The 70,782-nt window shown below is 34.0% G+C and overlaps 5 protein-coding genes and 1 long non-coding RNA gene across 10 annotated transcripts in view; 2 read left to right on the forward strand and 4 right to left on the reverse strand.

Moving 5' to 3' along the window:
- Window positions 1–3,892, reverse strand: part of LOC114578869 — a 4,782-nt gene extending 890 nt beyond the window's left edge. For 2 of the 3 annotated variants that reach the window (XR_003699788.1, XR_003699789.1), the window contains exon 1: window positions 1–1,095. This exon is cut by the window's left edge and continues 252 nt beyond it. This is a non-coding gene — a long non-coding RNA (uncharacterized LOC114578869). Of the gene's footprint in view, window positions 1,096–1,924 lie in introns of those variants that run through there. The other variant, XR_003699790.1, reaches the window with a different exon arrangement.
- Window positions 3,893–21,588: 17,696 nt separating this feature from the next.
- Window positions 21,589–23,574, forward strand: LOC110114026 (mitogen-activated protein kinase kinase 5-like). 2 transcript variants are annotated; one of them, XM_020846773.2, is made up of 2 exons: window positions 21,589–22,954; window positions 23,043–23,574. In XM_020846773.2, the coding sequence occupies exon 1, from the start codon at window positions 21,867–21,869 to the stop codon at window positions 22,896–22,898; it is 1,032 nt and encodes a 343-aa protein (XP_020702432.2). In that variant the 5' UTR covers window positions 21,589–21,866; the 3' UTR covers window positions 22,899–22,954; window positions 23,043–23,574. The 2 variants fall into 2 exon arrangements, with proteins under 2 accessions (XP_020702432.2, XP_020702433.2); XM_020846774.2 differs by having other exon boundaries at window positions 23,094–23,574.
- A 6,409-nt stretch (window positions 23,575–29,983) lies between these two features.
- On the forward strand, window positions 29,984–35,961 carry LOC110114015 (aspartate carbamoyltransferase, chloroplastic). 2 transcript variants are annotated; one of them, XM_020846762.2, is made up of 6 exons: window positions 29,984–30,126; window positions 31,114–31,697; window positions 31,774–31,913; window positions 34,720–34,893; window positions 35,260–35,496; window positions 35,572–35,961. In XM_020846762.2, the coding sequence occupies exons 2-6, from the start codon at window positions 31,154–31,156 to the stop codon at window positions 35,674–35,676; spliced, it is 1,200 nt and encodes a 399-aa protein (XP_020702421.1). In that variant the 5' UTR covers window positions 29,984–30,126; window positions 31,114–31,153; the 3' UTR covers window positions 35,677–35,961. The 2 variants fall into 2 exon arrangements, with proteins under 2 accessions (XP_020702421.1, XP_028548239.1); XM_028692406.1 differs by having other exon boundaries at window positions 31,141–31,697.
- Window positions 35,962–37,557: 1,596 nt separating this feature from the next.
- LOC110114020 lies at window positions 37,558–48,316 on the reverse strand. The gene is made up of 4 exons (XM_020846767.2): window positions 47,909–48,316; window positions 39,622–41,150; window positions 38,797–39,032; window positions 37,558–37,994 (listed from the first exon to the last, which is right to left on the reverse strand). Exons 1-3 carry the CDS (start codon window positions 48,230–48,232, stop codon window positions 38,825–38,827), a joined length of 2,061 nt encoding a protein of 686 aa, XP_020702426.2. The 5' UTR covers window positions 48,233–48,316; the 3' UTR covers window positions 37,558–37,994; window positions 38,797–38,824.
- Window positions 48,317–52,871: 4,555 nt separating this feature from the next.
- LOC110114022 (pathogenesis-related protein PR-1-like) lies at window positions 52,872–53,375 on the reverse strand. Its single transcript, XM_020846771.2, has one exon. The coding sequence runs from the start codon at window positions 53,373–53,375 to the stop codon at window positions 52,872–52,874; it is 504 nt and encodes a 167-aa protein (XP_020702430.1).
- A 13,319-nt stretch (window positions 53,376–66,694) lies between these two features.
- LOC110114027 (transcription factor MYB36) lies at window positions 66,695–68,393 on the reverse strand. Its single transcript, XM_020846775.2, has 3 exons — window positions 68,258–68,393; window positions 67,606–67,735; window positions 66,695–67,364 (listed from the first exon to the last, which is right to left on the reverse strand). The coding sequence occupies exons 1-3, from the start codon at window positions 68,391–68,393 to the stop codon at window positions 66,695–66,697; spliced, it is 936 nt and encodes a 311-aa protein (XP_020702434.1).
- Window positions 68,394–70,782: the final 2,389 nt, after the last annotated feature.

Below are 70,782 nucleotides of genomic sequence, written 5' to 3' on the forward strand. Positions count from 1 at the left end.
GGAAAATTGAGGGCAAAGATATTTTTCCATTAACTATAAAAATATAATTATAGCTAGGCATCAAAAGGACATAAAATTGATACATGAGCTGCAACTAATAATAGCAATGCTCAAGAGAAAATTTGGAAAAGATTGAAACTCCAAAAAAAATCTGGACTCAAAATGGTCAAAACTTCAACCCATCAACATTTAGAAAGCTTTTGGTGAAGCATTTGCACCCCTGTTGCTAAAGGCAGTACAAGGGATGCAAGATAAAATCTCAAGCACGAATTGATGAACACCCACTGATGGCAAATAGTGTTGTAGTAGGATTTTAACCTCTTGATAATTTTTCCATCCCTAGATATTGCTATTAATGGCTTTTTTAATCTCATAACAAATAGTAGTGTGAATTTGAATAGTATTTTCAAATATTCTATTGATTCTTTTCCTCCATAAAAGGGATACCACAAAATTAATCTTGCTGAGTAGAAGAGGTCATATCAAGAATGAATTCAAATAGTTGGAGCAAATAAGGTCTAGGAAAAAAATTGGATGCAAGAGAGAGAATGCTTCATATAATGTTGAAAGAGCATGAGCATTTAAAAAACAAGTGATTAATGCCTTCTGGTTCCTCTAAAAACAAATTGCAAGATACAAGAGATGAGATGAGATGTTCCTTTTCATCAATGTATCCGTAGTTTTCATACCCAAAAATAACAAACCAAGCATAAACAAAGAATCTTAAAGAATACTTTTTATGCCAAATGAGATTACTCGAAAAAAATATAAACTTGGTTGATATAAATGACTTAATAAAATGCCTAAACTAAGTGCTAGTAAAACCAAGCCAGAGCACATTCTCATCAGTATCTGGTGCAATAGGAATATCAGTTATAGCATGGACAACAACAGCTGTAAACAAAAAATGAACCTGCTAGTTTTAGTTACGATTAATAGCAAAAAGAATAGTAATGATGGTGGTGGGTAGCTTTCTTGATGAGATTAATGACTAGCAAAGGTTATAGATCTTTTGTCTAATATTTAAAGAGGACTTATGGAGTTTATGATAGAATAATGAAGGGTTTAGAGTGGTATACTAGAAGTAATGTCAAGACTGATTTGGGCTGATTTGAAAAATCATTTTAAGGAGTGACTTTTATGTGAGATAAATCACTATTAATGATGGAGGAAGTTTAGCTTAAGATATGAATTTGTGATATGAAGTTGATGACAGAGTTTGGCGGAGTTTGAGAGAACGTTGAAGTATAGGGAACAAGACTAAGTCCAAGTGTTCCTTAGTTGGGCCAATTGCTATGTAGAAGTGTTTATAATAGTTGTATGATTTTGGTTGATGGATTATTGATCATAAAAAATCTTTATAAAGTATAAAAAGAATTGTGAAGAGTTTAAAGTAGGTGTTTAAGAAAAGTTATTAATAGCATAAAAAATAAAGATAACTATCTAATCTCATTAAAACATAAGGCATTTTGAAGCTAGAAAGCAAATGAACAGAACTTTTGCAAAAAATTATTTCATTCCAAAAATTAAAAATTACAATGCATATCAGCACATATTTCAAAGCATTACAAAACTAGCTATTGGAAAAAAACGGTGGAATAAAAAGGAAGGAAAATAAGGCATTGGTGGACATTGAAAAGGAGTTCCAACTACCTATTTTTTAATGTCTCATCCATACTTAATCATTTCATGGCTAACAATACAAGCTTTTAGATGGAAAAAAAATATAAATTACATTTAAAATTTTTAAAATTATGGGCTCTTTATTAGGCTCTTGTAATTGGACCTTTTCTTTGATCTTTTCCTTGGACTTCGATCTTAGCTATTGTGATTGAGATTTTAGGTTGATTTTCTTCATCTACATGATGTGCTACATCAAATAATGTCCAAAATAGAAAAAGTAGAAGTAAATCAAGCATCTCACATAAAATTTTACTGTTGTAGCAAGAGTCCCGAAAAAGAGAGACCTTCCTACAATAAGATAATTTGTGAGACATAAATATTCAACTAACAACTTTAAGATCTTTCAGAAATAAAAAGAACGAGACAAAGGTTTTCATAGAGATATATACTAATAATTCCACCATCTGGCAAGTAACCCATCACTTATAAGAAAAAGCCAAATAAGAGAACATTTATAAGCATAGTTTAGTGCAACAAGAGCAGAAATATCATGACCACCTAAATAACCTGGTTTGAATGTGTTGGACTAAAATATGAGATGTAACTTTCTAGTGTTAATATCACCAAGAAATAAAAAAAACTTGCCAAAAGTTTGTTTAACTATTTGAAGCAGGTTTTAAGTATAACACCCCCCTAAGTAAGAATGCAACTTTATTCAATATTGTAAACCTCAGAAATTGCATTCTGCCAGCAAATGAAAGTGGTTTAGCTTTCCAACCCTTAAGCAAAAGATAAATTTCACTTAAGAAAAGCTGGAAGTCAGCAAATGCAGTCTTTACATAGAGATAGGAATACCTAGATATGTGAGCGAGGGATTGGTTCTCGTTAAATTCAGCTCCTTACAAAGCTCAGACTAGTTTGGATATGCTTAGAGAAGACAATAAAACTTTTGGAGGAATTGATACTCAACCTTGATAATTCTTTGAAGTGAGTTAAGATACCAACAAGTGAATGAAAGTTGGGTTGGTTAGCTTTCTCAAAGACTAATAAGTTATTTGCATAGAGCAAATGAGAGAAATGTTACCCTCCCATAATGTTGGCAGCGTAGGAATTCCTAATGATGGCTCTTTCAAATAGATTGGAAAGACCAACCATAACAATGCGTAAAAAAAGAGATAAATGACAGCCTTGTCTTAAGCAAAAGGAGGAATTCAAAACCCCTTCAAGAGAACCATTTATACTAATAGAGTAATGGACATTCTTAATGGAAGCTTCAATTCATCTTATAAAAAATAATAGGAAAATATTTCTAACACAATCTACAGAGAAGAAAGTCTCTCGAAACAACATTTAAAGAACCCCTCCTTTTTAACATTATGAAATTTAGACAGATTCTCATTAGCCAAGATTATATTGTTAGAAGATATTCTATTTTGACAAAAAATAGTTTGTCCATGATGAATAATATGAGGCATGATAGGTTTAAGCCTTGGAGTAATGATTTTAGCAATAATTTTGTAAAAGATACTGTAAATGAAAATAGGCCTCGGGTTTAAAATATTATGAGCATTTTTATTCTTAGGAGTTAGGAATAAGAGCAACACATGTGGCTTTTACTTTTTAAGGAGTGTTGCGGACTAGAATATACGTGAAAATAGAGTTAAAAAGCTTTCGTCTCAGCATTGTACAGATATTCAGTACACAAACAGAAGATGAAATAACACTAGGATTTTTACGTGGAGAACCCTGAAAAAGGAAAAAAATCACAAGGGTCACGCCCAGTTGAAAGAACTCCACTAGTATTTGCTTGAAATACAAGAGGCTGACTCGTCCTTAAAATTTAAGACGATCATATTACAATGATTCACTTCCGGATTGGAATCTAGTTACAAACAAGTTGTATTCGAGAAGAATTCAGAATCACTTAAAGATTAGACAGAACTCCGGAGTCACTTGGAGACCAGGCAGAGTTCTAGCGTCACTGGAAAGTCGAGCGGAATTCCAGCGTCAGTGGAAGTCGGACAGAGTTCTAGTGTCTAGTGGAAAGACAGGCAAAATTCAGGCGTCATTGTGGAATTCAGACAGAATTTCGGCGTCCCACGGAAGTTGGGAAAAATTCCGGCGTCCCATGGAAGTCGGGTAGAATTCCGGCGGTGGTCGAGGAGTTTCTTCCCTCCTATCCTTCTTCTCATCTTCCTCTTGATTGGGTCCCCTCTCAAGAGAAATGAGGGGCTATTTATAGTTTTTTGAGGATGGCATGACCCGTAAATAGGAGGATCAAGGGCAAATGTGAAGTGGTTTGGATGGACGGCCGATATTGAATCCATTGATCATGCATCGTTTGTCAGACATTTGAAGGTCTTAATGATATCAGAATTCGGCGATCTTGGGCTCGTTGAATTCGTCTCGTCGAGCCGCTCGATTCAACTATAAGCATGTCATGTTTGGAAACCGTTTGGTAATCCAAATTGTTGTTTGAATCTTCCAACAGCGCTTCGGGTCTTCGATTCAGACTCATTTGGGCTCGGATTGAGTTGAATTTGGTATCGTTGGGTTTGTATTTTTGAGACGCTCAGTTCGACTATAAGTTTGCTGAAATCGGAGTTCAGATGATCCCGAACTTAATTTTTGAAGTTTTCGTCTTGATTTTGCCTCAAGATTCGTGCCCGATCAAGATAATTTTTTGATGATATATCAAGGAGAAAGCTATTATAACAAAGTGCTTAACAACCGAACACACTTGTCCCCAATTAGATTAAGAGCTAGAATAAAAATCAAAAGTAAAATCGTCAAGGCATGGAACAGCATTTTTGGAAGAGAAAATCACTTTCTTGATTTCATCATCAGTAATCCATGCAATAAGAAGAGGCATGAGGTGAGGTAAGGTGAGGGGAGATCTAGTTACCAACAGGAGATGAGGAGACAAATCCAGAGAAGGAATAGGAGCACTTAAAGGATTTTTAAAATGAGAAATAACAACTTTAGCAATTTCTTGAGATGTGCCCTAGGAGGAAAAGATTTTCCTGATAAAATTATGATTTATCAGGCCTTTAATCTTTCCATAAAGGAATTTGAAATCTTCCTCCCCTTTAGACAATTACTTAGTTTCAGCTCTTTGCACAATCCCAGAGGACCATGCAACATAGTATAAGGAAAGCATATCCTCAAGATCTTTAGTTTTGGCATTAAGAATAGGTTTTGAAGGATATTGGACAAGCATAAAAAAGAAAGAAGTTTGTTGTTTTCCATTTTTCTGATGTTAGAAAGAATATGATTTAAAGTAGCCCACATTTTCACTTTGATCATAGATTTAACTGATGGAGTGGAGCTTCTAGTAGAGATACCAAATAGGGTCTTCGTTGTTGTTTCTCCTGAAGAAGGGTATACATAATATCCAAAAATTGAAGCTTTTTGGACCAGTAGTTTTTATATAGGAATCTACGATTGTTCATAGTGAGATGAGAAGTATGAACAATCAGTAGTGAGTAGTCTGAACATCTAGGAGGCTCGATTCTATAAAAGGAAAGAGGATAGACTTCCAGCCAATTGTCATTCACAAAAACATGATCAAATTTGAAATGTATTGGATTATCAATTCTACAGTTGTACCATGTATAAGAAAGACCCACTTATGCCAAATTATTATTAGCAACGTCAAAAATCATGCTATTAAAATTCCAAAGCTTACTATTTGGAATAGGATTTCCACCTAATTTTTCCCTATCATCTCTACTCTACATCAGTTGAAGTCCCTCAAAATGACCTAGGGCTAATTAATATTTGCTCAAAGGCCTTTGATACTGTTCCAAAATTTAGCCCTTCCAATATAGGAGTTAGAAGTATGACCATAAATAAAAAGAAAATAGTAGAGCTACAAAAATTTCAAACTGAAGAAAAGTTTTTTATAGCTTCGATAGATGGCCTACGGCACGAAAACTTTCCCACAAGCGCAAATTTGAAAGGAGCACCGAGTGCTTGGATTTCCACTTCCGAAATCCACAAGGCCGGCAAACCACGATGTGTAGAAATTTTGAGATCGGGAAATGAAACTGAGCTAGGAGAAGCACCAGCTAAAACAACCTTAAAGGAAAGGGAAGAAGCAGACCCATTTAAAAAACTAGGGTCTTTGATATGGGAAGCGCCATAAAATCGAAAAGGGAAACAACCAAAACACAACAAATAGCTAAGGAAGGAAGATGTGAACTTCCCTTAAGCAGGCGACAAAGGCCTTCGAGGCGACAGCTAGGGCACGAGGAAACCATAGCAGAGCAAACATCATGTGTTCCGGATTATCACCTGTGTGACTTATTGAGCTCCAAACTAAATTACAGGTCTGTTTATATACTGCCAAAATTTGATCAGGGTGCATCTAAACTGCAATTTGATTCTTATTAGCAACATAAAATAAAGATTGTCATCATAACATCTTCAAAAGGTCCAGACAGAGATCTTCCCCTAGACCAGCTCTCTAGGACTCGAGCTAAACCAGGCGGTCGGTCGTGTTCAGACATCTCAATGACTCAAAATTACTTGGATATTTATCGCAATGTTGTGATTTAAATGGAGATGAAATTTTGATATTTTATGAAATGAATAAGATGAGGAATTTTTTTAGGTTCGCACCTCGCATGATAAGATATTACTCTTCAGATCCCTACAGCGGCATACTCGAACACCAAAAACGAATTCTTATAACCAATTCAAGTAGACATCTCAGTGAAAGATAATTTACATACATCAAAAATAAAAATGGCATACCTTGTGTGACAAAGCAAAGGACATCTCCGATGGTACTCAAATGCACTGCTCATACTCCTTCGATGCTCCTTCGACACAGTAACGTAAGCAGCCATAAAAACACCCATTCCTGTCCAAATACTCCATCAAGCCAGCCCTAATTTCATCTCCTTACCTTCCAAGTATTCTTCTTCTCTTAATACATCATCACCACAATCCCACGAGCAAAAGTCTTTCCCATTTCCACAATTCCACCGTATAACAATCCAAGAACACCATTCCCCTCTCCAGCATCGAATAGTACTCCTTAGTCTGTAACTCTGGCACAAGCGCCGAACCCTAACCATCTCGATCTCACCCTCCGCCCATTCCAAGCAGATCCTCTCAATACTTCGTCGAAGCCAGTTTTTCCAGTGAGGGGATGATGTGGTACACGTTACCAAGGGGAGTATTATACCATTCCCTAACTGCCAGTTCGCTCTCCACTATCCTCTTTTACTATTTTCCGTTTTATAGTACTATTACACATGGTAGCTTGTTTTTACTATTATAGAAAAGGAGTATTATACATATAGGTAGAGGAGGAAAATGTGATTAGACAACTTGATACTCTCTGAATACAGAAAACACAGTTTTCTTCTATACAGAACCGGAGTTCTGTTTTGTTCTTTTGCCGCTTCTTCTTGCAGGTCCTGTAGCAGTTCGATCGGTGCAAAGGTTTGCATTAGGGGATTCGCGAAGCAAGAAGAAAGCGGCGGAGTTGTCGTTGAAGATATTGGAAAATGTGGCGAGGAAATGGTAAATGTCCAATCAAAAAGAAAATTCTAATTAAATAGAATGAAGTTATAATTTGGGTTTGGCTTTTTTTTTAGTTCTGATTTAGTTTAATTTAGCATTTTATCTAATAGATTTATTTTACATGCTTCCGATTAGATGTTTTATCAAATTAAAATAAATTAAACAGAATAATCTAAACATTATATTTCAAATCACATCTATTGATAGCAATAATTGGTTGGTTCAAATGTGTGAAATCACTTATATTATTTACTTGTCACCCTTGTCCTAATATCAACTATAGAGGAAGGCGGGTCCCGCAGGGGCACGTGCCTTGCCCCGTTCGGAAAAAAAAATCAAAAATTCTATAACTACACACGATTTGAAGTTTTGGGCGGTTCAATATTCACTCGCCCTAATACTTCGGCCTCAGAAGCTCTCGTGCGGCGCAGGAAGCTCTCATCTTGTCGCCTCTGCCTGTGGCTCCACCGGTGAGTCCAGCCAGTAGCGTCGCATTCAAATTCGCGCACAAGAATCGTCTCGAAACAATGCGTCCAGCCTGCAACTCGTACCTGTACATTCACTCCCTTCTTCCGTCTTCGATCCGGGCCATCCGACATTCCACTTAAGACCCGAAGGTAAGAGGCTCTTAAAATCTCTTACGATTTCGTTTTAGTTTTCTATATAAGATTTCATTTGCAAGGATTTCATTTGATGTTTTTGATTTTCTATATAAGATTTTGTTTGCATTTTTGTTCTTAGCTGCCTTTAAACTGTACAAAGTATTTCTTCTAAAATTATTGATGCAATAAAAAGGTTGTTTGATTAGTGCATCCGAATCATATTATTTTTACTGTATGTGATTCATACATTAAAAAGTTTGTTTGATTAGTTGTTTATTTTTTAAATAAAAATTTTTAAAACTGGTAATACGTAATACCGGTTTCAAGCACGAATGAACAAAGTTGAGGAGATTTAAAAAAAATTTAGGTCTCCTCTATGAAAAATTTCTAACTTCGCTACTCCCTAATATAGTTCTTAACTTCTTAATCATTTGACCCTATTTATTTGAAAATATTAAAACTATAAAGTAAAATAATACCTATAAATTTTATTTTTTATATGATTTGAAATAATATCCACAAAAATAAATATGAAATTCATCTAAATCAAAATTCATAATGTTTGCTACAGCCCTATTGTTGAACTTCGTTGTACCATAAACTCATGATCGTTGTGAACCTTGCCTGCAACTCATATTTGCGAAACCTTCTCACACCTACAGTTGGGGAGGGATTATTCTGTGAGGACACCGGATGGAAGAACTGTCGGTTTCTGAGCTCGGTACCAACTACCAAATAGTACTGAGCGCTCGATATCGAGAGAGGTATATTTTAGGGATGACGTGACGCATTTTTAATGGTCTACGGATGAATCCGGACTCGCATGTAATAATTTTTCACAGTTGCGACCCTAACATTGCACCATTAGTCTATTCTTGTTAAGGGTATCAATATTTGATATGTTATGAAAATTTTGGGTTCGGGTCAACCCGAGGGTCGGGCTCAAGTATACCTAGAAACCTGAAATCAACCATATTTGACCCGTTCATAATTAATTTAAGAGAATTTTAAGAGACTAGTTTGATTGCACGTGCATTAAATGCACGTGAATAAAAATTTAAAAATAAAAAATCATATTATGAATATATTAATTATATTATCATTGTTAAAATGAAAAAATTAATTAAGTTTACCACTATTTAGTAATTAAATTTATTAATATTTATCTGCATGTGAAAAGAGTGCACGTAAATAAAAAAATTGTTTCCATTGTATAAAAGAAATTTTCTCTAAAGTTATATTTGGAAAATTTTCTAGCAGCAAATGAAGCTGTAACTTGAAAGCTGTAGCATGAAAGAATAGATAACTACGAACATATATGCGAACATAGCAAAAAATTGTGAATAGATAGTGGAAAAGAGAAGACACAACACTATTAGTAGTGAATATAATTAGAGGAAAATTCAAAATAAAGTGAATTTGGCATACTCGGACTGCTCACGTTAGAATAAGTTGGTTTTCATCCTCTCACGTTCTTCCTCTTCTCCTTCAAATTGAGGCGATATCATCTTGCTCCCTATCCTTTTCTTATATTATCATATATAAACTTGTACATAGTGTATATAATGTTTGTTCATAGTGTGTATAAACTTGCGTATAGTATTTATAATGCTTGTACATCATGTGTATAATAATTATATAAAGCGTGTATAAACTTGTACGTAGTGTGTGTATAATACTGATACATCATCAAAAAATTACGTTGATCGAGCACAAATCTCGAGGTAAAATCAAATTGGAAACTTCAAAAATTAAATCGGAGACCATCTAAATTCCGATTTCAGCAAACTTATACTCGAACTGAGCGTCTTGAAAACACGAACACAACGACACCAAAATCGACTCAATCCGAACCCAAATGAGTACAAATCAGAGACTCGAAGCACTTTTGGAAGGATCTAACCACAATTTGGGTTACCAAACGGTTTCCAATTGTGACCTGCTTATAATCGAATCGAACGGCTTGATGAGCTTTCATTTGTGCAAGTTTTTTTATTAAAAAAATATCATAATTCATGCACTATGTGAAAATGCATTATGAAATATAAACTAAATTTGTTAGTCTAATTAAACTAAGATCCATTCCATCTATAAACTACTTGTTAATTTATAGATAATGAATAATGTATTGCAATTATACATAAAGGTTGTTCATCCAAATATAATTAATTTAAATAGGAAGTTTGCCAAAATTATAAGGAATGTATCTGTAATTTAAACCCACTAAGGTAAAATCTTATCATTTGAAACAGCTATGAAAAAATATACAAAAGAAACTAATTAACACAGATAGTTCCTTATTTTTTAAGATGGAAGAGTCGATGGAAACCACCACCAAGCTAAGGAAAAACAAAGGAGAGTTGTGAGGGAGATGAAAATTCCGTTTATTTATATATCAGATGGAGAGTTAATAAAAGAAAACCGTTTATTGGCGTCTCGTTGATGGTTTTCTTCATCTTCATAAAAAGGGAAATGCGGAGGGGCTTAAATGTGTTCTAAACTGCTTAATATCGATCAAGGAGAGGCGAATGAGAAGAGCAGCAAAAATGCGGGAGAGGGAAGAAGAATGCTTACCGAGAAGTTTAACAGGTAGAAGTGCAAGCGTAGGATCTACTGTTATAGAAGTTGAAGAAGCCAAAATAATCGGAGAAGATAACTTACCGGAGAAGATGGCGGAGAGGAAGAAGAAAATATATACTATGTATTATAAAGCTGTATATATCGTGGAATATGATAGGCAGATTAGCATAAATGAATACTTATTTAATTGGCAGAAACGCACTTAAAAGTTAAAATATTCGAGAGTTTCTAACAAACAAATTCTTAAATGCAATTAACAGCTGTAACTTAAAAGTAAAATAAAAAAAATACTTAATAGGTTTAAATAGATAAATCAAGGGTATTATAAAATTATTGAATTTATTATATTTTTAAAATTATAAAAATGGAATGAAGGGTCAATATAATTTTTTAATTTTCTCTAAAATGGTAATAATTATTATATATTTTTAGATTTATTAATTATTTATAATACAATGAGGTGTAGTTATTAATTATTTATAATACAATGAATGTATATTTTAAAGGGCATTAATTTGTATAATTATTAATTATATATTTTTAGAATTATTAATTATTTATAATATAATGAATGGACAAGATAATTTTAGAGAAAATAAAATGGATGGCGAAGATTTGAGATGGAAGAAAATTCAAAACGGCTTTTATAATAGTAGTATAGATTTTATAATAGTAGTATAGATATAGATTAGTATAGATTTTAAAAGCATGGTAGTAAAATAAATGATTGAATTAATGTTTATAAGAATCGAAAAAATGAAGAATATGAACAAAACTAAATGAAGGTTTGCTTTATTTACTAACTGTTAGTCGTGCATTTGGTATATGAAAAGTTGTAATGGAGCTTTTAATTTTTAGGGATATGAAGTGTTTATAATGAACGTTGTAGATTAATTTATAATTTATAAATGAACGATTCAGATTTGCTATGGGTGGATTCCCAAGCCACACTTATATAGTAGTGTAGATAGTGTAGATGTAGATATAGTAATAACTAATAAGGACATCATTCAATATGAAAGTGTCATCAAGATCGAATTGATGTGCCATAAATATACATAAAGTAAAAGAGAAGAATAATATGTACTAAAGTTATTAAATTTTATACAGTTTGATTTCAACTAAGGTTTCATTTGGGATAGCTTTCTTGCTACTTTTTAAAACAGCCTTCTAGAATAGAAATTTTTGTTTTGTAAAGTTGCTTTAGAAAGCAATAGAAAAGCAATCTCAAATAAATCATAAGTCAATGTATGTGGGTGAGGAGACAGATTACAATTCGATCAAAAGTAAAAATAATAATAGATTTATATAAATAAATTACTTTTTTAAAAAAACATTTAGGTCAATTAAGACAAACTCATAAATACATACATAATAATCAAACTCAAAAGCTCTTGATTGATACCCAAAGCTCCCAACCAACAGATTAAGGTGAGCTGCGGAATAGATTACACTTAACACGCAAGAGAATTTAAACAAACAAATAAAAAAAATCCTTTTAGATTTAGAGGATAAGAACTAATTATTAATCTTCCTACTGAGTAGCAGGTGACTAAAACTTTGTTTGAGATAGCTTTTTATTATTTCTTAAAGCAACTTTTTGGTACAAAATACTAAATATTGTGTTAAAAAGCAATAAGAAAGTCGTCGCAAATGAAGTCTAGGATTTCATTTGGGACAACTTTCTTACTGCTTATTAAAATAAATTTCTAGTATAAAATTTTTTATACAACAACATCAAGCCTTTATCCCACTACGTGGGATCGGCTACATGAATCTTTTTTCTTCATTGTTTCCTATTAAAAGTCAAATTCTCGTTTAAATCTAATAAAGAAAGATCATTCTTAATATTTTCTAACCAAGTCTTTTCAGGTCTACCCCTACCGTTCTTAACATAAGTCAAATCTAATACCTCTACTCTCCTAACCGGGTCATCGGAAGGCCGCCGTTTTATGAGACCAAACCATCTAAGGCGACTCTCTCTAATCTTATCTTCTATTGGATCTACTCCAACCTTTTCACGTATATGCTCATTTCGTATCCTATCTCTAAGGGTAAAGCCACTCATCCACCTGAGCATCCTCATCTATGCCACACTTAACTTAGTATTATGCTTCTCTTTTAATGGCCAACATTCAGCACCATAAAGTATTGCAGGCCTTACTACCATATTATAGAATTTTCTCTTAAGTTTGAGGGGTACATTTCTATCACATAGTAAGCCCGATGCATTCCTCCACTTTAACCATCCAACTTGAATTCTGTTGATAATATCCCCATCTATTTCACCTTCACTCTGAACAATAGATCCAAGAATTTTCCCTTAAGTTGTCTTTTACTTAAAAAAAATAAAAAAAGATGTCCAAAACAAAATATTTGAGGTAGGACACTCCAAAATGAGCAACACGTTCAACAATCTTTCATTCCATAGAACTTTTATTTGATCCGGTGTAAGGATGCAGAGGAACATTCGGTCGTAGGCGAATGTTCGTCTGCATCCGGTCGGAGGACGTAATAATTGTTCCATTCCATAGGTTCAACTTCAATGCACTCGAATTGAATGATTAAACAAATCAACCACAAACCATCATGAAGGCCATTAATACACGTATTTTTTATTATTGATCAAGTATTTGTAAGAAAAACAAACTACATATTTCAACATTTTTATTTTTTAAATCTAATTTAACATAAAGAATAGAATATTATCTTGAAAGAAAAAAAATATATTTCATAATAAATTTTTTAAAAATATATTAAAGATATTTATATTTCTAGGGACTTTTTTCTACTTAATATGAGTAAGAAAGAATTTATTTTATTATGATGCGTAGATTGTCATAAAAAAAGCTATTCTGATTAATTAAATCTAAAGAGAAGTGATATTTTGATAATACTTTTGATCAAAGTATTAAAAAATACTTTTATGATTTCAAAGTTATAACTTTCAATATTATATCTTAAAATTAAGGTGAGAACTACAATATAAGTAAGGGCTCAAACCAAAGTGCAAGGAAATATATACAATGAAGTTACAAATTTCTAACCCCGTTCTCTCCCCTGCTAACCGTTGTTCAGGGAATTTGGTAGATTCTAGTGATGTGGTGGGTGTTATTTCTCCTATGTTTATGTCTCCTCAGGCGGATCCTGGTGTTATCGAGCTCGTACCTATTGTCATGACATACCGTTTTTGTGCAAGTGATGTTGGTGGTGGTCGATCTTAACTCTAAAGTATCTTTGTCTTGTGTGGGTATTGTGTTTGCCCCGTCTATTTCGGCTGAGGATGTTGCACCTAGTGTGGTGGTTGAGCATTATGGTTCCTCGGTTTCTCCTACTGTGCCGACTGTTGAGCGCTTTCCTTCACCCTATGTTCCTCCTATTACGGTTGCATCTGGTGATGGGGGCCGTTAATCATGTGTTTAATTTAGTGTTAGTGAATTTAGCTTCTAATGATGACTTTGATGGTAATGATAATGTTGTTAATATACCTATTTCTATTTTGTCCAATGCTGAAATGCAAGATCATGTTGCTAAGTCTGTTAATAACTCGATTTTGTTTCAAAATGACTGGCTTTATTTAGAGGATGCCCTTTCCTCTCCTTCTAGCGGAGAAGAAGGGGATTGTTTTGACTTTGAAAAGGTCGTTTTCCTGGTCGTGGTCGTGGTAAATTTAAACGCAGATGTAGGAAGTAATTGGGCTGAATTTTGGTCAATTGCTTCCGTGGTTTTGGTGTTGAATGGACGATGAGGAGGAGGCCCCTGCTTCCCCTCTTTGGCTTGGCTGATTGGCAACATGGGTGCTTCGTTTGTTGCTTGGTGGTCAGTTTTTTCACCTATGGATGGTCCGTGCTAGCCTCGTGGTCGGTGCTGGGGTGCCTCCACCCTGAGTCCCCTCTTGTGGCTTTGTCCATTTGGTGTTTTTGGTTTTCCAATTAATTTTGTAACTTGTGCTCTTTTGGCTTTGACTTGTTGTGTATAGAGTTGTTGGCCTCAATCTGTTGTTGATGTACTCTTTTCCGTTATTTGAATAAAAATTTTTGGTTAAAAAAAAGTTACAAATTTCAATCATATCGAGGGCTTAATTAAGCAATTTTATCTTAAGTTTGGTAACATTTCAAATTTTTTAGTTTATTATGCTATGTAATATTATGAGTTAATATCAATTTATTTGGTTCTTTTTTTATTTAATCTTTAATCAATTTTCTATTTTTTATATTAATTAATTATTCTTTAGTAAACCTAGGGTTTGTTTTTTTAAGGTTTATATTATAATTTAAAAATGATGAATTAATTCTTTAAAATTTGGCAAAGCCTAAAAATAAATTATTTTGAATTATTTTGAATTTTCTATTCTTCTTTAATTAGAAAAAATTTCTAATTATTATGACTAGCTACAAAAATTAATAAAATTTTTTCCAAAAGTCAGTAATAATTAATGGAACTCCTCCCATAAAAATGTAAGCTAATTTGGATTTAGTTTTTTTTTTTCGCTTTTTTTTCTATTCTAAAATTTTAAAATTGTTATAATATTTAATGGCGTTGATTTTATGTTCTAATTAAATCAAGTTTACATTTAATGAAATTTGTCAAAGAATATGGATCTAAACTCATGATGACTGCATCAAAATTTAAAAGCCAATTGGATGTATTTTTAAGTTGTAATGATTTATTTGGTTTAATAATATATTTTATTAAATTTATTAAAATCTAAATATTTTTTAAAAACCATGTGAATATGACTCTTCCTTTTTCCAGATATGATCAATACTCCATGTAAATTTATTTGAGATTTTTATGAGTTTATTTGAACTTTTAATAATTTTTCCTAAATCTAGACTAATTTAATTTTCCATTTGGCCTAAGAATTAGAGTTAAGATTTTCTACCTTCAAATGGACTTAAACTTTTATGAAACTTTCTTCACTAGTTAAGGATAATTTACAGAATATTTCTTAAAGTTTGGTAACTTTTTTGGTTTATTATGATTTATTGAAATTATTTATTCATTAATCTTTATAATTTGATAAAATGCATTTATTTAAATTTATTTTTCTCTTATTCTAGGGTCACTATGAAATCAATTCACTGTACTTTTTATTTTTAAAATTTTTCTTGAATTAATTATAAATTTCAAAATTTTAATTTTCAAGGCCCATTATAGGGATTTTCTTACAATGGAATTAGATATTGATGACTAGCTCTTAAATGAGTTACAATATTTATAAATTTCAATCACAGACCCTAGGGTGTTTAAAAATTAATATATGAAAATTTGAGCTCATTTAGAGTCGTTCTTGATTTTTAATAATTAATTAATTTTAAAATTGAATTGTTCTTAGGAAATAAAAAAAAACCCAAATTTATGATTCTAAAATGGTTTAGAATTATTTTCACTTGACCTCATTATTTATTAGGGTTTTGATGCAATTTATTTTTTAAATCTCTTATGAATTTTACAAGATTCCCAGGTCTATATATAAGGCTCCAACCCTAGCCTAAAATTAGGATTTGATCATTTTCAAAATAAATGATTTCAAAATATCATGAAATTGAAATCAAAGAATGCTACCATCCTCAAGTTTAAGCCTTGAAATTTTAGAGTTATCATGATATTAAAATTAATTTTTTTTTTGTAATTAAATTAAAATTCTTTAATTATTTTAATAAAATCTTAGTTGATGCGACATGTGCTTTGCACACGGTGATGCTTAGTAGGACTGTGCTTTAAGTCGTGGGTCTCATGGCCCACAAAAGTTTGATCCGAGCTAACCCATCTTGGATCAAATGATACTGATTGATCCATGTGATAATAGTAGATGGACTACCATTTATTATACTCCAAGATAACCACCATTTATTCTATTCAAATAAAATGAATAGTGATCCCATATTCTCTTACCTTTAGCTATGGACAAAGATTGCTGATCAAAACCCCTTTGATAAGGAGTAATGAATCATGATATTCTCAATCCAAGGGATTAAAAGAATCTTGAGAGTAGGAGCACCCATCATGCTATCCAATTGTTAGATATCTATGTGGTATGACTTATGAGTTGGTTTCATAATGTTCGAAAGCAAATTTTTTGTTGGATGAGTTTTAGGCATTCTAGTTTCCATAGGGCTTGAAACTAAATTGATTATTATTGTAGGTGCACTTGACCACGACAATCAGGTTTGATGAAGATTGCTTCACCTTAGGATGTTTGGATCAATGATACTCAATAACTCACCAAGGTTATTAGAGAAGAGAAGCTCTTATCACACACCAAAATCATTCATATTGATGTTATATATGATGTTATTTATTACATGTAGGGAAGTGAATGAGGATATCAATAATGTTGCTTATTATTTTATGTGTGGCATGCTATAAATATTATTTACGCTTTGTCCAATCTATAAGGCTTTTGCTCATGTTGTGTTTCTACATACTTCATGATACCATAGGCCGCTCCGCTCATTTTGATAGTGAAAATAAAAAATCATGCTAATATAGTAATATTCATGCACATTATACTACATTTGTTGATCATTAATATTTGTTATTATTGTTTGTTGTTTCATATTATTGAACTGTTATAATGGGTCATATTATGTAGAAAGTTATTGGAAATGATGGTTATGTTATATGAGTGTTAAAGAATGTATACAAGTTAATTGAAGGGTTGATTAAAGATTGAATCTAGTAAAGGAGGATCAACATAAGAGAGAATCAGCATCCCAATCTATTTTGTAGAAGAGGAGTGTAAAAATTAGGCTATATTTAAAGAGTATGACTGGGAAGTTTGAGTTTTTAAGCTGGAGTACTTCCTAATGAATAAGAGGTTGATTATCTAGAGGGAAGAGATAAGAGGAGAATAAAGAGAAATCAAATAGACATCACACAAACTTTCTTAAATGTTTTAGCCTTTGGATTGCATCGACTATAGGAGCAGGATAAATGTTCCGCTAAGAGGTTGTTAGATTTGATAAAAAGCGAGTGTAATGTATTCCAAATGCAGAAGTTTTAGAAACTTGGGTAGTTAGTTTGATGACAAAAAATGTAGAATGAAGTATTGATGAATCTCAAATTCATTATATAGTTAATTTCTGATGTATTCTAAACTAAACTATTTTTTATTTCAAAATGCATCGCAAGCTAACTTTGTTGTCCCTGCCAGCCACTCCATGCTATTGGCCTAGCCCCTCGACGATCGTTGTCCCTCCACTACCACTAGTCACCACCATCATTAGGCTTTACATTAGATCCAAATTATTTCAAATCAAGAAAAAAATTCAATCACCTGCAATCATTTTACAGTCATCCATGCATCCAAACAACTTTATACATTTCAAATATATCACATTCCTTTTACATTGGATTCAATTGTACTCCACATTTCTTTTTTAGCAAACAAAATACCCCTTAAATAAGAAATAAATTATAAGTCTCTCTCTCTCTCTCTCTCTCTCTCTCTCTCTCTCTCTCTCTCTCTCTCTTTCAATTGGGTTTGAGTTCATCTCATGTGTTCTACATTTATCGATCTTAGGTGCAAAGGTGCCATAAGCATGGAGTGTTTATACTTGTTATTCAACTTAATATGTTTTTGTGGGCTGATCATAAATGAAGAGTTTGATGCCCATCAAAAACTTCAATATTCTTATTCATTTTTTAGTGATGTAATATTTATTTGTTGATCTACATGATGACCTTGATTTTCATCCTTGGTTCTACTTCTAAGGTACATCCCCACTTATTTAATGACAGTAAAATCCTCTCTTATCTATGTATAAAATTGGAATTTCACCTTGCTATCATAATTTGTGACTTTTAAGGTAAAACCTCACAAGTTAAAATTATTAGCTTGATTAGTTTTCTTAATAACTTCCACCTTGTCTATTAGCTAGTTGTTCTTGGCAACATTCACTTCACTAACAACTTTAGCTTCTTCATTCACTAAAGGCCTTCACTTGACCTAGCTCCGTAGTGCTTTAACTCACTTCTTTTTATATTAGAATAATTTAAGTATCTCATCATTGCCACCTATTGAACTAATCTCCAACATTTAAAGTATCACAATCCAGTCTGATGAGACCCACAAATTGGATCGGTTATCATGTTGACTTGCAACATACAAACTAATGATCAAAATTTTAATTTTTAGAATCTCTATGAGCTCTATGAGCCATTGATTCTTAGAATCTCTTCAACAATCTGTCATATACTTCAAAGTTAGAAAAATAATTAATAGTCTTTAGAGTTAAAATGACACAATTTTTTCATCTATCATATACTTTAATGCTAACAAGCAATGAAAGCATTTGTAATGAACTTCAAACCTTTATTTATAGGTTTTGAGCATCGACCCATCAACACTTATCAAAATCTTAACACTTTATAGATCCAACGAATCATATTAGCCATGCTCAATTAGATTAATGGATTTATTAATGTAGAAAGCAAGGAGCTTGTGTATGACTATGTCCACATGATTCAAGTTGATCAAGTCACAATTGAAGCCTAAGATTTTGTTTGGGACGGCCTTCTTACTGCTTCTTAAAATAGCTTTATAGTATAAAAATTTTAATTTTGGTACTAAACAACTATTTTTAGAAGCAATAAAAAAGCAGTCTCAAACAAAGCCTAAATATAGCTCAATAAGTCATTAGTCAATGAATTGACTTGATACTTCGGCTTCGTTTGGGATGACTTTCTTACTGCTTTTTAAAACAATTTTAGTATGGAAATTTTAATTTTTTTCCTTAAAACTACTTTAAGAAGCAATTCGAAAGCCGTCTCAAATGAAGCCTTAGGTTTCGTTTGGGATGACTTTCTTACTGCTTCTTAAAGCGGCTTTTTAGTACAAAAAATAAATTTTTTATACTAAAAAGCTGCTTTAAGAAGCAGTAAGAAAACCACCTCAAATGAAGCCTTAGTTGTTAAATTGCCCTAAAAAGATCGAAGAATGCACCTACTCATCAAGACTATCCTCCATGAGAACTCAGTTACTCATCCATAGTACTCACAAGGTAGATTAAGAGTTCTTGCTAAATTAAAATGTCACTGCTACTTTCCCTTAACTCGGATTTTTTATTAGGTCTGAACACCTGACGTAGCTCTACATCCGGACGCTAATAAAATATTGTCACTTGCTCTTATTCTTTACCGCGCGGCCCGACGACCCGACTCGGACTGGAACCCAATATTGCTATGTATTAGCTGATTTGTACAGACCAGGGTATTGCTAGGTTTTGCTCGGTATTGGTCTTGAAAGAGCAGTATTTGTCGTTTTTGCCAAGCAATACCTAGCAATACCGAGCAATACCTAGCAATACCGGGTTTCCGTTCCGGGTCGAGTCGTCGGGCCGTGCGATAAAAAGTAAGAGCATGTGGCGATATTTTATTGGCGTCCGGATGTAGAGCTACGACAAGTATCATGACCTAATAAAAATTCCTTAACTCGATACATATTAGTAATTCTAGTTCATTGGACAATTGGCAACTAAGACTTTATTTATTTATTTATTTATTTTTTAATTGACAACTAAGACTTCTATGCTATATAGATATCTACATTAAAGCTTCAATATACTTTTCTAATTATTGGTATAACCTATTTTGTGCTACAGCTTTAGTCTATGTCTATAATTATGAGGCCACTGATCATGAATGGACATAAAAATATATGACACCATTATAGGCTTCTAGCCAAATGTTGTCCCACCAAAATCTTTAAAGTTTGGGCTTCATTCATATTCATATGACTTTTTTATTATTTCTTAAAATAACTTTTTAATACATAAATTTTTATATTAAAATTTGCTTTAAGAAGCAGAAAGGCGTCTCATAGAAACTCTCTATCTCTTACTCCAACTCATTATTTATCTATCTAAGAGCTTAAGGCTTCATTTGGGGCAGCTTTCGTACTGCTTTTTAAAACAGATTTTTATTAAAAAATTTCAAATTCAAGAAATTTTTATACTAAAAGTTGTTTTAGAAAGCAAGAAGAAAGCAGTCTCAAACGAAGCTTAAATGAGTTCGTTGCAAATCTTGAATTATTAAAAAGAATATCCAAAGCCTAGCCCTTGCGCTCAATCTGCAACTTTAATAAGATCTTTTTTTTTTAACAACTTCAATTAATAAGATCTTAGTATATTTCGTGGATAATATTTGATTTAACAAAAATATTCTTTATTTATAAAACTGGCACTCATATAATGAAAATGAATTGATAATTGGGTATATTTGCATGTATTAAATCATTAAAAGTTTACTAAATTATTTTGAATGAATGTTGGTAGTTTTAATATACTATTTAATATTTTTTTGGTAATATTAATATTAAAAATAGTTTTTTTCTATTTATTCAAATATTTAAAATGTAAATTTTTATTGATGAAATTAACTATAAGGATTTTAGAGAATTTTCTATCATCAATTCATCATGTATTAAGATCCATGTGAAAGTATAATGGGCAATGATGATCAGCTAATTTCATAAATATTGAATTATATATATTTTGCCCCGAATTGTTTGCTTTTATCTCGACAACTTGATTATAATAAACATAAATCTCTTATCTTACGAAAAGATTTGAAAGTTAGTGATTAGTTTTTTCAAAATCATGAATTTGAATAGGGGGATTTACATACATGTCCTAAAGCATTATTATTTATATATTTATTTTCTAAACATTACTATTTAAATACATAGCACCCAAAATATCCAACAAAATAAAAATCTCTCCACTCCTCACGACATCATAAGTATAGTTACTCTTCACTGCCTTCAGTCCTACCGATCAAAACTAATCCTTCACCCTTATGGTCTCTCTCTCTCTCCACATCTCCATATATCAAACATGGGAGGCCAGAGGTGAGGACATCAATGATTCAGCCGATGAGAGATTGCATCGATGGGCACAATGATGATGAGATCCGTGAGAGCTCATAGGCGAGGGCATCGATGGGTCCATGCGCTATGCTCGGTGAGCTTGTGGGTGAGGATATGGATAGGTCAACTCATGTATGTGATGATATCTATTAGAGTTGAGAGAATACTAAATGTTATAAATAATGAAAATTTGATGTTAAAAATGTAAAACCTAACATTTTATATGCAATGTTTGTAAATCTTATATTTTTATAACATATTTTATGATTTGCCTCTTATCATTAAAAAAAAAAAAAGAAGCTCTTATCCACATTTCTCTTGAAAAAGACCTTCCAAATCCACCCATTTTCAATCTATCTGCCAAACTAGCATTCCAGTTGGATGAGCCAGAAAAAGAGGAAACATAGCGTTAGTAAGAATGCTATGTTTTCTCCAATTTTCTTCTCTCTTCCTGCAAAAGTTGGCTTCCTCTTATCGATACTCCCATCTCCCTTTATATTTCTCTCTCTCTCTCTCTCTCTCTCTCTCTCTCCATCATTAGTCCCTGCTAGCCTCTTTTTCCCCTTCCTTTCCCTTCACAGGAATCAACAGCCTCGGCAGCCTGCCGATCGTGTCCTTTTGATGATTCTCACAACGTTTTCATCTCCCTATTCATGAAGCCTAGCGTATCGCCGGCGCCGGCGCCGGCTAACCGCCCTCGCCGCCGGCCAGACCTCACTCTCCCCATGCCCCAGCGTGACCCTTCCCTCGCCGTCCCCCTTCCCCTCCCCCCTCCCTCCTCAAACTCCATTCCGACTCCCCCTTCCACGATCGGTCAATCCCTCCCCACCCCAAGCTTCTCCGACCTCGAACGCATCCGCCGCATCGGCAGCGGCAGCGGCGGCACGGTCTATATGGTCCGCCACCGCACCACTGGTCGAATCTTCGCACTCAAAGTCATCTACGGAAACCATGAAGAGGCAGTACGCCGTCAGATCTGCCGCGAGATCGAGATCCTTCGAACGGCTGACAACCCCTTCGTGGTCCGATGCCACGGCATGTACGACCACGCCGGTGAGATCCAGATCCTCCTCGAGTTTATGGATGGCGGATCCCTCGATGGCAAAAAGATATCGTCGGAACGCTTCCTTGCCGAGGTCGCCCACCAGATCCTCACCGGCCTCGCTTACCTCCATCGCCAAAAGATCGTCCATCGCGACATCAAACCCTCGAATCTACTAATCAACGCCGCGCGTCAGGTCAAAATAGCTGACTTTGGAGTGAGCCGGATCCTGGCGCAGACCATGGATCCCTGTAATTCTTCGGTGGGGACGATCGCATACATGAGCCCGGAGAGGATCAACACCGATCTGAATCATGGGATTTATGATGGATATGCTGGTGATATATGGAGTTTTGGTCTGAGCATATTGGAGTTCTATTTAGGGAGGTTTCCTTTTGGGGAGAAATTGGGGCGGCAGGGTGATTGGGCAAGCCTTATGTGCGCTATCTGCTACTCGAATCCTCCGGAGGCTCCACCGACGGCATCGAGAGAGTTCAGGACCTTCATTTCTTGTTGCCTCCAGAAAGAGCCGGCACGCCGCCTTACAGCTGCACAACTTCTGCAGCATTCTTTCATCACCCAGCTTCAGCACCCGCCATTACAGTCATCTTCATCATCCTCTTCCAACTCCTCTCATCCATGAGCATTAGCTTCCCCGTGAATTGAGTTGGTTGAACGATGCTGGGCGGCGATTCGAAGGTGTGTTCACACCCTTTTTTGGCATTTGATTTTAGTTCTTTGCCACTTTTATCATATATCATTTATGGAACTTTACTTCTATCTTTAGCTCCTATCAAAAATGGGATTTTTCCCCTTATTCCTGATTTCTTCTATCAAGATCTTCATCTCTCCGCATGAATATGGTGACGAGGAGCCGGTAGTGCTGGACCTGGTTAGGAATGTTATTGAACTATGGGTTGGGATGGATTCCCTCTGCTATACGTTATGATGTGATCAACTGATGAACTATTGTAAGGAGGAACAGCAATTTGCAAGTGGGAGAATCAATTCCTTCTCTTTTCTTTCTGTCTAAAATTTGTGTGATGCTTCTTTATTTGATCACATTGCGCTTCTCATCTGCAAGTCCTGGATAAAATTTTGATCTTTTGTCAGCGAGATTCATGAGATTCAAAGAAACAAGTGAAAAATGCTTTAGAAGATTGAAGAACCAAATTGAGCTTGGGATTCGGAATCTTATTCTATTCCTCAATAAATAACTTATGGTTACTATTTCTTAGCTGAATTATCTTATCCTGGGACAGGGGCTGGGTTTGCCTTTCTGTTGTGGGAGATTTTTCTGTCAGCTTAGCTCGACAAAATAATTATAATAATAAAAAAATTAAAAAAAAAATCTATTTTGTTTATGATTATGATTAATATTGATCACTATTAATGCTAAAAAGTAATTATAACAAAATTTTCATCACCTAAACTGATAGAAAATATCTCTTTTTCGTAACAAATTAACAGCTTCTTGAAAGCAGCTCTCTGCAAATGAAAAGGATTTGTGGTTAAGCTACAGGAATGTACAGTAGCCGTTATCATTGCAGAGGTGTGATGCGCTGTTGGATTATGTTAAGTGATTATTGCTCATTATTACTGATTTTATTTGGCAAAAAATTTTCTTTTTTTGGAATTAGTATTATGTTTGGCTGCGTGTCGTTATTGTGGTTGGAGATCGTTGTTTCCTCGTGAAATCTACGATCAACAGGTTTAGCTTACTTAGTACGCACTCATAACTTATTTCAATGTAACTCTTTTGGCGTCCGATTTGAAGCTGTCTGTTGGAAAAGGTTCCTCCTTTGATTAAGCGAATTGTTACGGCTAAAGGTCTGTTCATAGGCTTCTTGGTGCGAACAGTTCTAGTTCATTGATAGGTTTTTTGGTCTTCACATTACTTTAAAGACTGATTTCTTACTGCTTCTTAGAACAAGTTTCTAGTCTAAAAATTTTTGTACTAAAAACTGCTTTAAGAAACAGTAAGAAAGTCATCCCGAACGAAATCTTAATCTCTCCACTATATAAAATTGATCCAAAATATTTTTCATACTATAATTATATATATATATATGAAGAACAGGAGCCCTATCAAATGAGACCTAAGTTTTAGAAAGCTATTTTATGACGGCGTCTGGAGACGAATGAGAGCAAGTCATATCACTTTTTTGTTGTGTACCGGTGCTGTGTACTTGGTGGCGTTTAGGGTTTAATTAGAAGTAAAACAAATTTTTTCGCCCTTTATTACGGCCTTCAGTTGCTAGAGGTTTTAAATAGTTTCATATCTTAATGGCCTAATCATAGTTAGGGACAGGATTGCCGCTCCAGATTTAGTAGGCTAAAAAGGCATCCGACTGTGTAAAGGCATTTAAACAGCCTTAACTTTAACTATCTGTGTCTTGCTTTGCATGTTTTGTTTTTTTTTTAGGGGGGTGGGGGGATTTTGGGGCATAGCCCGTTTCATTGAAATAAAATGCAAATACAAAGTCCAACTAAAAAGTAAAAAAACAAAATAAAGGAAAGAAGACAAAGCTACCACCAACATTCTATAACAGATATAGAATGTGGAAAATACAAATTCAGAAAAACTTGAACAAACAAATAATTAAACAAAAACCCCGGGTCGATCTGAATTTCCAGCTACTCGATCAAGCAGGGAATAGCAAGTCCTGCTCCAAACTCCCAGTGATGCACAAAATTAATAACATAACAGAAGATTAACAGATGAGAGGCCTTCTGCAACTAAAAAACCAGAGGAGAAATGAATAAATGAACTGAATCCACAGTCAAGCCAGAGAGAGTGCACTCCGGTACAAAATTCGAAGAATGATAGTGTGAAAAAATGCTTCGCCACATCAATCCTCAGTATCTCCAAAAGCTCCAGGTCTTGTGTTCATGAAATTTAGTCCATATCAGGTCCAACCAGGAGAAAGGTTGGTAAATCAAAGGAGAAAAACTAGAGTGCTCAATAAGCCTTTCCAAGCCATCCCACGAGAAGAAACTTCTCAAATCCAGTCAGTCAGTAAAGCATCCCCCACAAAAGAAATTCTTCAGCAGCGTCCCAAAAATGAACCTCGCAAAAAAGAGATAAACCCAGGATTAAGAAAGAATTTCTGGAAAAAGATTTTGAAGATCCTCAAAATTTTTCCAGGTTTTTACTTTCAATTTAATACTCTTTCTAATAGTAAAAACCAAAGTTAAAGGCGAGACCCAGAGGTCATTGAAACGCCTCTTATTTCTCTCCATCCAGATGAAATAAACCACTTCATAAATAACCAAGTAGCAGAAAATCTTCACACTATTAGAAAAACCTTGGTATGACATTCTTGATCTTTGTTACAGCAACTACAGGCAATAGGAGTAATAATATTCCTTTTAAGCAAAATGTCTGCAGTTTTAAGCTTCCCCATGATAGCCATCCAAGTGTAAACAGAAAATCGAATAGGATTCTTTTTATACCAAATATATTTATGCCAAGAAATCTCAGGCATGTCACTATAGAAATTATCTAAGAAGTTGATATTAGTCGGTTTTGGCAAGCCATCCCAGTCCAAAAACGGTTGCTTTCCAATATCAATGTTAAGAATTTCCTCTTTAACGATTCTAGGAATATCATGAGAAAGCCTCCAGTTCAGATCCTGGGTAAAGTTCTTTACCGGCACAAAAATATCACACTCAGGATTAATAAGATCAGCAATAGCCTTGCCATTGCACCAGGGGTCCCAATAGAAAGAAAAGCTGTTGTTCGTAGTAATGTGAAGATTTAAATTATTCTTAATCTTTCTAGCCACAGAGCAAATCAACTTCCAGAACTTAGAGGCCCCAGTAGGCGAAGGATTCCAAGGAGAATCATAATTTCCTCTATACCATACAGCAAGAGCATTATCTCTAGAAAACATTCTCCAAATAAGAGAGCAGGTAAAACTGTGATATAATGCATTAATAGAAGGTAATCCCAAACCTCCTGCTTTCTTAGGGCTGCACACCGTGGACCAAGCAATCAGGTGCATTTTTTTGTAATTGGAATTACCATGAAATTGCATGTTTATACAAAGTGAGCACTAATGATCTTAATTGTTTTGGCCTAATTTGTTTATTAAATTAAACTTTAAAGCAATAAATTTCATATATTTTTTTTTATAAATTTTTTTGTTATAATAAACTTTAAAGTAATATGATATTCCGAGTAATTTTTTTGCTATAATAAACTTTAAACCTTTAAATGTTTTTTTTTTTCAAATGAGTGCAATAAAAATTATTGGTGCATTGAATTCATCTAAAAACAGATCTAATGGCATTAAAGCCCATTTTCACTTTTTTTTTTCTTGTAATCATACTTGAAAATTAAATAAAAATTTTCATTCTTAAATTTACTAACCACCTCAGTCTTTGGACTTGATTTTCTCGTTTCTTATTGGAATGAAATATTTTTGGATGTTCTAAGAAGATAAATAATTTTTTAATAAATTTCATGTCAGTAATTTTATTTAATTTTAAATCTAATCACTTTAAAATATATAAAAAATCTAAACCTAAATATTTTCAACCTTTAAAATACTTGAAAAGAGATGAACTAAATATAGAAAGATTCATATGTCATGATCTTTATAACATATAAACATAAAATATAATAAAATCAAAATATTGAATCATCACAAATAAAATATTTTGAAGATGTTTGCCAAATTCAAAATTAAAATGATTTCTAAGTGCACAAAATCAAATAATATATAGTATGTCATTAGTATTCTAATTATTGCGGTCTGAAAAATTCGCGGCGGTAGATTAAAAATACTTTGTCTTAGCGATATACGAAATCTTAGCACACAAACATATGATAAAAAAACCCATGATTTTTACGTGGAAAACTCTGAAAAAGAGAAAACTCATGTGGCCTTGCCTAGCTAGTCAAAATAGTTCCACAAGTATTTGAATAGATTACAAAAGTCAATCCATCCTCCAACCTGAAGATAGAGATAGTTTGTGTGCTGAGATTTTGTATATCGCTAAGACAAAGTATTGTAAAGCTTTGCTGATCTTCTAACGAGTACTATTTGTGCAAAAGTCTAGAGATAGTTTGGAATATGGCTGTCAAAAGCGGGTTTCGGGTCCGGGTCAAACCCGAATATGACCCATAAAAATGGGTCGATTTTTTGGAATCGAGCCCGATCTGCTTTGGGTCATGTTCAACTCGCAACCGACCCGCTTCTTTTATGGTTTACTAAATATTTTTATTTAATTTGATTTATTTAAACCTAAATCAAAATTTAAAATAAATCAAATTAAGGTATGATTTCCTTAAATAAATTTAAAATAAATCAAGCTTAATTCAATTTGGGCAACATGGTTTATTACTTTTTGGAAATACCATTTACTTATTTCATAGCAATCTTCTAAAACCCTCCTAAATCAATTAAAAACTGGTCAAACAAGGTTGATTGTGGGTTTCCGAGTCAACCCCATCCCGACCCGATTTTACACACGTGTCGAAATCCCTAACCCGAACCTGACCCGATTCGAGTTTAGGTTGACCCGACCCTGAAATTTTTGGGTCAGTTTCGAGTCAGGTTTTCGGGTGTGTCAAATATTGACACCTCTAGTTTGGAAGAGAACTTCGACGACGGTCGAAGAGAACTACGGTGGTGGTCAAGAAGAACTTTAATGGTAGTTGAGAAGAACTTTGATGGTGGTCTGGAAGAACTTTGGCGGTGGTCAGGAAAAACTTCAGTGGTGGTCGACGGTAAAAGAGCTCTCCAAATCTTCTCTTCCCCCCCCTTCCTTCCCTCTTTTCTTTTTCTCTCCCCCCTTATGTGAAGCATGGGGGCTATTTATAATTTTTTTTTTTTTGAGTAGCATGACTTGTAAATATGGAGAAGATCAAGATCAAGTTGTGAGTGCTAGGATGGATGACATATATCGGCTCCCTTGATCAAAGAACGTTGACCGAGCATTTAAGTGTTTTAATAATGTCAAATTTTTATGATCTTTGGGCTTGTTAGATTCGTCTTGTGGAGCCACTCGATTCGACTATAAGCAAGTCATATTCGACGATCACTTTGTTATCCAATTAATGCTTTGAACTCTCCAAATATGCTTTGGACCATTGATTCGAGTCATTTGGGTTCAGATTAGACTGATTTTGATGTCGTTGAGTTCGTCTCTTCGAGATGTTCAATTCGACTATAAGTTTATTAAAACCAGAGCTCGGATGATTCATATTTTAATTTTAGAAGTTTTTTGTATGGATATGCCTCAAGATTTGTGCCCGATCAAGTTTTTTTTTTTTTTTTTTTTTTTGGACCATTTTTGTTATATATTGCTAATTTTAAAAAATTACATCATCTAACTTCAAACAACCCAATAGCCCCCTTATAAGTTGTAATGATCTCAATAAGTATGAAGCCTTTACTTGCGCAGGAAAGAGAGAGAGAGAGAGAGAGCTCGAGCTTCAATGAACATTGAATTATGAATAGTCAAAATTATGCAGATTTTCTATAGCTTTTCCTTACTTTGATTAGACACTAAAGTAGTTAAGACATGAATGAAATGAAACAACCAATATGAAAAAATCACCTCCATAAAAAGAAAATCCTCTATCATTTTCTTTGAATTTCTTCTAATGATTTTTAATTGATCTAATATGTTTGTCTTGTTATACAAGAGATAAGGATTATCATGGTTTCATAGAGAAAATTAGCAGGAATTTGACAAATCATGAATTATTATATAGAAAGGTGGCTAGAAAACGGGATTTATATGGTAACAAAGAATAACTCAATGGAAATATTTCAACAGTTAAATATAATTTAGGATCTTTATATTGTGAATGTGCTTACGGCTTTTTGATTTTATACTTCGCCAATGAATAATTATTTGATCAATAATGAGTGGTCATGATCTCTGAGATTAAAGGATTATCAATGATTGATTGCTAGAGATATTCAATACAGTATAATATTGATATTATAAAATATTTTAGAGTTATTTAATTAAATGTACAATAAATATAGAAATTTATTTTTTATGTAGGACATGAAGTAAAATAAATTTAGCATGAAATAGAAATAGAAAGTAACGGCAGTCGTAGGGCGTTGACATACGATGACGATATGATTGTAGTGGCTGACAATGACGATGGCTTGTGGCGATGGGGTGGTTATGTTCGGCGATTAGAGGCTAGCGACAACCAAAGTGTTGCAATGACGAGCAACGAGCAACTGGCTGCAGTAGGGTGGCGAAGGTTTGTGGCCATAAGTTGTTAATCACCAGCAATTGGTGATGACGATCAGAGGAAATAGATAGTGGTGGGTGGGGGTCACGGGTCGACCCGTTTTAAAAAACTGGTTGGGTTCGGGTTGACCCGAATAATGTCGGGTTAGTCTCGGTTTCGACCCAAACCCGACCCGTGACCCGAAATTGACACCCATACATACAGAGCTCATCTTGATCAATTTGTTACTTGTGAGTTTTGACTCTAAATTAAAAGATTTTGAATTCAAAAAATGAATATATATTATATATGCATAAATTTAATTTAATTCACTCAAAAGTAAAAAAAAAAAAGTACTTAACATTTATGACTAGCATTAAATTTCTATTTAAATCTTAAACTTCTTGATCGTTCCATATTAATTTAAATATAAATTTAATAATTTTTGTATTCATTTTCATATAAATATTATCTCAGAATACTCTGATAATTATTTTCTTTGTTTATTTGATTGTTTGGATGTGACTTTAACTAATATTTTTTCCCTGTAAGTTATTATTAACTTCACTTTCATCGGTCTCCGCGGTCGCTCCCGACGTCATCTCGCCTACGCCGCCGGCATTCGTTGGCTTCCATCTGGTTGCGCCGGCAACGACCACCTAAGGTAAATTTCCTCTACTCTCTCGCTTCCCCTCCCCTTCTGTCGGTGATAACCTTGTTCAGTTGCCATCCTTTCTCCTCTAATGAAGTGATGGTTTCAATATATTATTTTGGCTAGTGATTACTCTCAGCGAAAACTAAACACTGTTTGAAGATTGTTTGTAAAAGTTTATTGCCTGTGATTGATTTGGTTGCATTTGGTTTCCGGTGCTGGAGTTTCTTTAGCACCATAAGGAGAAACCTAGATGCATTTTATGTTTCTTATGCTTGGATTATTTTTCTTCATTTTTTGCTGGAGTTAATAGAGCGGATGCTTGAATTGGTGGCGATATTCAGTTAAAATACTTGCTTAGGTCACAAATTTAGAGTTAGTTTTTTTTTTCCTTTGCATTTCTTGGTTGTGCCCGCATTTGATGAACGAAGAAACGGTGATGTAATACCATAGTTGTGTAGAAGGTCAGCATTCTGTTTGTGGAAATGTGTCAATGAACCCCACATTTCTCTGGATTGGAGTTATGAGTTTTATACGTTAGCTATTGATTTGATGTTTCAATAGGTGTTCTGATATCCATCTTTTATATGTCTGTTATGAGCAGTTTGATTGATCTTCTCATCATTATAGTTACCTTACATGAACCTGGATAAATTTTATGATATGTTTCATCTTGATCATCCCTTCTTCTGGAGCACGTCTCCTGGAAAGTACTTAAGTTTACTAAGTTGTTATCTCCCACCAGAAAATTTTGAGAATTTCTCAACTTATTTAACAACCAGCATATTATCATATTGAAAAGATCATTTCCTGCATTTTACTATACTTGCTTCTTATAAAGCTATTATTGTGCTTTAAATTTGTTTCATGATGCATTTCCTATTGTATATTAGAGAAGGATTAGTGTCTTATTTGCACTTTTGCAATTTGGGTTCCATTCTTAAATAGAAAAAGAAAATGCAATTCTTTCTTGTAATTAATTTGGACTTGGACCAGCAGAAATTTGAAGGACACCATATTTTACAGTGCTCGTGCTGCGATGACTGTTTCCACTCTATTTTCCTGTTCTTCTGGAAATGGATTGCAAATTTCAAATGCATCAACAAACTTATTTTCTGATGTGAAGCCTTCAATTTCCTTATACAAGTCTCCACTCTTTCTCAAGCCCTTTAATAAATACAAAAATAACTCAGTTGCATGCCTTAACACCAAGGGGCTCTTGGTAATGGGTCATTCAAGAAGTCAATTTTTATTCAGAAGTCAATGCTCCTCGGTTGAGGTTGGAAATTTACCTATAACAGCAGAGCCAAAGTTTCAACTTGTTGACGTAATCGAGTCCCAACAGTTTGATAGAGATACCTTAGATTATATATTCAAAGTGGCTCTTGAGATGGAATCAATTGAGAAGAATTCATCTGGAAGCAAGATATTAGATGGTTTCTTAATGGCCACCTTGTTCTATGAGCCTTCAACAAGAACTAGACTTTCCTTTGAATCTGCAATGAAAAGGTTGGGAGGGGAAGTTTTGACAACTGAAAATGCAAGAGAATTTTCTTCAGCAGCAAAGGGAGAAACTCTTGAAGGTATTGTAGTTTGCTTCACTCATGACAAGTACTCCTGAATTTCCTTGCGGTTGATGACCAAGAAAACTTCCTACAGACACTATAAGGACGGTTGAAGGATACTCTGATATAATTGTGCTACGTCACTTTGAAAGTGGGGCTGCCAGAAGAGCAGCTGCTACTGCAAATATTCCAGTTATTAATGCCGGAGATGGCCCAGGACAGCATCCAACGCAGGTTTGTTTCTGAGCAAAACATAATATTTATCTCATCATTTTATGGTACCCTTTTGTTTAAATTTTTCAGCATAATGCCATCAAGGTAAAATCTATAGTTTGCCCATCCATTTTTCTTTAGTTTAGTGTGACCAGTCTTTTGAATCTTCTTTTGCATACTTTTCCTTTTTTATCGAAACATAATTAGTTGTTTTTAATGAAGTATAGTGTATACTCTTCCTATTCAGTTTTTTTTTTGGTTGGCTGATCCACAATTGTTAATGATTTTATAGTGCATGTTCTGATTCACAAATAGAGAACGCATGTGATGGTAGCTTTGGTTGATTAGTTTGTGTTGAACCAATTTCATAGTTGGAAAGCAGCTTGGTAGTCTGCTTAAATAAGAACAAGAAATATATCAAAGTACCACTGTAAGATTGACTGTGTTGGCCTGAGGGAGTTTTTGTTATGAGATATTGACCTCAGGTCAAAACACTGTAAATTCAATAATAGGCAGAGATGAGGATGCTCAGGTGGATGAATGGCTTTACCCTTAGAGATAGGATACGAAATGAGCATATACGTGAAAAGGTTGGAGTAGCTCTAGTAGAAGATAAGATTAGAGAGAGTCGCCTTAGATGGTTTGGTCACATAAAAAGGCGGCCTTCCGGTGACCTGGTTAGGAGAGTAGAGGTATTAGATTTGACTTGGGTTAAGAAAGGTAGGGGTAGACCTAAAAAGATTTGGTTAGAAAATATTATGAATGATCTTTCTTTATTAGATTTAAATGAGAATTTGACTTTTAATAGGACACAATGAAGAAAAAGGATTCATGTAGCCGACCCCACGTAGTGGGATAAAGGCTTGATGTTGTTGTTGGGGACACAAATTATTAATTTTAAAAATATACTCTACTTTTTTCATCCGTGCTTGAACTGACATTGGGGGTTATTTTTTTTTTAAGAATTATCATTATTAAAATATAATTATATGATTAAGAAAAACTTATAATTAAAAATGTTTTCTTTTCATATTCTCCTTACATGTTACATACAAATTTTCTCTCTTAATCTTCATATTTTGAAATCATTGTACAATTATTTCATTATCAATACTATTAAATATATCTTTCTCGGTATAAGTGATCAAACAATCATTCATTCTTTAATCTCCCATATGGTGCATAAATGATTATTTACAATCTTCGCACCAAAGAATACTATTTTAATAATGTTGTAGTAATAAACAATATCATAGCAAGCTTTATAGGTAGGAATACAAAAAGATAAATGTAATTTTTTTTATTCTTCACTAATTTTTTAGCAAATTTTTCAATTCCTTTTAAATTCATGAATGCATCACTTGATCTCATATCAATGATAAAAATTTTAATTTTGTTGTCTAATATGATGAGATTTATAATTGAAAAATCTGATGGATAAAATTTAATTTGACATATCAATCTTTCCTTGTCAAAAATTGAAAAATTAATCATATGGATTCAAGCATGCTAGACAGATAAGTAACTCTGCATTTATTTTATCTTATTTATTGTTTTCCTATGTGTGGTGATTTTATGACGATCCATATTTTAAATGATGAGGCGTGTGAGATAATTTTATTGAAGGCTAGATGACAAGCACTAGTTATATATGTTGAAATAATGCAAGTGCCGTTTCAACTTATTGACTTAGCCAACATTAAAACACAATCAATAATATTTTGTCTACCACTAATACATACGAAGAGACGCAAGATCTTATGATATTATTAGCTAACATAAACTTATCTGAGCAACAATATAGACTAGTGGTTTGTCTCAATGAGACGCATTGTTCCAAGCTTGAAATGCTTCATCATACGTGCACTGATGATGATATCATTTGTAGGTATAAGACAATGGAGAGTGATTCAGACGTAGAATCAAGTAGAGAAGGTCATGAAATATTTTTGCATTATTGGTTAGGCACGCCAACGATGAAACTAATTTCTTACACTCAAATGATTCTTCATTTGCACAAAGGACCAAAAGTGTCATCCATAAATGTGAGACCACTGCTAGATGCTTCCTTGAACCAGTTTACATCAACATGTTCAAATTTTAAGTATTGACTATTGACAGTTCCAGTAAATCATACCATGTTCAATTTAACAATTCTGGTGAAAATGCAGTTGCATGCGTAATCGACCATAGGCATATCATATCCCATATGCTATCTCCATTCTTGGAATTCGAAGACTGAGGCTTCGTTTAGGGCAGCTTTCTTATTGCTTCTTAAAACAAGTTTGTAGTAAAATTTTTGTACTAAAAAGCCGCTTTAAGAAGCAGTAAGAAAGCCATCCCAAATGAGGCCTGTCATGCTAATAGTTCATGTTATTGCCAAATGAGGTACTTGACTAGACTTTGCTCTGTAAATGCTATTATTGAATTGTTGCCGTCTGCTTACATAGGTGTGGAGTGGTTGACCACGTGTAAGGAGCTATATGGTTAGACTTTACTGTATCGTATGTGTTGCATTGCATATTATCACACCTGATAAATAAATCTAATGCATTAGGCTATCAAGGTGTTTAAGCAGTGCTTTATGGTAGGTTTCTCTTCTGCATTTCTTTGCTCCATTCTGGAGAAATCAGGAGAATGATCAGAATAAATATTGTTAACGTTCCTTTGAAAACTAAGTTTGCAGGGATAGATTCTACTCCAAACCACTTCCAACAAGTGAAATTCATTATTTTATTACAAAAGAAATTCTAGAATTTGTTCTTCTCCTACTGAATGCTCAGGCTTGGAATATGACAATTCCCCAATATCTTTTTGGTTGTGCCAGGCTCTTTTAGATGTGTACACAATCGGAAGAGAGTTAGGTAGATTTGATGGAATAAAGCTGGGTTTGGTTGGTGATCTTGCTAATGGAAGAACAGTTCGTTCGCTGGCTTATTTGATTGCAAAGTACCAAGATATCAAAATCTACTTCGTCTCCCCTGATGTTGTGAAGATGAAGGTAAAGGTTTATCTAGAACAACTTACTGATTCAAATAGATGCAACATTGACTAGCATATCAATCAGATATTCATCACCATCACCATTAACCTTATCAACACTATTTGAGTCTGCTTAGTGCAATTAGATTACTGCATAACAGCTAAAAGATCTTGTTGAACTATGCCTATTAAGTAAACAACAGTGATTTTCTAACTCAAGCTTCTTTGGGACGACTTTCTTTCTGCTTCATAAAGCAGCTTTTTAGTACAAAAAGTTGTACTAAAAAGTTGTTTTATGAAGCAATAAGAAAGCCATCCCAAACAAGCCTTCATATAGATGATCGCTTACTCTATTGTTGTTTTTAATGAAAACGCATTGTTATAGGATGACATAAAGGACTATTTGACATCAAAGGGCGTCGAATGGGAAGAAAGCACTGATCTATTGGATGTAGCATCAAAATGTGATGTTATATATCAAACAAGGATTCAGCGAGAAAGATTTGGTGAGAGAATAGATTTGTATGAAGCAGCTCGTGGAAAATACATAGTGGACAAGGAAGTTTTGAGTGTTATGCCAAGGCATGCAGTTGTGATGCATCCCCTTCCTAGACTTGACGAGGTAAGTCAAAGTTCTATCACATTATCTTCATATCTTCTTCTCATCATAAACCAAAATGTGTATAATATTTTGCAGATTACATTGGAAGTGGATTCTGATCCCAGAGCTGCTTATTTTAGACAAGTAAAGAATGGACTTTACATAAGAATGGCTCTTTTAAAGCTTCTACTTCTTGGTTGACAATGAAAGGAAGTTTAACTCTAAAACAATTGCACCCAGTGAAAATCACTGTGATCTGAGAATGAGAAGAGAGATTTTTTTTTTATTTGCAATATCCGTTTGTTTGGATTTATGTTCTCATAGTTTATTAGATGAGTTTTGATTACATCTTGAAGGATTGTTTTGTTCTAAGAACCAGAGTGGACTTGTATCTTATTTTTGCTCCTCTGGATGAGACTGAGTCGAATCCTATTTTTCTACATGAGTGAGCAAAATGCAAACTATAGCGAATTTACTCCTTTTTCAGTTGATTCTTTTGATGGCTAGTAAAAAGATTCAAGTCAGTGAACATTTCTCCATAATAAGTCCAAGTTCTGCTTATTTATTTCATTTGGTATCTTTTTGGCTCTACTATGAGCAGACAACAGTGGAGTTCTCAATTGAAATTCACAAAGTATATTAAAAGGTACCTTGTGTTTTATGTTTTTTTTTTTTTTTTGCTTATATAGTTTGTCATTCTTTCCTTGATTTTGGTGAGAGAGAGACTTTATCATATTAGTATTGCATAAAAATTTCACAAACATACTAATAAATGAGTTCAGAAAAACTCCCAAGAGATCGGAGATTTTTTACTTGAAAATCACGTGAAAGAGAAAATTTTATGGGGCTTGAATTAGTTGAAATAATCTTAGTAATGTGAGTTGTAGTTTATAAATGGTGTCATTTTGCATAATTAGACAATATAATGATGCAATATAGTAGATATAAATGGTGAAAGATGATTTTAATGGTGGAAGTAAGAGCCTTGAGGCTTTAGAGTTGTCATCAAAATATTATTGGAGATTTTTTTTTATTATTCTCTTTATTGGTGGGGAGACGGTTGATTTTGAGAGAAAGCATCTACCTTGGTAGTGCATTATCTTTGTTATCAACGATGGGCGACATCATTGGTGCTTTTATTTTTATGGAAAGGGCATTGAACGATTTGCATCAACTTTATTAATGATGATTGACATCAGTGCTAGTTTAGATGGAAAGTATCGGCCTTGTTAGTAATGATAGTTGTTAGAGTTGGTGTTAACGATAAGCATTAAACTTATTGGTGATTATGCGTATATGTAACCATGATTGTTACCCATATTCACAATAATATGTGGTGTTTGTATTGATGATGGGTCTTGCCCTTATTGTCGACATTGGTGTTGACACAAACGTCATGGCTTGACATTGCAAACAAGCCAACTCCCATCATTGACACTCACCGTCGACTCCAACAATGGTGCTCATTCTGGACACCGTCAATGCCCACCTATAATGCAAATTGTGACGGCCATCGTTGACTTCAATGTCTATGTCAATCATGGCCTACAATGCTAACACTTTATTGACGCCAATGCTAATGTCCATCATCGCCAACAAGATTCTCGCCCACTATCAATATCATGATCGACACTTACTCTTTCTAATAAGGCATATACTCATTGTCAAAGCTTATGCATATGCTTTTCATTGCTCATAAGGATGACATACATCATTGACACTAACGTCAAATTTTGTTTTCACTTTTCACCAACAAAGTTGGCAATCATTGTCAAAAACTAATGCAGATGCCCGTTGTTGCTAATAAGATTAATAAGGTGATGCTCGTAGTCAACTTTAACGCAAATGAACGTTGCCAATACGGTTGATGCTCGTCAACAACATCAATATGAAGCTTGTTATTGCTAATAGAGTTGATTATCACCGTCGCCGACAACCCAACTTCCCATCATCCCATCATTGCCAATAAAGTAGATGCCCATCCCCCATACGAATGCTAACTCTTATCATTTACAAACATCAATGTTTCCCATCGCTGAGAAGATTGATGTCTTTTATCATCAATAAGGTAGATGACAGATATAACATCCGCAAGCAATCATAGCAGGAAAAAACATTAGCAAGTAGCAACAAGACAGGGACACATCACATAACCCTTTAAGAAAGAGAAAACATTCTGGGAATAACTGCAGCAGGAAGACCAATGGATAGAAAAACAGTTCAAAAGACGGTTTGAACCGACAATATTTTACATGGAAACCCCTCTCTATGCTCTTCTCATCTCAGCTGTCTATTAAATACAATGAAATAGTAAATACTTTTGAATAGCCCAGAAATATCTAAGGGAATCCAAAAAGATCATTTTGTATCAAGGATTCTTCCTTTCAATAATGCTTGTCTCGGTTCTTTAAAGCCAGCTATTATTTTCTTTTATAATCCTCTCGCTCTTGCTTGCTCCAAAGGTATGTAAACTCATTGCTACAAGCCAAAAATATCCGAAATTGGGATAAATGACAAACCTTACATTGACACTAACGTCAAATTTTGTTTTCACTTTTCACCAACAAAGTTGGCAATCATTGTCAAAAACTAATGTAGATGCCCGCTGTTGCTAATAAGGTGATGTTCATACTCAACTTTAACGCAAATGAATGAATGTTGTTGCCAATACGGTTGATGCTCGTCTATGACATCAATGTGAAGCTTGTTATTGTTAATAAAGTTGATTATCATCATCATCAACAACCCCAATTTCCATCATTGCCAATAAAGTAGATGCCCATCTCCAACACAAATGCTAACTCCTATCATTCACAAACATCAATATTTCCCATCGCTGAGAAGATTGATGTCTTTTATCATCAATAAGGTAGATGACAGATATAACATCCGCAAGCAATCATAGCAGGAAAAAACATTAGCAAGTAGCAACAAGACAGGGACACATCACATAACCCTTTAAGAAAGAGAAAACATTCTGGGAATAACTGCAGCAGGAAGACCAATGGATAGAAAAACAGTTCAAAAGAACGGTTTGAACCAACAATATTTTACATGGAAACCCCTCTCTATGCTCTTCTCATCTCAGCTGTCTATTAAATACAATGAAATAGTAAATACTTTTGAATAGCCCAGAAATATCCATCGGAATCCAAAAAGATCATTTTGTATCAAGGATTCTTCCTTTCAATAATGCTTGTCTCGGTTCTTTAAAGCCAGCTATTATTTTCTTTTATAATCCTCTCGTTCTTGCTTGCTCCAAAGGTATGTAAACTCATTGCTACAAGCCAAAAATATCCGAAATTGGGATAAATGACAAACCTTATGGATTGTACAACTGGAACCAGAATCAGGTATTCAGCTCAGAACTGCTGGGCTTCTTCGGAATATAGAGGGATTCCTCAAGCATGAACGAGAGGTCTGGCATCTGAGCCAGCAGCATATCCACTTTGTATTGGGAAGCATCCAGATCAGAAGCATTAGGAGTATTCGCATTGATATCTGAACCGCTAGAAAGAGCGGTTGCGGTGCCAATTTTCTCATTACTTTGATTTTCCCTGCAAAGAGAAAAAAAAAAGGGAAAAAGAAAAACTGAGCTTTAACGAAAAATATGCAAAGCACGATGGTTGATCATTCCTACCTGCCAAGATTTCTAAACCTGAATTACAAACTAGGCTTCATTTGGGACGGCTTTCTTGATGCTGCTTTAAATAATTTTTTTAGTTCAATAATTAAATTTTTTTACTAGAAAGCTGCTTTAAGAAGCAACAAAAAAGTCGTCCCAAACGAAGCCTAAATAAGTAATGGATTTTATCCAAGATTCTTAAACCTAATTTTATCCCATGAAGAAAGCCAGCTATATAGATTTTGTTGTCAGTTGACCATCATGGTAAGATTGCTATAAGGGTGGTTCGGAGGCCGGATTACTGCAGGTTTGGGCGTGGAGCTCCAATAAGGTATTCAAATTTCTGGGTTATTTCACTAATAGCAATTAAATAAATGCAGAACATCTAATAAAGAGCTTTGACAGATAAAATAATAGTGAGGGGGAACCATTATTGCTTGCAAGGTTAGGTGAATTAGTTGAAAGGACAGCAAAGTCAACAATCAAAATGATTATGAAGAATATGGAGTTTCCTCTCATACCTGTTTGCAATTGAATCACCCCCTTGTTGTCTAGTATTGACATGATTTGGACTTTGCAGACCATTCAAAGCAGATGAAAATGAATCTGATTGTATGAAACAACCAAATTCCAAATCCTCTAAATCTCCTGAGTTTGCTTCTAAAGGAAGGACATGAACCTTGTCACTGGTTAGTGATTGCAAAACTGACAAATTTCCTGATGCATTGGTTGCAGTTCTAAAATCTTGCCAATCATCAAACAAGTCATCATCATGGTGATTAAAGCTTTTATTATTAATTTCATTTACACTTCTCTGCCATAAATCATCTTGAGTCCAGCTAACCTTCACAGAAGTTGTTTCTTTCTCTTCATTCTTAAGTTCACCTACAAAAATGCTACTACTAATACCGTCTAAACGACCGGTTTCCTTTGATATTTTTGGACTCTGAGACCACATTTCATTCTGAAGCCAATCATTATGTGAGATAGCCTCGTCTACTTCATGCGTTAGAACCCCACCAGTGTCATCATTGCTGGAATTATGCCCCATATTTGTGTTTTGATCTGACTTTGGTATGATAATTGGAGAGAAGTCTGCACCAGAATTCTGGAAATGATCGATATACCTTAACTCTTTTTCAACGGTTTCCAAATTTCTTGATTGAAAGCCTGCAGGACTCGGGAAAAGATCAACATGTCTTGAATCTGCTGCAACTGCTACAGAGTTTGCAGACTGAAAGTCCACAGAATTTTGCAAAAGATCGTTTGTTCTGGACTCCATGGCAAGAACTGTAGGATTCTCAGGTTGAAAGTTCGAAGAATTCTGGAAGGGATCAATTTTCTTGGACTCTGTTCCAACTGTTACATAATTAGCTGACTGGTAGCCAATAGGATTATGGAAAAGATCCATAGTTCTTGACTCAGTTTCAGCGGTGACTAATGTAGGATTAGCAGATTGAAAGTCTAGAGCATACTGTACGGGATCAATTTGTTTGGACGTGGCCTCAAATGTTGCAGAACTGGCAGATTGGAAATCGGTTTCCCAATCAGCAAAAGCATCATCCGAATTGCTACCTTCGGCATCAGCAGAACTATTTGCTACATCTAATGATTTCTGTCGTTCAGAAAAACTAAACTTTTGGGATCTGGAGGATAAATTGGCATGAGTAATTACATCCTGTTTTCTAGGCATAAATTGCTCGACAGTTGCATTCTGAGCACCGGAAACTGTTTCATTTCTTGTAACAGAGAAGGAACTGTCCAATTCAACTGAAAATGAGTTTGCACCATGACCACTCACTTGAGAAGTACTAGACCTGGAGGAAACCTCATTTTTCTGATCAGAGAAAAAATTATCCAAATTCACACCTGATAAACTTACAAGGGCTACCTGAGAAGGAGCCGCGTTGCTATTGCTATTATCAATTTCTTCTCTCTCTCTTGGCCACCTCAACTTCAAGTCCAAAATATTAGACAATGTCACCCCAACTTTCGGTGAATCCTTGCCCCTACTTGACTCTTTTGATTCAGCTTCCAAATTAACCACTTCCTGAAACATTATCATAAATTATTCTTTAGAAATGTACTTACATCATCTATATTTAAGATAAGATAATAGAAAATAAACTGAAGTCATTTGCACATGTACAACAAAGGCTAGAAAATACAAAGATAATATGTTTGAAAAAATTAATGTAAAAAAATTGGGAAAGAAAAAGGACTAAACCAAACCTAAGATTGTGCAAAACATTTTGCACACTAGATTTAACATCTCATACATCACTAACAAATGGAGAATGATATTCATAATCCAAGCTCAAAATATTTATGCTAAGGCTAATGATGATGAAGATGACAAATTTAGTTACAGAGACAACACATAAGCCTGTAATGTTTTTTGCACAAGAATCATTATATTACAATAACAACAACAATATCAAGCCTTTATCCCACTACATAGGGTCGGCTACATGACTAGCCTATCTGCATATTACTTAGTCTAAGGAACAGGAGTGCCATGTAAAAGTAATGTCAATGGAAAGATCTCATTAATTGGTGGATCAAAAAGCACTCAAAATTAAAATATTAATGTGTTGACAGTCCCCTCAAATTTCTATTCATAGGATGAAGTAAATGCAACCAAACTATGTTCTCCCATACCTTCATATCTAAAAAAAACAAAATTTCATATCCAAACTTTCAAGAGACTTCAAGCAAAAAGCTCTCCATGAGAATTTTGTTGTTTCTCTAGAAGCTGTGAAAGACATATATTGACACAACATAAACAATCCAAAGATGTTCACATAGCTAATCTTGAAAAATGTCAATATATGACATGAAAATAATTGGATAATTGACTATTTAAGTATATAACTTTTTAACAACTAAAAGTAACATCTCATACATAAGAACCACATATTATTACATATGACCAATTGTCAAGCACAAAATTAGAAAACCTTCAAGGGATGGATAAGATAAATCATAGAGGAAGAATAAATGAGAGAATTCAAAATGGGATTTATTGTGAATACAACCCAGTTTAAAGTAGCAAAGGATGGGTTAAACTTTGCTCAACACCTGCTCATAGTGTCCAAAGGATTTTAAAACAGTACTGAAATTTTCCTTCGAAAAAAAAAAAGAGATGCCAAATAGAAATAGTTCTTGCTATGTGAGAATCACCAATATCCAACATGATGTTCAAATCATAACAGCATCCTTCTAGAATTTTAACATCTCTATTTATGGATCATAGTATACTTTGATGCCATGCACATAAGATCCAATGAAACCTCTTCAAGCCAATAAAAAAATATACCAACACAATAACTAAACTAAGTTACGCTTCATGCTTAAAATTCAAAAGCCCATTGTATGCTCAGGCTAGATCTCAATAAAAATAAAAATCATTAAGCTTTTGAAGAATTGTTCATAAATGTTATCAAGCATTTGATTCACTTCCAATCACTTTTTCCTAATGATTAGGGTTACTAAGGCCAGCTCCAACGGAACTCCAAACCATTGTATGTCGTCCGCATTCAACTCCACCTGAACGAAAAATTCACCCATATCTTCGCAGAAGTGAACTGTGCGACGCCAATAATGGACTTTTGAAAAATAAAAAAATATTTGTCACACTATTCACAATCCCATTCCTTTTATTTTAAAAAATAAAAATTTATTGTAAAATGTTTGAATTTTAAATGATGATATTAAAATTTTTTTGTAGCTTATTCATAAGGCTGACCAAGTCTGTAATTTTAAAGCATTTTAAATTTTGATCTCAAATATATTATGTTATTAATTTTCTAATTTTAATATATTTTTATGTAATTAATTTATTTAAATTAGATTTTCCATTTGAAATAATTTAAAATGCAATAGCATAATTAAAATATAACATTAGCATAAAGAAAAATTACATGAAGTTGCGAAATAAATATAAAAGTACAACATATAGAGTTATCAAACTAACACAAAAACAAAATCAAATACTCAAAAAATGAGATCTAAAAATTACAAAATTGATAAAAACAAGCGATTTGTATGCACTAAAACCCCCAACATCCAAAATACATAGTAGACAATACAAACCATCAGATAGACCTTATCTGATTCAAGTGTGGTCCTCTTCTTCTGGTAGAAATTATTTTGGAATAGTTGATTCTCCCATTATTTCTTCCATAGTTGGATAAGAAATATTTAATCCCATCATTTTACATAAACAATACATGACATACTCTTCAACACCTACCTAAAAAAATTCTAGTGGCATGATTCTCACGCTTCTCAACTAGTCTTGCACGGAATTGACAAATAAATGCTCCGTCCTTTAAGATTCTCACGCTTTTCTACTAGTCCTGAACGAATTTAACAACTCAATTACCTCTATATTTTAGGATACGCTTCTCAACTAATCCTAAAAGAAATTGACAAATAATAATCTTTGTCCTTTAAGATTCTCACGCTTCTCTACTAGTCATGAATGAATTTGACAACTCAATTACCTCTACCCTTTAAGAGTATCACACTTCTCAACTAGTCCTGAACCGAATTGACAAATCAATGATCTTCATCCTTTAATATTCTCACTCTTCTCTACTAGGAATTTGACTACTCAATTACCCAATTTTAGAAATTTATCGCAAGCCATAGATAAATCAGGAATAAAGATGCCCACATCGCACAGCGAAATGCATTGATTGATTATTTGTGCAAGCAACATATTAATGTAATTTTCATTTTATTGAATAAATACTTATTTTATTTAGTACGTATTTTTATTCCAAATTAATTTATCGACTAAGATTTATTTTTTGTTAAAAAAATTATAAGTAGGCATAATTTGAAAATGTAGGTTCAAAATTATTAAGATGAAAATTATAATAAGTAGGTCTAACTTGTTAATATATTTATTTCAAAATATAGGTCCTTCATTATTAAGATGAAATCCACCTCCAAATGCATTATTGTTTAAGTGTAGGTTCTTCATTATTAATTTTTAAAAATTAATAATTTATAAACACATTATTTTAAAAATTTTAATATATTTTTAGTGTAATTAATTTATCTAAATTAGGTTTTTCATCTTAAATAATTTAAATTGCAATAGCATAATTAAGATACAACATTAATATAAAAATTAAGATAAAATTCCCATATAAATTTAAAGGATATCGAATAAATAAAAAAATACATAGTAGACAATACAAAAACAAACTAAAAAAAAAAGATACAAGAAAGAATATACACAGAATATTCCTTTTTGTATTATGAAATGGAGTTTGATTGGAGACAAGTTACTGCAGTTTGGAGTGTTACTGTATTTTGGAGTGGAAAATGAGTTTTTCGGATGGAGATGCCCCAAGTAACTTGAAGGTTTATTTATGTTGGTATATATTATCAAGCCATACTTTGAATCATGTGCTAAAACACTCAGAAAAAACTAGTAACGAAATTTTTAAAAACTTTTCTGAAAATATCCCTTTCATTGAGCTAAATAAGTTAATATTTTAAATCATCTTTTATTATTGACCGTCCCTAAAATGGTGTCAAAAACTAGTCGAACAAAGTTTAAATTTTGGTCAAAATATTCATTATCCGGATATGTCATTTTGGTCAACCAAACTAATTTTAAACTTCAAACCTAGCTGACCCACTAAGGAATAGTCTATTCTTGCCTACCAATAAGAAGCACATTTATTCACCAAACTAATTGACCATCACTTGGAAAGATAACTTTTTGATACTTCATAATTCTTAGTAAAAGATCTCAATGGGTGTAAACTAAATATGAGGACAGTTTTAGAGTTTAAAATCTCAAGGATGAAGGAAAAGCTTGAAAATGGAAATATTCAATAGTTGTTTCTTTGGAAAGCTTTTCCCTCCAATTGCTACCTGCTATCTTAATATGCTTCTTCTATAATATTTCCCAAGCTTAGGCATTAAATACCCTTGTGTTTTCTTTCAATCTTAGTTTTCACTTGCAAGCTCTTTTTTTTTTCTAACTTCTTTTTTAACAAATTTTTAGTAGATTTCTTATGTTCTTATTCTCAAAATATTTGAGTAGTGCTCTTGAGCTTCACTGGCTCACTCTCTTGAGAGTTTGAATAAGATTACTGCATTATATTCAAGTACATTTATATTATTAAAATAGATTTTAATTGGTTTTATGGGAAGTAAAAACAATAGTTTGGAAAATCTTAGGCTTCCAGTGGCAATCACTCCATTTTTTCAAATTCAACAGCTTTCTTATGCTCTTATTTGCTAAATCTTTGAGAAATGCTCAAGAACTTCTCTAGAATAGTCCCAGGGGATGTTTAGTCACATTATTTTGGCACATTCAAGCCTAACATTGACATTTACATTTACTAGCAATAGAGTTTGTTCAAATTATTGAGAATAACATTCAAAGGTTGGCAATTTTGTAAGGGTATTCCTCCTCTTCCTTAGGATTTCTTTGGTAATGAGGTGAGAAATTGCTATGTAAAATGCTGCTTCATGAAAAGCATTTTCAAAACTCCGTTCTAAAAGAATTTATTTAAAGCAAATTTCTAGAAAAGATGCTCAAATTGTTTCATGTAAACTAGATGCACTTGCTTTGCAAAAACATTCTGCTTGCATTAGGCAAGTAAACAACTATCAAATGAGCCTATGATCTCTCTTTTCTCCAAGAGTTGTTCGAATTACTAAATTTTCTATATTACTCTCCACCTTCTTTCTTTAAAAGAGGTACATCCTTAGACATTAAAAATGATAGATGTATTCTCATTGTCCTTGAAAAGGTAAAGATTGATGCGTTCACATTTAATCCAAATAATTAAATTGCACTCTACTACTTGAACCAAAAGGTAGTTTTCAGATTTTTCGGGAATCATGCTTGAAGAAGCCATTGATTACTAAAGGACGACTTCATAACGAAAAACATGGGGAGTGCAACTAGGCTCAAAATCCTAGTATTTATTTGCTCGTTTTACTCTTCCATATTCATTTAATACTTGCACATTTTTCACTTGCAATTTTCAATTACTTAAAAGTTTTCTTACATTATTTTTAACCTTTTGGGGTGGGTGAATAAATGTGATTAATGTGCTTTAAATTTCAATTTTCTAAAACACTCAATTTGCCATTCTTTGGTATGCACTAAGGCCAACAAAACCTTTTATGCAAGATGGCTAGGGTCCATGGGGTCATATTATTAAGTCAACAGAATATTTGATGTGGAGTGTGGACATAATTTCTGAATGGTTTATTTTATCATGAATATTTAAGTTTTTTAAGTTTTTTTAGATTTCATTATTTTATTAAGGTTTTTATCAAATTATATAAAGAAAATAGAAGAATCCTTTAAAGGATACAAAATGCTTAATACTTAAAGAGTTTATTTTATTAAAGCAAAATTGATGGGACTTAAATATTTCAGCAAATCCTAGCTACTCAATAAAATTTATTTGGAATGATATGCAGAGTAAACTTAAAAAAAATATTATTATTGCCATTTATTGATTATAGAGACCACTTTTATGATCTATTTTAGACTGTAAGACAAGGTATTATAGTATGTTTAAATATTCTTAGGTTGAAAGGACTTGAAGTCAAATACATCTGTCTCAAGATTATTATATTATCATTATACGTTTCATTAAAAGTCATAAGTAAAAAGGGATACAATCCTCGAAAAACAATAGATTAATCTTTTTACAAAGCTTTATATTTTTTAAAAATATTACAATTATTAGGATTATTGCACCTTGGATTCATATTTCTACAAAACAAATCAATAATTATGCTTGGAACTAACAGAAGACCTGAGCTAAACTATTCTTTGGAGCCAAATTTATTATTGAATATATTCAAGCAAGGTAGAATTACAATGGATATAAACTCTTGAATTTTATTGCCAAAAATATTTTAATAACTTAATATCCTTTAAATTTTATTATATCATGAGGATATTTGTATTCATTATATTAAATTTCTTAAAATTTTGTTAGCAATTTCTTGGTTAATTAATATTTTTTCTTTCTTTCATCTCTAGGCTACGGGTCATGTAAAATAGTTTATTGGAAGAATTTATTATTTTGAAAGTATAGACTATTTTTCATTATCATGTGAGACCTATAATCCTTTTAAGAAAACAATCTCTTATTTAGAGCTTGAGACATGCTCATCATGTTATTGTTTCTTAATCTTTTCATATTTTCGTTCATTATTATCTTTTCTAGCTTTTTTAAGGTTGCCCTGCATTAGTAGTCAAACAAAAATAATTTTGTTAACTAAAGAATATTTTGCTATTTGGTCGGCCAAACAACCAATTGGTCAGCCCAAAAAATGGAAGCCAAAGAGCCCCGGTCAACATGTCTAAGATACTCAATTTCACTTAATAAATCCAGTAGAATCTTGGCCGGGAAAGATTTTAGACAACAAGTTTATAAATAACTCTCTGAAAGTCCTTTAGCACAGGCAATCAGTGTCCTGAAGGGCAGCACATCAACAGAGGCAAGGGAAGAGGGAGGAGGAAGTAGATGGTAAAGAAGATAATTAATTCAATGGAATATTATTTTTTATTGTGATTGTTAAAAAAAACATGCGTTTTTGGCAACCAAACTTTAGAACTACCCTCCTACGATCCTATCTCATTAAGAGCTAAACAATGCAATGCGGAGTTATTTTTTTCAGATTTCCCAGTATAAATTTTCTGGCAACGGTGGACAGTGTATTCAATTTATCATAATAAAAAGCCTAAACAATCATGGTTCCCTCAAAATCTAACTAACGTGGACATCGAAAGAGAGAAAAAGCATTTACCGAACCGTCAAGGTCGAGGGATTTGAGGAATTTCTGGTAACCCACGGTGTAGTTGAAGGAGATCGTCCGGGAAAAATCCTCCCCTCTCTGCTCTGCGCCGCAGAAGATACAGATTGTCGAGTTGATACCTCTCAAAAGTCCTCCATGGCATCTCTTACAGCGAAGGTAGTCGGGGAGAGTGGGATCAAGAGCAGCCACGGCATCGGCGACGCATGGAAATGAGCCGAGAGCAGGGTCGCCGGGATCGTATGAAGGCACGCCAGCGGCCTGACGCAGGCGGATCTTGATGTCTTGGATCAGATCGGAAGGGTAATCCGGCGCCATCGTTCTCTCTCCTGCGTTTCTCGAGCCCCCGCTGTGCCACTTAACCCTGCTAAACTAATACTTCGTGCACCATTTAATTGTTTGCACAGCAAACTCACCGCGAACCGCGTGACTTCATTAGAGTCTGCATTGCAACGTGGCAATCGGTGCGGCTGTGGGTACGAAGACTTATCTTCTATTTCGAATTATATCTGAGGGAGCTAGCAGCTAGCTCCTGGAAAAGCTTTGTTAAGGATATCTAGTTATCAGTTCCTTGATCATTCAATTTATTTTTAAGATTAATATAATCTATAGCTAACTGATTAAATTTTATTTTCCAATCATTTTAAAAATGCTCTTTGTGGTATAAAATTTTCTATTGTTGAATGTGATATTACCTCCTAATCTAATGATTAACACAATTTTTTTATCAATTGATTGTGAGTTTTGATTATAAATTAAGAGTTCTTATGTTCGATATTTACGTACGTGATGTGTGTATAATTTTGTTTTAATGACTCAATATCTCAAAAAAAATGTTAATATCAAAATATAGTCAATTATAAATAATATTTGAGATAAAAAATACAAATAAAAAAAAAACTTTGTGCCGCTATTATTTGCATGTTATGATGGATTCCTCTCGAGATCGACCATCAATTACTATTACTGACAACCACCATCATCATCGACGATCAGCATTAGAAATCATCATTATCTCCAAAAACTGTCAAGATTAGACTCTGTTGTTGGGTACATTTGTCTGCTTCTGAACATCGACATTCTAAAATCACACTTGGAAAGATTAAGTTATGTTGTTGGGTATAAACATGTGATATGTGTACTCTTTTTCTTTTCCAGGAGTGAAGAAATGAGGATTTTTGTATCACTTATTAATCGAGAATTCTACAACTAGGCCAGACCCGGTAGTTTTCCCTTTCCAGTTTTTTCACATAAAAATTATCTGGCCTTATCTTGTTTATATGTTTATGCTAAATCTTTGTGCACTGCTAAGAAGTAAAATCTAATCTACAATATGTCTACCTTTATGTTTCTTAATATAGACAATATCTAATACATCTTATCGCCTAACCAATCATCTGAGGCTTTATTCTTATTATTTTAAGCTAAGGTTAACTCCTGATATTTTCATTACTCGATATTTGTGTAATTCACGTGTACATGATCTACTTAAATTTAATAAGTTCAATATGTTATTCTTTTTTGCTTTAAAATTTTAAAATTCTATTCGAGTTTTAAAACATATTAGTGTTTAAATAAACCAAAAGGTGACAATATCAAACAAAATTTTTAAAAATAGTATATATAACTGTTGAGGGCTAGAATATATGCGGCGATAGAGTTTTAATTCTACGTATTAGCGTTGCACTAATATATAGCTCACGCACAGAGAACACATGATCTTTTACATGGAAAATCCTACAAAGGGAAAAAATCACAGAGCCTAGACCAGTTGAAAAGATTTTACTAGAATTTGAGTTGAGTACACTAGTGGGCTAACTTGTCCTTGATGGTGATCAGATTACAAATATCAATTGTATGGTTGAAGTCTAATGTTAAATCTGGCATCACTTGGAAATTAGGGCGTCAATTAATAGTTCAGTGGTGACTTAGTGAAACTCTTGGCGGAGTTCAGTGCCTTAAGTGGTAGTCCAGTGAAGATAAGGATCTCAAGTACTGGTGGATCGGCAAGGGTGAGGGCCTCAAGTGGTGGCCCGGCGAAGGTGAGGGTCTCAAGTGGTAATCCGGCGAGGGTGAGGGCCTCAAGTGGTGGTCCGACGAGGTTAAGGGCCTCAAGTGGTGGTCCGACGAAGGTGAGGGCCTCAAGTGGTGGTTGGACGAAAGTGATGGCCTCAAGTGGTAGTCTGACGAGAGTTCGGGCCTCAAGTGGTGGTCTGGCGAAGGTGAGGGTCTCAAGTGGTGGTCTGGCTAGGTTGAGAGCCTCAAGTGGTGGTCTGGCGAAGCTGAGGGCCTCAAGTGGTGGTCGGACGAAGGTGAGGGCCTCAAGTGGTGGTCCGGAGGAGCAACGACGTCAGGCGGTGGTCCGGCGGAACTCAGGCTGTGGTCGAGAAGGAGCAAGGAGGAAAGAGCAATCTCTGATCTCTCTCTTTAAATCATTTGGCTTAGGGGTCCCCTTTCAAGAGAAAAGATTGGTCTATGTATAGATTTCTGGAGTGACTAGATGAGAAATCAAGGGAAAATGGGGAGTGGTTAGATTGACGTCCGATGTTGATTCCCTTGATCAAGTGCCATTTGATGGACATTTGAATGCCTTAGTGATGTCAGAATTTGGTGATCTTGGGCTCGTTGGATTCGTCTCGTCGAGCCACTCGATTTGACTATAAACATGTTATGTTTGAAAATCTTTTGATAATTCAAATTGTGGTTCAAACCTTCCAACATCATTTCTAACCCTTTATTTGGACCCATTTGGGTTCGGATTGGGTTGGATTTGGTGTCATTGGGTTTGTATTCTCGAGACATTCAGTTTGACTATAAGTTTGTTGAAATCGGAGTTCGGATGGTCCCAATTTAATTTCGGAAGTTTCAAATTTGATTTTGCATCGAGATTCGTGCCCGATCAAGATAATTTTTTAATGATGTATCAATAACCAGTTGGAATTATTTAAAGCTAAAAAATTAGGATTATAAATTGATCATTTATTTATTTTATTTTACTATTCATTTATTTTTAACCCGAGGCAGTTGATCTGATTGCCTTCATATATTTCTAAACCAAAATAAAGGCAGGTCCAAGCTCATTTATTAGTAGATTATCAACTCAGCGGCATTTTCTTTTGAGTGGTCCTTTCATATTAATTTCATCAGTGCTGGTCTAACGAATTAACGATCATATTTTTCCAAATCCTTTGCAGACTTTTTAGAAATTAAAATCTAAATATATGTATATATATATATATATATATTTAAAACTGATCAAAAGATGTTATTATTTTTCAAAATAATATTAATTTTTAATATGAAAATTTTTTTTATTTCATTCTAAATCAAAATTTTAGTACAAAGGCAAAAAAATTATTAAGTACTAAAATTTTGCTAGTCATGTATTGTTTTTATTACTTCATATTAAATAGAATTATTATACCTTCAGTCTTCCACCCTAAACTCTAAACATGTGTGATATATAAATTCATATATATAAATATGGCATTATAATGAAACATATAAAGTATATTATTTTAACATAATGTTTATATAAATTAAATTTAATAAAATCAACAAGAAAAAAAAAATCAAAATAATTTCACATTTCATGTATTGGAGAAACTATTACATGCGGACATAGGATATATAGAGCTAGTCTGGACTCTAGTAAAATGCTGGCACATATACTAGTACATAATATGTGTTGACAAGTACACACTCTGTATTGATCAATACACACTATGTACTAGCGGTGTATTAGCTAATACAGTGTACTAGTTATGTATTGACTTGTATATACTACGTATTATAATACACAGTGTGTATTAACTAGTAAATTGTGTATTAATATACATGTCGTCATTTTATTGGAGTTAGGATGTAGCTATACATCTAATATTCGCACGTAATAATTTCAGCATGCATTGAGCAAATTTGTTACTAAACCACTCAATGAAGAAGAATAGTGTCACCCACCTGTCTATTCAAACTTTTTTTTTTTTTTGACATTTAGACCAATTAAGATAGACTCACACATACATCACATACGCAAGACTCGAACTCAAAACTTTTTAGTTGGTACCCTAAGCACTCAACCAACAAGCGGTGTCTGGTCAAACCTTCGAGTTCAACTCCTATTTACTAAGTACACTATTCATCCACTAAGAGGACTTGTCATATTCCTTTCTTCGTTGTAAAAGATTTTGTTACTTTGTTCGCTTTATGGCAATCAATATTCAACCATAACAACCAACTCAATTTAATAGAGAGGGCTCACATTCATAAAAATTTTAATAAAACTGTGGGCCCTCAAACTAAAAAAAAAAAAGGGATTTTTACATATTTTTATTCAAATTTATTTATTAAATGAGTTGAGAACTTAAATTTAAACTGAAAACAACAAAATTTGAAGTCACAATAAATTTTTATTTTCTTTTTAAGGGTAAACATATACTTCCTTTTTTAAATGCTTGAAATTTCATTCTACCCAAAATTTTAATTTGTAAATCTGAGAATTCAGATTGGCTGAATTCGAATAAACATTCTACTAAAAAATATTACTATTTTTTAAAATTTTTTTAATTTTCGATTCTAATATATGATTGAGTGAACTACTTTGTAAACGAAAATAACTATCTTATGCTTCGTTTGGGACGGCATTTTTACTGCTTCTTAAAATAACATTTTAGCACAAAAATTAAAATATTCGTATTAGAAAGTAGCTTTAAGAAGCAGAAAAAACCCGCCCAAACAAAGCCTTATAAGCTCAAATCACAACAACCCTTAGTAATTATGTTAGTGTCAATTAGTATGATCCAATAACTAATAAGTCATCCCTCATTAGAGAAAAAAAAAAAACTAACTCTAAATTGAATCAAAATAATCTTCAATGAATTTAATAGTTACATCACAATATTTAGAAAGCCATCACCCCTTCAAATGTGCTATGAAGTCTTATCAACCTGCTCTCAAATCAATAAGGTCTCTCCCCAATGTAATTCCCTGGTGGATCATACTCGCAAACCATGAATTGGCCGCGCCCACCGACGCAGTTGACGGTGGCGCATCCGATTCGACGTGTAGATCGCCATACGATTTGCGTGTAGTGCCCACACTCTCGGCCGACGACGCAGGTGTTAGCTTTGATGGAGTACCATCGGCCCTCGCCGCCCCACGCCGCCACTGCTTGGGCGGGGCTCCACCCTGAACCTGAGCCCCAAAATATGTTCTCACCATATGGCCCGCCTGAGTGAACGAGGGCACAGTCGCTGCGCCGTCGAAGCGCATAGCTCTCGGCATATTGCATTAATTGCAGGTCCCATGTTAGCGGCGTTAGCTTGAGGGGGGAGCGAATCGCATTGTGTGGGGATAAGAATTGGCTTGGGAGGCCAAAGGTGGCGGTTTTATTGACCGTAGCGGCGGTGGCGACAGTAATGATGGCGGCGGCAAGGAGGAGGGCGGAGGTACGGTGAGCCATGGAGTGGGAACTGGGAAGTGCTTTGCTTTTGAAGGCTGGAATTGGGATTTGGGGGATTTATATATATGCGTTGTTCATATTTATTAGTTGTGATTTTGCCTCAAGGATTTGATGGCAGCCATGTTCGATAATGAGAGCCACTTTAATTTTGGTTAAGAGTATTGTGTTTGTTTAATGCTGAACTAATGATTAGTTGACAACTGAATTTTTTTTTTTTTGAAACGGGATATCCAATCATTGTAATCTCCGAGAGGGCACTTGGCGGCGCGACTAATCCTCTGCTGATCTAGAAGAGGCACCCACTCCAGAAAATCTTCTTGCCCGCACTTGATTGGATCCCACTTAAGAGACACTGACGCTCGTGCGGAATCAAGCAAAATTACAAATGACTTATTTATTGTTAGAGGACTGCTTTGAAGTAGTAATTATGGCTGCTGTTGAAATGTGTAGTTAATGGTTTAGATTTATGAAAAATAGCTTGCAACATCTAAGGAGTTTTTATTATAATTTTTTTATTTTCGGAAATTTAAGGTATCTTTGGGACAGCTTTTTGGGTTTTTTATTTTTCAAAGAGTAATCATAATTTTGTTTGTGTGCTATTTTCTTGATATTTTATCACTGTTTTTTAAAATTTTGTGGTGGAAAGCTGATTTTTCTGACTAATGCTTCGTTTGGGATGACCTTTTTAATGCTTCTTAAAATTGAGTTTTAGTACAAAATTAAATTTTTTTTACTAAAACTATTTTTGAAGAAGCAATAAAGAAGTTGTCCCATGACGGCTTTTTTATTGCTTCTTGAAGCAGCTTTTTAGACAGCTTTCTTATTGCTTCAAGAATCAGTAAAAAAGTCGTCTTTGTTTGAGACAGCTTTCTTATTGCTTCTTAAAGCAAATTTTAGTTAAAAAATTAAAACTTTTGTACTAAAAAACTACTTTAAGAATCAGTAAAATAGCCGTCCCAAACTGAAATAGCAACGTTGCTTTATCTTTAATAACTTTACAAATAACTTTATAAAATATTATAATTATCTCAAATAGACTCTTCGGCTCATAAATTCTTATTATTGCTAGACTCATATCATAACTGAAACAATAAAGAACTCTAGGTTGTTTTTTTTTTAATTAATTAAACATGTGCCATCATAAAATCATAATTAAAATAAATGTAGCATTTAAGGTAAAAAGTATATTAAAATAACACAAGGTCTACAAGCATCATTCAGAAATTATAATAAAATAAAGGACATGAAAAGTCTATCAAAATAAGATAATGAAACAAAATATTCAAGAAAAATATTAACCGCTAGAGAAATGAAATGAGATATCTAAAAAATAATCAAATCAACAGTATTATTAGTCAAGAAATAACTAAATAAACTATTTCTAACAACTGTGGATAATGGTATGATAAACTATTTTGGGCTTTAGTTTTAATGGCTCATTTTGGTGGGATTATATTTGAAATAGTTTAGCTTTTTCACGCATTCAATGGGGGCGGGGCGGTGCAATTGCCCTCCGTGCTCAGGGGGGTCCGCCCCTATTCCCAAGTTTGTGACCTTTCTTGAGCAGTAACCCCATATAAAACTGTAAAGTAAACTAAGACGCTTCTAGGAGAAGCTACTATTAGGATTTGGTCCAATTTTAAGTTAAGTTGTTCTGCAAGACACCACATAGATGCCAATCTCTATATATAGTACATAGCTTGATGTATTATAAATTTGAATTGGAATTCGAATAACAATGTCTCTGTTGAACTCTCTCCCTCTCTCTCATCCAAAAAGAGCTTTCTTCCTCCAAGATTTTCATGACAGCTACATTATCCAAAAGAAATATAGAAATCACATCTAAAATCTTTTTCATAACCCAATTTGGCCTATAATGAATCATTAAGGTAAAATAATTCCCAATAGATGATCTAATAAGTTTAAATTGATTATCTAAGGTAAATAATTTACATTTTTGTCCTATCAACCAAGTTTCAAGTCTATTAAAAAGCACATATAAGAACACAAAGATCTTTTCATGATAGGGTATCATCAATCTAGCATAGTTGTTAAGAAATACCCATCGCTTTAGAATCAAGATTAGCATATAGGCCATGATTTTATGAAAATGAACTAAAAATCTCCAAGTGCATTCACTATAATAGAATAATTAGCACAACTAAAAATCTATATAATCTAATGAATTTTTTTATTAATTGAATTTTTACTTGAATTAAAATAGCTAATTATCATGTTCTAAGTCTTGTATGAAAAAAATGGAGGGCTGCATTAGATAGCCGACAACCAACATATAAATTTGTTGAATATTTATGACATGAATCCTTTAATATATTATATAGAAAACTTAAATTTGTGCTCTAAATTTTCCTTCTTTACTGTCGTTTATATAAATCCTTACAAAGTAGAACAAATATTGAATTCAATCGCGGTAGGAGGAGACTTTGGAGCTGCATCATAGTCCATTTTGTGAGCTTATTTTTAAGGTTAGTTAGATAAAATCGCACATACCAATAATTTAGAGAAAACTATTCATAAAATAAAAGGAGAAGAAAATGTTATGTGAATTGGTTTTATTCCATTCAAAATATATATATACTGAACTATGAAATTTAAATAGCGATATGGATATGCATTATACAAATGAGGATGGAGAGAAAAAATTATGCGGAGGCTGCAAGTCTGCAACATTTATAAATTATATGAAATGGCCCAATGGGCTAACCTTTAGAAAGTCGGCCCAATGACCATGCTTTAGTAAAAATGGGCAATTAAAAAAATATTTTTCTAAATTTAATTTTTTTAGAGATAATAATTAAACGTTAATTACGAATGTTGCGGGCTTGAAAACTCTCTCACTCTATCATCTGTGCCTGCTTCCGTACTGTTCTTAGACCACTATAACCCAACTATGATTCTTCTAACTCCCATCTCCCATTAGCTATGGTCCTCGGACCACCTTCTCTCAACTAGGGACATCCAACTACCATAGTTTGACTACGGTCCTTCTCGCCTTGATCATGCGTCAACTACGTTCAGTACCCGACTATGGTCTTCCCAACCTGTATAGTCTGCCGACTACCACCTTTTCGACATCGTCGTCTATCAACTACGATCTTCAAACACTATAGGAAAATGCCTTGTTACCGGCGAACCAAATCCGTTGGTAACAATAGAAATACACGAACATGCATATGATGGTAATTTGCTAGTCAGAAAATATAAACCGGAGAAACTTTTCTGTCGGAAAAAATTTCAACAGCGTTTTCGGCGCATTTTCCGACGAAAAAGAGGAAGCTAATATGTCATCTTTCTCAAGTGAATTCCAACGTTTAATCCGCCGGTATTTTTGACGCATTTGTACGTCAGAAGTACCGCAGATAATCCGTCGCACTACTGTCGATGGATGGAACCAGTGAATTTTTTGCCATAAATTTTGACGCAAAAGCGTGCCGAAAAGAATAATCCATTTACGTTGTATCGTATTGCTGACGGAGTTTCCGGCAGATAATACGTCGGAAACTTGTAACATAAACCAATAATAATAATAACCTATGACTTATGAAACTGATTTCTACAAAACAATCTGCATACAAAAGTTAAAATGCTATATACATTCAAACATATACATCTAATTAAAAACATCGTCAAATATTGAACATAAATATATAAACATGAACAAAAATAAGAAGAATATCATCAACAAACATCTAGTAATAAACAAGTGTAGATGTCTAAAAAATAAATAAATACATATGTAAAAAAAAAATGTTCAAAATAAAATATACAATATCTACTCTAAATCAGTCTTCTCCTCTCCAGAAGATGTATTTTTTCCATTGAATTGCTCTTTCATTTTTCGCATTTCATCCAACAATTAAGTTTGATGCATCTTCATATGCTGTTGCATCTACATTATCCAATCAAATTGTACTTTCCTGAGTTATTCTGACTCGGCTGTAAGGGAAGTTATCTTTTGGCTATATAAGGACTCCTAGTTTAAACCATAGTTACCTTACTACTTCCTTCTACCACCTTCGCTCGACTACGATCTTTTTTACCTTCGTCGCCCACCGATTACGTTCCTCTAACCAATAATCACTTATCTATTATCAACTAGCTACTCCAAAGCCTATTAACTTCACCACCTACCATCATTAATAATGGCAACACACACCATCACTTATAGGATTGATATATGTTATTGAATTCAACTATAAATCCTAGCTTTAGCACTTTCTCTTATCATTCTTGCACCCCCAGAAGGCCAAAAACAGTCCAAACTCTTAACTATCAAGGTATTATCCATTTTGGTCTATTGGCCTCGCAATTTTCACTACAGGAAAATAATTGATTTCTGGCGGAATTTTTCGGCGGTCACGTTTCCGGCGATTTTTTCTCACGGAATTTTCTGGCGACTTTTTCACTTTTCCGGCGGCTTTAAAAACTTTATTGAAAATGAATAAAATTTTTACTATGTAAATGATTTAACAAAAATTTATTCAAACTTATATTAACTATTTAATTAATTCTCATTTTAAAATTAATTGTGAGTTTAAATTTTATTTTATATCAAATATTTTTTAATTTTAAATTAATTAGTTTTATTTTTAAGAATAATTAAAAAAAATTATTTTCGTGTAATATAACTTTAAAATAAATAATATTGACAATAATAACGGTAGTTTCATAATCAGCAATTTCGGTTTTGGTTGCTTGAAATGTTACACGGAGGACCGCGCGTTCGAATCTCACCGCGCGGCAGACGCGGGGAGCGGCGCGACGAAGCCGCGGGAGGGGCCTGGCGTAGCGCGTGAGCAGGGATCGCGGAGGGCAGGCCGGAGCGCGGAGAACCCGGATCCGTTAGTTAGAGAGCGGCGCCGTGGCGGGGTTCGCGGGCCGTGGGCGCCGGCGGCGGGAGCGGGGTGGCCTAGCCGGGAGCGAAATTTTTTTTTTTTAATTTGACCGGCGATTTAAGGGACCGCCGTTAAGCCGCTGGACTAAACTTTGCCGCCCGGAAAAAACCGCCGGATTTATTTTCCTACGCGGTTTTTACCGGCGGCATTTGGAACCGCGGAAAACCCGCCGGCTAAATTACAAAACCGCCGTGAAAATGGTCAATTTCCGCCAGGAAATTTTTGCCGATGCCGGGAAAATTTGAGTGAAATTTTCTTTCCGTAGTGTTTGTCATATATGAAGGTGTAAACGTTATAAGGAGGTCACTTCATCCAAAATTGTGCTTCTTACACAAGCACACTTAACTTTGGACTTTCTTAATGAAATTTTACTATTATCAAGGTGATCAATGTTTTAAGAGTTTAGCTTCTTTAATTTTCAACTTAAAGAGGTTTCCGGCTCCCTTCTTTATCTGTGAGTGTGATAGATTTTCATTTAAAGCTAAGATGTTAAAGCCAATATATCTATTGCCACCGAATTGTTCGGGGCACCCAACAATGAAAAACATCAAAATAGTTATATTAATATTATTTCAAATATTAAATGTCCATTCTATTTGGTTTAACGGTCAATGATATAGGCAAAATTCTATATTAGGACTAGACAATAACTTTTCCAAAATATTTGTTGCGTGCATGAATATACGGCGGCAGTAGAGTTAGGAAAATATTTCGTCTTAGCGTTGCACGAGTATTCCGCACACAAACAGAAAAGAGAAAATGAACACCAATGTTTTTACGTGGAAAATCTAAAAGAGGGAAAAAACCACGGGGCCTTGCCCAGTTGCAAAGTTCCACTAGTATTTGTTTGAAGTGCAAAGGTTGATCCGTCTTATAAATCAAGACGATCAATTTACAATCAACTTCTCACAAAGTTACAAAGTTCTGCAAATTCCCGGCGTTTCCCAAAAATCCGTCAGAGTTTCGGCGTCTTCAGGCGGCAGGAAGAGCTCCGGACCATGTGGTCGTGGGTTCGATTCCCACAGACAGCGCCAAACTCTGATGCTCGTTGAATATACATGATGGTTCTGTAGTAGTCGATATGCTCATACGGGTCGGTCGTCCCGTCGTAGGACTCAACGTTTGGCACTTTGAATCCGACCGGAATGGGGTGCTGAAGAATGGCTTCAGTTAGAGGTGATGACTCATGGAAATTCTTCTGTCGGAGAGCATGCCTCACATCTCCTAGGGGGAACTCTTCCCGTACCAATTTTCGCAATTCGCGACGCAGGACATTGTGACGGAGTCCCGCAATGTGTGCTTGGGGAGAGCCTTCTGGGAGATCCGAAAAAATGCGAGGCTGCAGAGTCGAGGGGGAAGAATGTGTTGAACTCGCTGTATCGGCAAGTTCATCTTCCTGTTATGATTGAGGATGTCTCCTAGGTGGAGGAAGATGAATTTCTTCTTGACGACGCTCGAATTGAATATCTTCAACCCTTGGTGGATCCCGAGGGAGAAGGATCTCCTCCAACGTCGGCTGTCGATCATATCGTAGGAGTTGAAGAAGGATCTCGTTCTGCCGGATTTTCCTAACTCTACTGCCGCGTATATTCTAGCACGCAACAGTTTGGCGCTGTCCGGACCTAATAAAAAAACACACACACAATTATTCTATGCGGAGTCTGGACATGAAGAACAATACTGACTGTGAGTATACACATTGGTGTGTATACTCACAATCAGTATTGTTCGTGTGTATACTCACAGTCAGTATTGTTCTGGACTCCGCACAGAATAATTTCTCCTCTCTCACATTCCATAACTTTTAAATACCTGGCATATATTATGCTATTTTATAAACTTAAAAATATTATTTTGCTCGTGATTTAAAATGAATAATAATACTCATAAAACAAAACAAAAATTATGACCAAAAAGAGTTTTAAGACTCTCATCAATATAAAGTGATATTATGAAAGGTGTGAAAACTATCAATGCTTTGTTGAGAATCTTCGAGATTTATTAAGATTTTTCTGTCACGGTGCAGATTTCAAACTTCGCCGCGCACTTTATAACAATCCAGACTATGGTCATTTAAGGTCTTCGGTATACAGACAATTTGTGCCCACTAATTGTCGGCTAAATCATAAAGGTTCTAATTCCAGATAATTAAAAGATGGCAACGACTTAGTAGGTTTAATTAACGTAGTCAAGGTATTGAAAAGGACTCATGTGGGTGGTTAATTGCGTCTAAATATATATATTTATATAGATCCAAATGTTCAACCACCATTTACTTGTGTGGATGTTTTTGTTAAATAGGGTTTGTTAGTCATGATAATAAATAAGTAGGTTTTAGAATTTTAAATTGCATTCTTAGGCTTCATTTGGGACGGCTTTAATACTGCTTCTTAAGGCGGTTTTTTAGTACAAAATTAAAATTTTGTACTAAAAAGTTGCTTGAAGAACCAGTAAAAAAGCCGTCCCAAACAATACCTTACTCATAAATATTGAAAAATAATGAATTGTGCAGTTGAAAACAATTGATACCAATGTGGAGATTGTATATAAAATGCCAGTCAATTCAGATCACGATAACATAATAGAGGTATGTTGTCTACGATTAGACAATATAAATTCAATGATGAGGTTGGATGTTAGTAGTCAGATGATGGTGGTGGCAGTTGTTGATGATGGTGGCCTTTGACAACGATTGCAGAGCAATACTATATAACTTAACTCAAAAACCTCCTCAATGTAAGAAAATTGAGCCATATTTATTTATAGTTATTTTGAGAAAAATATTTTGATAAATTTGGCTAGAAAAAAAAATAAAAACTCCATCAAACAGCTTATATTGATCCCCTTGATCATAAATCATTTATTTAGAATTTGAGTGACTCAGTGTTCTCATAATTAAATGATATTGGGCTTGTTGGATTAGTCTCGACGAGATGTTTGATTTAATTATAAGCATCCAAGATTCAAAAGCCATTTTATTATTCAACTAATATCTTGAAGCATTTAAAAAAGCTTTCGAAATTTGATTTGAGCTCATTTAGACTCAAATCTATTCATTTTTTGTGCCATTTAATTCATTTTGTCGAATCAAATTGGAGCTCAATTCAATCAGTTGGCAGGAATATTAATTCTGAAAAAATTATAATGGAAGTATTATCTCAAAATTTATGCTTATTAAATGAATTTTATGGAAACTACATATCGTTTGCCCGTCTATTATCTTATTAAAATAACAATAATTATGATTTAAATATGACCGGATGTTATTGCGCACTTGTATATATATTTTTTCTAAATAATCGACTATAAAAATTTCTGCATATTATTCATTTTTTAAATAAATCAACTAAAAGATATACCAATTATTTCTTTTTTTAAAAAAAATGAACAATAATTAATATTTGTTCACACTAAATATTTGAATTTTATTTTTCTTTAATAAATATTTAGAATTTCAGCACTAGAGGTTTGATTCATGAGTTAATTTCAAGTCACATTGACCATGTCTCCTAGTAAGAACACACGCATTGACCCGTAGAGATTTGAGCTCCTTCTAACTTAACAATTTCAAGTATTAAAGTGGCCATAATTGTCCTTGCCAAAAAAAAAGCTAAGGCACCATTGGGTTTAAGAAAACTTTAAGGAATTTAACACATTTTCTAGTATAATTTTATGTTAGGTGTCTCATTTATGTAAAAATTAAAGAGCTTCAATAATATCAACAAATATTTCAAGATGCATTGAGAAAAAAAGCATAAAAATAAATAAACATTTGTAATTTATTTATGAATACTTATTATATGTTAGGAATTCATTGCAATGGAGTAATGTCATTAAGAGGACAAAAGTTTGTTATTCTCCTTAATTGGAGAAAATAACATTATAATGCTGAGTGCACTAGCATGATCTCATGTGGCTATAACGATGATTGCTAGAGAAGTAATGAATGGTAACGTTGCCAACCAAAAGATGACAGTGGGATAATGAAGTTCATATGACAATAGTCAAGAGATGGCAGCCCTATGATAGCAGACGGAAAGCAACGATTAAGAGATGGTTGTTGGCTTATGACAGTTGGTCGACAAGGATTAGGAGATGTAAATCAAGCAACGATGATTTGAAGATAAAAGTCAGGTATTGACATTTGGTCGGGTGGCAATAGTTGGATGAGAGTAGTGGTGTAACAGAGTGAAGCTGATTTGCGAGCCAGCTTGGGCTTGAGTCATTAACGTGTTCGTGAGTCGAGCTTATCGAGATTCAAGCTTGAGCAAGATTTAAGCTCATTGGCTTATCAAGCTCGAGTTCGATCCAAAGTATGCTTGGCTCGACTACTTGTCAAGTGGCTCGATTAGTGGGGGCGAAGCGCGGAAGACTCGGGGCAAGCGATGGTGCATGCTATCGGGGATACGTGCGAACTGTGGGCGCATGCGATTGCGAAAGACAGATTGGCGGAGTGTGACCATGAAAGATAGACCACCTAACGAGCTTGTGAGCCGCTCGATCACTGGCACGAGTCGAGCTCGTGCTAGACTTTTGAGCTCGACTTGAGTTTGAGCTTGGGATTTGGCTCTCGAGTCGAGCTCGAGTTAGGCCTGACTCAAGCATGGCTTGACTCTTTTGCACCCCTAGATGATAGTAATGATTGTCGACGTCAATCTTTAGGTAGAGCTCTAAAATTCTTTATCTTTGAGAGCTGTCCAAGTTCAAGTCCAGGCATAACCTCTCTCTCTTTTTTTTTAGATAATGAGAGCCTATTTATAGTTCGAGAGTGACATTTTCATTATTTTAGCCGAACCCTTTATCAATGATCTCTTTGATCATAAATTATTCTTTCAGCATTTAAGTACATGTATGATTAGGGTCAAATGATCCTATACCCGTTAGATTCCTCTGGCCGATATGTTAAATTTGATTGTAAGCTTCCATTATTCAAACATGGTTTAATACTTCAATAAATGTTATGAACTTTCTAGTTGCACTTTAAATGTTTGAATTGAACTCATTTGGAGTCACATCAAATCACATTTGATGTCATTATTATCTCATTAAGAGACATTCATTTCAATTATAAATTTGCTGAAATGACATTTATATAATATAATTTATAATATTTTTAATTTTAATAAATATTAAGATTTATTACCGATCATGTAAATTTTCTCATATAAACACAATATATATTTTTTGTGCAGGGTAAAATGGTTGGGTTCCGAAAAAGAAATCGCACCAAGGTATTCATCTTTCCATTAATTTGTTTAATTCCTAAAATAAACTGGACATAAAAGCTTGAGAGGCTTAGACCGGTCCAATAAAATTGACATCAGATCTTGCAAAATGAAGCCATTAGGTCCTCTGATCGGACGTTGCTCTACATTCGGTCATCACTGAGTTACTCGGTTTATGCTCGGTATTGCTAGGTATTGCTTGGCAATAACGAGAAATACCGCTCTGTGAAGACCAATACCGAGTAATACCGAGCAATACCGAGTAATACAAAAAAACACCAAGTTTTTCTAGAAAAAAATCAGTATTTTTTTTATATTACTCGGTATTTCTCGGTATTTTGTCTTCACATAATGATATTTCTCGTTATTGTTGGTATTGCTAGGCATTTCTCGTTTTGTGCCTGCTACATGGTGTGATCTCAGTGCCGGCCGAACGTAGCTCTACGTACGTTTATCGGACCAAATAAAAGTTCCATCGCCACATATTCTCTTAGATTGATTTCTAAGTGAGCATTTGAGCAAGAGTCCGTGGGAGTTAATTTTTAATTTTTTTAATAGTTTTCATAATATTTTCTTAAACATAGAAATTTATGAAATGATGCTTCATGATAAGAGGAAAATATCATTTTTTTAAAGTTATATATTCAAATCTTATACTTTATAGTCGTTCATTATTAAAAAAATAGAAGTATAATGATAAATTGGACATAAATAATCTTGTTAAATATATATAAGAAATAAGAGAAATCATTCATGCTTTGGCCGGTCTTTCAGTCCAAGAACTGTACGTTAAGATTTCATTCGAGACAGTTTTTTTTTTGATGCTTTCTCAGCTGTTTTTCAGAATAAAATTTTTTTGAATTTGAAATTTTGTACTAGAAAATTATTTTAGAAAGAAAAAAATCTATCTCAAATGAAGCATATTGGGAAGGCTTTCTTATTGCTTCTTAAAACAATTTTTTACTACAAAAATTTTATTATTTTAAAACATTGATTTAAAAAATAGTAATAAATTAAAGCCGTCTCAAACGAAACCAAAAACTCACCAATAAATCATGCTTTCTTCCCGGAACCTGAGCATTTGCAAAGCAGTAGAATAATACCAAAAGAATTACAAGACACTGATATTTCCAGATTATTTTTAAAAAATACTGTTACTTGTGCGGGTAGGTATCATTGAGAAATACATAAAATATGGAGGATGAAGAAGAAATAAAGCCATACGACTTTTTCTAAAGTTTACCATTATTGTCATTATTTTATCATCACAAAGTTAGCAAAAAACTTCTAATCTTAGGATCATTGAATTTTTATTTTTCTGATAGTTCTTTTTTATCAATGGATTGGTGCAAATATTCATATTTACTTACATAACACTTATTATTTTATAATTAATGATTAATATATAAACACTTATGAACAGTAGAATGATTTATTACTTAAATATGACAGTGTAGTGGTATATTATAGATAGTTTAATTAGTGCTTAATTAACTGAGGAATAATATTAAACTGTTTAATTCATATGGTCTGAATCCTTCTCAGTAAAAGTAAATGTAAGAATATTGTAATTGTAGGAGTATTCTTCCCTCATGTGTGAATTCAGACTGTCCAAATAGAGTACGTAGCAATACCATTAATGCTAATTAATTGAAACTTCCAAAGAGGATTCAGGATAATAATTAAGACTAATTATGGGGCTAAATGATGACTAACAAAGTCTTCTATACAGACTTTTCCATAAATTAAAGAAATATTAGGGCTAGGACTTCAAGGCTATTCCATGTGAGAGAGGGCAAATCCTATTCCTTATTCACTAAAGTTCAAACACAAGCAAATATTAAACAGCATCTAACAGGAAATATATTTTAGAGTTCCAATGTCAGCTATCCCAACAAAGAATTATCTTCCATGATTAAACAGTTGTTAGGAATCAGCCAACAAGGAACATACTGCTTAGATGCTCCATAAGGAAATGTTCAGTTTAGATTATTCTAAGTAAGCTTTAGTTTAGTATGATTAATGACTTTCCATTAATCAGCAAATAGTTTTTTTTTTACTATGATCAAGACGTCCTTTCTATTATGCAATTTAGAGATCAACAATTAATTATTATAATTTAGGGTTGTCAAAATCTGGTCACGGGTCGGGTTCGGGTTCAACACGGAATTGACCTGATAATATTGTTCGACCCAGCCCGAACCCGACCCGGCCTGTTATTGCAAACGGGTCAGCTTTTCGTACCCGAACCTGATCCGCCAAGTGTCTTTGCTACTTGGTGTTCGACTTAATTCGGAAGCAACGACAACGTTCCCTTGCTGTTCGAATTCACTCCTTGGACTACTTTCCGAACTTCCGGTCGGAGTGGAAGTTACAACATTTTGATTTAAAGCAACGACGGGAGTTCACTCGCTGTGAAGGTAACTTTCTCCATTCGTTGTTGTTCGACTTAGTTCCACGGACGACATAGCTCACGTTCCCTTTCGGTCGGATCGGAAGTTACAACATTTTGATCGGAAGCAACACGAGAGTTCACTCGTTGTGAAGGTGCCTTTCTCCGTTTCGTGCGCCTCTTCGGCCAAATCCCATAAATAAGTGTGAAACAGGGTCATTCTCGGATTTCCGAGTCAACCTGAACTTGACTCGGAATTCGAAACAGGTCGAAAATCAAGACCTGAACCTGACCCGTTTCAGGTTTGGGTTGACCCGAACCTGAAATTTTCGTGTCGAGTTTTGAGGTCATGTCATATATTGACACCCCTAGCCTAAGATAATTATTTATTACATGATAAAAAATTACAAAAAGAAATGTCTTTTATTCTAAGCAAAATTTGACTCAGAAGATTCTAAGCCTTTCTTTCTCTCCATGATTAGTGAAGAAAGGATGGAGAACTTATTTCAAACTTAAACCCAATGATAATCAAGGCGTAACTGCTAATATTTGAACTTGCATGCATTGAGGATCGGAGGTGGATGAAGAAGTAATCAAAGGGGAGGATATTTAATTAGAAAGAGTGAAAACCACCTATCACATAAAGATCAAATTCAGCTAAAATATTCTGAACCACACCAGCAATAATGACAGTATTATTCACACATTTACAACAGTAATTCCTCGTACAAGCTTCAGTACCCTAAATTAATTATAGCTGAACCAAACTCCATGCAGTAAATGAGACTATTGATCATACCCGAGCTCATAATCTTGAATGACCACAGTATCTGGCTGAAGAACAGAAGCCGAATCCCACGAACTGGACGGAAATTTCTCCTCGAATTCGTTGCTTTCCCACCAGTCAATTGCCTTCTGCTCATCATTCATGATTCCTTTCAAGCAATCCACTTGTGTGAGTTGGTAATTCTCCTTATAGCCATATAGCAGGTTCTGGAAATCGGCCTCAGGGTTATTGGAATATGAAGAAGGAATTCCTATATTTTCCTGCGTGTTTGCAATCATAGAATTGATAATGTCGTTTTGCTGGAAATCCTTCAATGGTGATGCAGTAGTGGCAATGGAATCAGTACTAATGTTTATGGTTTGCAAGAGCTTATTATTGGGCCAAAGGGATGTAGTGTTATAGAAGGAGAAGGGACTGTGTAGACTTTGGAGCTGAATATGAAGCTGCAACCTTTCCAGTGCTGATGCTGTTAGGGTTTGTGGGCATTCATTAGGGTTAGAGTTGACACCCTCATCTTTAAGTTTAGGGTTAGCGGCAGCTAACTGACGGAACTGCGATGGTGGAAGGTCTCTTCTCCGGCCAAGAAGCTTCTTCTTAAGCCTAGTGTTCCAGTAATTCTTGATGTCATTATCAGTTCTTCCTGGAAGCTGAGCTGCTATGATTGACCACCTGTTCATAGGGTTAGATTTCTGTATTATATTGAATTAGCTAGCTTTAGACTTACATGGGAGATATTTAGACGAGTATACCTCACAAGTTATTTTATGCACTTAATTGGCTTGTATATATTGGTGAAATTAACATTTTGCTAGATCAAAATATTTACCAAACGTGTAAGAAGTTTGGAGCTTATATCATATATAAATTATGGTTGTAAAAATTAGAATTTTGAAGAGTTATGTACGTCTACCTGCTGCCAATACTAATATAGAGGTTGCATATGATGCGATCTTCCTCTTCTGAGAAGCCACCATGCCTGATATTTGGCCTGAGGTAGTTTAGCCATCTTAGCCGGCAGCTCTTGCCACACCTCTTGAGACCTGAAATATTGACCAGTAATTTATCTGAGAAGCCAATTTCAAGTATCTTGTTTTGATATATTTTTGTTATTGTATATTTTCTTCATAATTTTTTATCATGATTTGGAAATAACTAAAATCACAGAGAGGGCTTAATTGATTTCAGCTTAACCTCTTCAAGATTTACATAACAGGTTAGCAAACAGATCTCTCATACAACTCATAATATCTTCCTTAATAACTCTTAAGCAAATCTAAATTTCATGGACTGATATCATAAGCTAAAACTCTTTAATTATTTTCCTCTTCCGCTTGATAGCTAACAAGAAATAAAGCTTTGAATTGCAAAAAAATCTAATTTTTATTGATAAAAACATCATAAGCAATAGGGAAAGCTGTTTCAGAAATTTCCTTTTATCTCCTTAGGTTGAATTAGAAAGCCACTAAAATTTCTAATTCATGTCTCTTAAATCAAAAGAAATGACAAATTAAGGATATAAATTAATATACCAATAGAGCTAAAGTTTGAGGTAGAATATTTACCAATTTTCTGAGGGAGAGCAATCCAGTTGTTACCAGTTCCATGTTCTTCTATGTAACTCTTGAGCTTCGCATCCTCCTCAGGAGACCAAGGTCCTTTCTTCACATTGGCTTTATCACAGCATGGAGCCCTACCCATTTTTCTCTCTCTGTCAACTCTTGAAGATTACTTCTCTTTCTAATTAAACACAAAACTCACTTTATAAATGCAATTATGTCTAAATAATGGAGAAGGAGAAGAAGACTTTGGTCTGTGAGAAGAACTGAGGAAGTGGCTGACCTTTATAGGGATAAGGACATTATAAGAGAAGGAAGTATTGTATGATGGGATGCATACGATAGATCAGAAATTTTAATTAGGTTTCTTAGATCTTACTCTAAAAATATAATATATAAAAAAAAAATCTTTAAAATAAATTTTAGAAAAAAAAAATATTTTAAGTCAACAGTGCTTAAAAAACAACGCATGAATTTATTTTTTAATGTCTATAATTTTTTTTTTTCATCATCTCTATAAGAAATTAAGCTGTTATATGGAAGATGTGACGGGTCAATATTGTATAAATATTTTTTAAAGAAGATATTGTTAAGCTTATGTTGACTTTTAGGTAATTAACCATTTTCCTTTCTCTTTAATATTTGTAAAACCTCTGCTAAATTAAATTATTTTTTTTCAATGGATATTGATTTTCGAATCGGTAGTAGAGAAAGGTCCACTATGGTCAGTTTACCGATTAGTGTTCCAGCATAATTATAAATTCGTTTGGGACTGTTTTTTTATTGATTCTTAAAGCTTTTTTTTATACAAAATTTTTAATTTTTGTATTAAAAAATTGCTTTAAAAAAATAAAAAAGCTGACCCAAATAGTCTGTATTTATCAGATTACCAGTAAGCTGATATAACAATTTTTTTAATTTTTTATTAAAAAATTGCTTTAAAAGAGAATAAAAAAGCTGACCCAAATAGTCTGTATTTTTCAGATTACCAGTAAGCTGATCATGGCAATAACTACTGCTTTCTAATCTCAATTTCTTTTAATAATTACCGACCTCTAAATTTATGCTATAATAAAAAAAATTAATTGCAATGAATAAGAAGGCTCTATTATTTAATTTACTAAATTATATATTTTATTTTAAACTGCCTAACACAAATGATTGATGATATTCTCCACATAGAAAACAAACTATTATAGGCCAACAATTTGCATGATCTCATGATTATTATTTTACGATTGTATGGGTGCTGATTGAGCCATACTTTAATTGTGGTGAGCAAATTATGGCCAAAAGCCTATTGCCCAACAGTAAATTGTTTAAGATAGAGAAAGCGTTTGAAGTATCTGACGATTTCTTAGGTTTTGTTTGTGACGGCTTTCTTAATGATTCTTAAAGCAGCTTTTTAGTATAAAATTTTAAATTTTTTTCACTATAAACCTACTTTAAGAAGCAGTAAAAAAGTCATCACAAACAAAACCTTAATCAGCATGAAATGTGCAAAGAGAAATAGGCTATACTCTTTGCTTTTTTTTTTTTTTACCAAATTATATTTTAACTTAAAAAAGGATTACAACAAGCTTAAAGACGGGACGAAAAAAAAAAAACTACAGAGATACAAAAAAGGGGGGTAACAACCCATCAGGCTCAGTATTTGGCAGAGGCTTCCAACTACTCCGAAGCCAGGCGCGGGCCATCCAGTTTGGAGTGAGAGCAGTAACGCACCAAGAAACCATCCCAAACTAGCAAGAAACGCACCACCAAAAGTTGCCACGAGCCATGGCTTAAGAGAAGTGAGCCCTAACCATATCATTGCCCACAAACCAACAATCGCATGCTCGAATATTAAACGAAGCTCTAGCAAAATAGCAACCACCACAATTAAAAAATAAATCATAGTGCCTTCCAACCAATGTAGCAACCCAAAGGAGAGAAACCGACGAATGACCCAAAACCCAGAGGAAGTAGCATGATCAATTTTAAGGGGTATACCAAACATGGAACCGAGTCCATGGAGAATCCTCGAGGCAAAGAGATGCGGTCTCAGATTAGGAAAAGAAACTCAAATAGGGATAGTATGAGATTCAAAATCAACATCAAAGGTAGGGGACCATTTGAAAATTTTCATGAAACAGTTGTTCACAAAGTAGGAGCGATGGGAAAAAACACGGCAGTAATCCATATCATTCTCAAGCTTGACAAGAACATGCTTAGGGTTAAGAACAGTGACCGAAAATACACTGTTGAATTTTAGATTAAAGAAAAATTTGTGAATCGCCTCAAGTGAAGGCCTATAAGTCGGAAATTTACCAACAAGCGTAAACTCGAAGGGAGCTGCAAGAGCCAGAACCTCCTCATCTGAAATCCAAAGTGATGGGCAACCCCCGAAAAGATGAAATTTTAAGGTCATGGAAATTGGAGCTCGAACAAGGAGAAGAACCCGCTAAAGCCTCTCGAAAAGATCGAGATGAGGGATTGCCTGTCAAAAAATTACGATCCCAAAGTCGTTCACCCTCCATAAAAATAAAAAA

Source organism: Dendrobium catenatum, unplaced genomic scaffold (assembly GCF_001605985.2).
Source record: "Dendrobium catenatum unplaced genomic scaffold, ASM160598v2 original_scaffold_194949, whole genome shotgun sequence".
In the NCBI taxonomy this organism is placed as follows: domain Eukaryota; kingdom Viridiplantae; phylum Streptophyta; class Magnoliopsida; order Asparagales; family Orchidaceae; genus Dendrobium; species Dendrobium catenatum.

Bases quoted from the DNA above. Each gene is read 5' to 3' on its own strand.
- LOC110114026 (XM_020846773.2), top strand. From the start codon at position 21,867: ATGAAGCCTAGCGTATCGCCGGCGCCGGCGCCGGCTAACCGCCCTCGC.
- LOC110114027 (XM_020846775.2), bottom strand. From the start codon at position 68,393: ATGGGTAGGGCTCCATGCTGTGATAAAGCCAATGTGAAGAAAGGACCT. The intron at 67,736-68,257 runs GTAAATATTCTA...TCAATATTTCAG, and splicing joins TGCTCTCCCTCAGAAAATTG to GTCTCAAGAGGTGTGGCAAG. The intron at 67,365-67,605 runs GTAGACGTACAT...CCCTATGAACAG, and splicing joins TATATTAGTATTGGCAGCAG to GTGGTCAATCATAGCAGCTC.
- LOC110114015 (XM_020846762.2), top strand. From the start codon at position 31,154: ATGACTGTTTCCACTCTATTTTCCTGTTCTTCTGGAAATGGATTGCAA. The intron at 34,894-35,259 runs GTAAAGGTTTAT...GCATTGTTATAG, and splicing joins CTGATGTTGTGAAGATGAAG to GATGACATAAAGGACTATTT. The intron at 35,497-35,571 runs GTAAGTCAAAGT...AATATTTTGCAG, and splicing joins CCCTTCCTAGACTTGACGAG to ATTACATTGGAAGTGGATTC.
- LOC110114022 (XM_020846771.2), bottom strand. From the start codon at position 53,375: ATGGCTCACCGTACCTCCGCCCTCCTCCTTGCCGCCGCCATCATTACT.
- LOC110114020 (XM_020846767.2), bottom strand. From the start codon at position 48,232: ATGGCGCCGGATTACCCTTCCGATCTGATCCAAGACATCAAGATCCGC. The intron at 41,151-47,908 runs GTAAATGCTTTT...ATAATGTTTCAG, and splicing joins CCCTCGACCTTGACGGTTCG to GAAGTGGTTAATTTGGAAGC. The intron at 39,033-39,621 runs GTATGAGAGGAA...TTCTCTTTGCAG, and splicing joins GGTGATTCAATTGCAAACAG to GGAAAATCAAAGTAATGAGA.